We start from the raw sequence: 64,673 nt of genomic DNA, 5'->3' as shown, positions 1-64,673 counted from the left end.
CATGTCTTATCTTTTCCTTAGCAACCGAAAGAGAAGAGGATAAGGACATGTTTCAGCGACCCGCAAAAACTGAAACATTCTTCATGCCTTAAGCATCACATGCATTTTGTCCAAATTGGGTCTAATTGTTGGACAGTCACAGAAAAAAGGAGTCGTCATCACAAATCATGACACACAAAAGTAAAATTTAAACAATAATAATCTTATTGTCCGCCAGAAAACCAATAATCATCTCATACCATCCTTTGAGTCCATGAATCAAAATTTTACACAGTTGCCAATACAAGGCTTACATTGACACTCTCACCAGCATCTAAAATTCAGTATTGCCATTCATTCAATTTCCAAAGAAACACATTATGTTTCTTAACTGCAACTTCAAATCAAATACCTTGTGGACACCGCGAAAACCCCAACCCCTTCTGGGATCCACACCTTGGGGTTGTAACTCCTCTACTTTGTCACCGAGAAAGCCATCAAAATCTTCTTTCACTTCATCATTCTTTCCATCATCATTGTCAGTATTGAATCGCATAGTCGAGCACCATGACTTCGAGCTTCTTTGCACACTAATCACTAAAAACATACACAAAATCACCATAAAATGTCCACCTAACATAACCACTTCCAAAAAGTCTCAAAATTCACTTCACTACCCAATTGTTGTTACAAAAATTAAAAACTAGAAGCCCTGAAAATCTCAAATCTTTTTAACCTATAAATTACTTGCAAAAAATCCTCTAAGAATTAAGCACAAATAAGCTGATTATATCGATCGAACGCAGCAAAAGGTGTAATTTAAGAAGACAATTGAACTAACCCCAAAAAAACCCATGAGTAAAAGTACACCAATGCCAACTTATATCAGTTAATTAACAAGAAAAGCCATCCAAGTCTACATGTGTGTGTGTCGAAAATGTTATGTGAAAAATAGAAAGTGACTCCTAATTTAAGTGTGTGATCAACAATTCACCAAAACATAAATGCGAAAATGTAAATGAGGTAGATATTTTTGTGACGAAGTAAAAACTCTTATTCAAGAGAAAAATCACTCCAGGGCAACTAAACCCAGAAAATTCACTAACAGAAGAAATAGCTAGTTACAAAGCAGTCGTACTCATATATGCACCCCTGATGCAGTAGTCGTATTTTTAACTCTAACACGTATCTATACATGAACGCCTCCCAACCAGACCTCATGTCTGAAGGATTCTTCAATGAATTCATTTAGCTTAGGGTTCCTCCCTAAACTAGACTTCAACGAGTTGATCAAATCACACAAATAAAAACTCTAAGAGAGTTAGCAAATATTCAATCTCTGCCTAAACAGCCTCTCTTAGCACACAAGAATTCAATACGGAATTCTTACAAAATTACAAGCACAAAGCCTATTTAAATAGGCTTCAGAAAACTTAATTCTAATCAAATTCGGATTTCTATAGGTGGCGTCCGGATGGTGCTTGTGGCGTCCGGACCAAGAAACCCAAATGTCCGGACGGTGCATGAAAACCCTTTCTTTGTCCGTAGTCATCTCATTTTCGTCAGGACCTTATGTGAATGGAGACTTACTGACTTCAATGTCTGCTGGGTCATCCGAACCTCTTCCGGACTTTGAGCTACTGACTTTAGCGTCTGCTAGGCCGTCCAGACCTGTTTCTGACCTTAAGCTACTGACTCCATCGTCTGCTGTAGCGTTTGAACCCTAATAGGACATTAAGATTCTGACTTGGGCGTCTGGACCTTAACAACTGGGCGTTCAGACGGTCTGCAGGAAAACCGACTTTGACATCCGTAAAGTTGCCAAAATCTTCCTTGTCTCAAAATCTTTCATTTCTTGAGCAGTATATTGCAGATCTTGCCTTGTACAGTTCTTTCCATGTTGAAATAATTATTCTGCAATAATATTTGAAAGAGACTCTGAATTTCGGTGTCTCTGTTATGGAAATTCCTTAATTTGGAAGTTTTTTTGTCAAATCAAAATGAGCCAATTAAAATAAACCAACATTATGTAAAATGGTTATTGAATGCAAACTCAAACAACCCCATATACAGTAATGAGCTATAATCAAATGTATATCACCTAATTGGCAGAGCACTTATCTTCCTCATCGTTGACGAGAGGAAGAATAAGTTAAACGAGAATTCGTCACTGGCCGGCAAGATCCAGCCACTTTCACTGGATTTCGGCTATTGTTGCTGGATTCCAGCGACAATGGCCAGATTCAGGCACCGGCTGAATTCCAGTCTGTTTTGCCTGAATCCGACGGCGGTCGCCGGCAACCGAATCCGGCAATCGGATACCAGAATTTGGGGACCTTTGGCGGTAGATTCGAGCTACCAACAAATTCTAATGCTCAGTGGTGGCGGATTCTCGCAAACGTGCATGAAAGAATTAAGAGTTTAAATCCAAAAAACGATTTACGATTTTGAAAACCGTAAATCGTTTTCCAAAAATTAAATAAGCTTTTACGGTTAAACTAAAAATGATTTTCGTTAACCATCATTTTTTGTTGCACTAAACAGTACTAAAAAATATAGAAACTATTTTTTAAAAAATATTTTACGCCTAAACAAACAAGCATTAGCTGTTGTGGAAATTGGATTTTCCATGTTAGCTACTATTGAGACCTCACCATGTGCTGCCAAAAAAAAAAAAAAAAACCCACATAAAATCAGTCAAATAGCAATAATTGGGAGCACTTATTTTTAACAGACAAACCTTCTCTTGGATAAGGGAATTGGTTGCAGAACTTACATATTTTGCGCCGAATCGTCGTAATATCCAGATGGCCCAACAATGGCCCACCTCATGTTCGTGTTGGGCTTGTTGACAATTGCAGCCTACTGGTCAAGCAGGGGTTTTGGAAGTGATAATTAATTAATTAATTAGAAAGCACCAAAAAAAAAAAAAAAAAAAAAAAAGGCTTTTGGCCATGTGATTTAACTTTGTAAATATTGACATCACAGTAACTTGAAGATGAGAGTCAAAAAAGACTCCAAGATAATAGCCGGCCTTGATGTTCGCCATTTCTATGAAAAAATCACTTGAGATCCTTGTGTGTAAAAACAAATGGTCGAGATTGTTTCCAGTGAAAGAGACCTTGAGTTTTTTTTTTTTTTTTAAAAAAAAAAAACAAGTGGCCGGTTAGGAGTGATTTAGCACACAAAACATCTAATGCATAATAATAACATTAGAATTAAAAATACATGAAAATTGAGGAATACAGATCGAGCAAGTGGAAACAAGCAAACAAGTACACGTGCATGTGACACAAATGAGCAACATATCAGCAAAAACCTACAAAACTAGCAGACCCGCCCGTTGGCTGTTGTATTTGTTACAAACATTATTTCTTTTTTGAAGTAATTAAAACATATTGCTGTTTTTCAAGATGTTCATGAGTTTTTATAAAGAAGAAAAATTAGTTTTAATAATTTGGTCTTAAAGTGTTTTGACCGTTTATTTTTTTCTTCTTAAAGAATTATGACGGTTAGTCATAAAATCTCAAAATATAACCATTGGGTGTTTACAAATCGTTAAATCTTGCTTTAACCATTTGGTCATTAAGATAGATGCATTAACATTTTAAACGGTTTTTGACTATTAATATTTTAAACGTTTATTTTACCGTTAGTGATTAAAACTTGTCTTGGTCATTAAAGAGAAAGAAAAAACTGATGCTCATTTTGTTGATCATCAAATCACTTTAACCATTAGTTTTGGTGGCTTTAAGAAAAGAAAAAAAACTGATGGTCAACTTTTCATATATATATATATTAAGTTCCCGATAAGCATTTAAGAACTTACTACTTCTTTGGCTTCCAACATATTTTCCAGCGTGTAGTTTTTTCCAAAGTGAATTTGTTTTAAGCTAAGAAGCTATTTGTTATATTAATATTTTTTTCTACAAGAAAAAATATTCTGAAGTTCCCCATCCACTTTGATCAAATGGTTGTTCTATGTGATCTTCGTTCTTGGAAGTGTGTCCTTAACGAAGATAGACGCTATAGTCTAATCCTAGGAGGTTGCGTGTTAAGAGATCCGATCACACCGAGTTATCCACTCCGAGAGGCATGAATCAACCTTTAAGGATAACGCTCTTCTTGCGTGATTCTATAGCATTTTGAGATATTTCCTTAATTTAATTTTAATCTCTTATACAATATTTATTTTTTTATTATTATTATTATTATTATTATTATTATTATTATTATTATTATTTCGGATCAATATGGTCTAGTATCAACAATAATTTTTCAACAAATTATTTGTTTAACAATTATTTATTTAATTAATTGTTAATTTTCATATTGATATTATTTTATTTCAATGAGAATTTCGTGCACCATATATCCAAAATTATTTCCAACATTAGCAACTACGTACGGACGTTTTTCATTCCAAGTAGTTAATTGGGGGGCACCCATTGAAGCTCAATGCCATAGTTCCAAGAATCCATAGAAGCTCCAAGCTTCAGATCTACCACAGAGGTGTAAGCACTACACCCTCCGGCCCTGACCCTAATCATATGCGAAGTCATGGCAGAGTCCTTCAAGTAATGGCAGCAAAGGGTATTCCTACACCCACTCGCCTCCTCCACCTTGTCCTCAAACAGCCGGCAAAAGCTGCTCGAAGAACAGTTCAGAGGCGACCTGAGAATATTTTCTGAGCAGTTCAGCAGCATGACGGTGTTATGAGTAGATATGTTGAAGGGCAAGTTGTCGTCCAGCCTTAACCCCTCCGAAATAGTGTAATCAGAAGAATAACACGTGTCTTTCTTTATTGGCGGCGGGCTTATGACAAGCTTATAAGCAGTTGGGTTAATGCTTAGGATCTTGTAGTAAAACCCTCCTCCCGACAAGAACTCAAGAACGCCATTGTTGCAGTAGACTTTGTACATAGAGTCTCCACAGTTGTCATGGGTGCTTAGAGGGTATGGAACTTCAATGCTACCACATTTTGGGCAACCTTTGTCTGCTGACACGTGGGAAAGTAAAACGAGCACAAGAAACATCCTCAGTAAAGTGTTCATTGTTAGGAGTACTGTAGGTTACAGGTCTGGAATTGGGACCGTGCTTCCTTTGGTTACCTATGGTCCCAAAACAAACTTGAGTTTGCTGAATAATTGCTTGCTTTATTCATTAGACTTGCCTGGCTTATTTATAGCCTTTACAACTTATGTGGAAATAAAGATCAATAACAAGAAGACTGAATCAAGTCTACAACAAACTACCTACGAATAGGCTGAATCAAATTAATCTGCAACAAACTACCTATGAGGATAAGAATTCCTCTTATTCATAGCAAGCTAAACTAAATTAACTAATGGGATAATGACCAACTTAACACCTCCTGCTGGTGCGGGACCTTATCAAGTACTTTAATTTGTGAAAGACTATATATATATATATATATATATATATATATATATGGAAGCAAGAAATGCAGAGAGAAAAGTGTTTATTTATAGGAAATCAAAGAAGAGAAGTTGGGATCATCGTAGTGAGATATGATTTCATGCCAACTTTTCACATAATTATCCTATGTGACAGAGAATCGTAGGATAGTTGTGATTTTCATTTTTTTTCAAAGAGCATATAATTCCCTATATTTTTTAATAAAAATAGAAAAGAGAAATTAAGCTATAATTTTTCTATATTAAAAATAGAGTGTCATGTTAGCATAGAAAGACAAAAAAACACTAAAAAGAATTCTAACATTTTTAAAAAAAAGTTAATAACTAAAAACAACTCTAACATTTTTATCTTAAAAAAAAACAAAAAAGATGATAACTTGAGGAAAGCGGACTAAGAAATCTGGTCAATCATTCCCCACCGCTATTGTGGAGGTGGTAAGCTAAGCCATGACAGGTGTAGCCGTGCAGGAGATGATGGGATTTAAAATAAATTGAGACACCAAAACCACTTTCCTTGTACAGAATTTTTGGGTGCCACGTGCCCAATGAAAGGCTCCCGCCTCCCCATCTCCTAAAGTGGTCTCCAATACATAATATTTATAGAATTTTTGGGTGCCACGTGCCATTTCCTAAAGTGGTCTCCAATATATATAATAATTACAGGGAAGGTCAATATCCTTTGGCCATTGAAGAGACAAGAGAGTAAGGGTTAATATTATATTAAGTTATTGACCTAGCTTATTTGGCCATTAATGCTTAGATGTGGCCATGTTCCCATGTTAGTTGAACTTTCAAAGTGAATGTTTGCAACCAAGTTTTTCAGTCGATTGAGTTGAAAAAAATTTATTTTGACTCAATTTATTAAACTTATATGTGGCCAAAAACACATATGAGATAACATGCTCCATCTATTAAAAATACATATTAGTTTAATTGATTGAATTGAAAAAAAAAAAAAAAAAAAAAAAAAAAAAAAAAAAAAAAAACTTCTAATCTAATTTAAAGGAAAATTTTGTCCTAATAAAAAAGTTGGATACTTAAAATACATAGTTTGACCATGTGTCAACCTATAATGCACTATATGATTTTACATAAGTAAAATCAAATCTTAGGTTAAACACTAACCATGTCAATTTCACAAATATCATAAGTTTAACCTCCCATTAACAATGTTTAGAACGAAATAAGTCAAATTACGTACATCTTATTTTAATTTTTTTCTTTTAAAAAAGCATGATATTCCTTGGCCCCGTCGAAACCAACTCAATCCCCTTATATTAAACGTCACAAATTAAAGCATTGTTGTAAAGCATTGATAATACCTAAGATCAGGGAATGAGTCCGCAATAACCACTACAACAAATCAATATGGATTTATTTTATTTTATAACTATCTCACAATACAAACGTAACAGACTTAACCAATCATTCAATTAGTCATCGTTAAAAAAATAAAAATAAAAATATAATAATTGATTGGAACTGCCAAATCAATGAGAATATATCTTAACTTATGTTGCAATAGCAAAGATCCTGAGGAAGACTTGGACTACATTTTGACAAATTTTATTAATTTGGTTAAAAAAAAATGTTGAAAGAAGAAAAAGTAAGAACACTACCCTGAGAATTTTTATGTACATGGTAAAGTACACCTAATGGGATACTATTATATGTTAACAACATATTCAAGTACACGTACACCATAGGCGATGAGCTAGCCTCTCATGAACCCTCTTTCAAATCCAGCCAGATACAGCGGAAAGTTATCAAACATTGAATCATAAAGCATACTGTACGTAAAAATGCAATTATATATATATATATATATATATATATATATATATATGGTAGTACTACATGTCGGTGAAATGGTTGTACTACATGATTATTAACACCATCAATAATCAATAATCAAGAGCCAAAGACAACCAATCCTTCATATCTAGCTATCATGCATGCACTAAAATCTTGAAATTCTACTGTGATAAAGTAGAGACAGTGGTTAGTTTACAACCATATGGTTAATGCCTAACTCACATGTACATTGTATCCAGTCAACTTTCAGGGTCTAGGTTTTTCAATTTTACATCTTAAAGCAAATTTCAGCTTCAATGACAACTTCAGCACATGCCATAAGTGTCATTTGTCTCCCATTGTCTGGAATCAAGATCTAAATAGAGACTAGGGAGTAAGGGTTATTATATTAAGTTATTAACCTTGTTTGGCCATTAATGCTTAGATGTGGCCATGTTCCCCACCCATTATTATTATTATTATTATTATTATTTTAAACTATATTGAAACCAATAAACCGGCAACTAACAAGCTCAAGAACATAAATAAAACATAAAACAACTAATAGTTAACAACTATCAACTTATCAGCTTAATAGAAGGTGGGTCATTCCCACTACCAATAAGGATTGGAGGGAGAGGGGGAGCAGTGGAAATGCGGCCAAAAAAAGATAATGTGCCATTGAATAGGTACATAAATTTGTACTTTTATTAATTTTTTTAGCACTCCAGGAGATAAGAGTCTGAAAGGGAGTCAATGATATTAAAAATAACAGATGAGATGCATCAATCAAGCATATTCTTGAGATATTGCAGAGACATAATAATAACTTGAGAGTCACCCTCAATGATAAAATTCTCGAGATTAAAAAAGGTGACAAGAGAAATTGCTAGGGGCGCTATAAAACTCCAGTCTCATATTGGAAGATGAGTAGCCCACATGGAGTAGGTGATTTATAAAAATAGTAATGAGTGCTAAGTTTCACATTATCTAGTTATTAAGTGAAACTGAGCTTGGATTCTAGGAAAGTTTCAAATTGACTAGTCTTTTCAGTGTGGCAACGCAGATGTGGCTAGCGCTTTTCCTTGAGTCATTACAAATGATATCAGATCCACCTAGTAACGCCAGGCCATGTGGTACTGGAGCGCTGCATGATATGACCCTGACGCTGACGTCAGATGTTTAAGAGAGGGAGTTTGTAACACCCAAGTCTCATATTGGGAAGATGAGTAGTCCATATAGAGTGGGTAGTTTATAAAGACAGTCATGAGTGTTAAGTCCCACATTGCCTAGTTATTAAGTGAAACTAAACTTTATAAGGGATTCTAAGAAAGCTTCAAATTGACTAGTCTTTTTGGGGTGATAGCTTAAATGTGGCTAGCGCTTTCTTTGGGTCATTACACGCGCAGCTAAGGCTTCGCCATAATTTGCCAAACAAGGAGGATTGGTCTTGGAGATCATATTAATGATATGACCCCGATGATTGCGGCAAACCGCAGCTTGTGCTCAAAAGGTATCCCAGATTGCCATGTCAAAATTGATTTTGTAACTAGGGCTTGTAGGGGGTAGCCAATGTTCCATTGGAGACGAAACGTTATGCCAAGCAGCAAAATGTTCCATAGAAATCTTGTTGATATGCTAAGAGACTTGAATAGCATCAAAAATAAAAACATCATGAAAGGCCTTGTTGCAATAATGCCACAAAAGATCACACGACACAGCTACAAAGATTTGAAACCTGTGGTGATCATTTATGGAATGCCAAGAGAAATTGGGAAAATAATTAGTTTGACCCAGTCTACCATATTAGAGAAATTGAGGACCGTAGAGTCCAATTGCCAAAAGGAATTCCACCATACTACCTAGGCAAATGTACAGTTGAAGAACAAATGCTGAAGAGAATCCCTCGCTAACTTACAAAGTGGGCATTCATTCAAGATAGAGGATGAATGAACAATATTCCAAGCAATTTTTCAGAGGAAATTCCTAAGCCGATCATTGAGGTTAAGTTTCCATAAAGATTTTCAGAAGGTTGATGAGACCAAAGGGCTACACAGTGGCAGGTGAGATTGGTTAAGTGTAGTATATGCCAAATTGATTGAGAACTTACGAGAGCTAGATGGAGTTCAAATGTATTGAGTATTTGGATCATTCAATACGCGCAGTTTTTTAAAAATCTCCCTAGCACTTATATAATAAAAAACAGAGTTAACAACCAAGGGGAGCCATTGCAAGGTATCTTAGTCCATCAAATTAGAGATGGGGAGGGAAGGTTGGCTAAGGTTGTTTGGGAATTTAGGAGAAGGTTTGAAGGAAGGGATAGAAGGAATCCAAAAGGTTGACCAAATTGGGAGATGTGAGATCACCGAGACTCAACCCCAAGCTTTAGCTAGAAGAAGTGACTTGCTCTTTTGAATACCATTCCATGTTAGTTGAACTTTGAAAGTGAATGTTTACAACCAATATAATCAAGGGGACAAAGTTTTTCTCTAAATTGAGTTGAAAAATTTTTCTTTTAACTCAATTTATTAAACTTATATGTGGCCAAAAACGCCAAAAACACATGTGAGAATAACATGCTCAATTAAAAATGCAAGTGAGAAATAAAAATATATATATATATATATATATATATATATATATATATATATATATATATAATTTAAAAGAAAACTGTCCTAATAAAAAAGTTGGATACTTAAAATACCTAGTTTGACCATGTCTCAACCAATAATGCACTATATGATTTTACATCAGCAAAATCAAATCCTAGGTTAAACACCAATCATGTCAATTTTACAAATATCATCAGTATAACCTCCCATTAACAATGTTTAAAACGAAATAGCATACATCTTATTGTAATTTTTTCTTTTAAAAAAGCATGACATTCCTTGCCCCGCCGAAACCAACATATAATAATTGATTGGAACTGCTACGTCAATGAGAATAAATCTTAACTTATGTTGTAAGAGCAAAGATCCTGAGGAAGAGTTGGACTACATTTTGACAAATTTTATTAATTTGGTTAAAAAAAATGTTGAAAGAAGAAAAAGTAAGAATACTACCCTGAGAATTTTTATGTCTATGGTAAAGTACACCTAATGGGATACAAGTACACATCATAGGCGTTGAGCCTCTGAACCCTATTACAAATCCAGCCAGATACAGCAGAAAGCTATCAAATATTGAATCATAAAGCATACTTTATATGGTAGTACTACTTGTCGGTGAAATGGTTGCACTACATGATTATTAACACCATCAATAATCAAGAGCCAAAGACAACCAATCCTTCATATCTATCACTAAAATCTTGAAATTCAACCGTGATAAAGTAGAGACAATGGTTGGTTTACAACCATATAGTTAATGGCTAACTTACATGTACATTGTATCCGGTCACCTTTCAGGGTCTAGGTTTCAATTTACATCTTAAAGCAAATTACAGCTTCAATTAATGACAACTTCAGCACATGACATTAAGTGTCATTTGTCTCCCATTGTCTGGAATAAAGATCTAAATAGAGGTGCAAATTCCTTTGCGGAAACACATATCATGCTATATATGCATCTTTAATGTAAAGCCATATTGTGATGGCTATCGACCATAAGTATCATTTTGCATAATAAATAGAGGTGCAAAGCAGGGTTCAAACTGGTAATTTCATAGCAAGAATCTCAAGTCTGTGAGGTTTCTATTAACTTAAACAAGTCCAACATCCTTTACCAAATATAACAGCATGACACTCATTATAATTGTAGATATAATGAGTGTCATGCATATTTCAATTGTATCACTTCTGCCCCCGCCCCCCCAAAACAAAACAAAAAAGGTAGAAATGGTGATATCATTAAATAGACAAAAAAAAAAAAAAAAAAAAAAAAAAAGAGGCCAACTCAAAACCAGGTCAGAGAGCCCACAGATACAGTCAGGCTAGCTAAACAATATATTTCTTACAAAAGTTAGAGGTTTAACCGCTCGCTTTTTCCAAGAGTTCCGTTTCCAGAACATGTCATTTGACTCTCAGTTAAAACAATCCTTCTCCTGCCAGTAACAGATGGACACAATGATTACAAGTCAATACTAAAGCAGGAAGTTATACCACTCAAACAACTATTGGATGGAAAGTAATGAAGTCTTCTCACGGAATATTTATTTCCCAATAGCTCCCACAATTGATTACACTCAACAATACTATACTAGAGGACCATTTCACGATTGAACATTAGCTAAGAAAAGAAAACTTACGAAGCTCATCAAATGAAATACTGCTTAGACTTTCTCCAGTCTTTATGAGCTGAATCTTCCCTGCAGAATTAAGCCGCATAATAAGGACTTCCGTGTTATTGTCTAATATTAACTTCAGGCTTCCATGTAAATGACTAAAGTTCCATCTACATACCAAGGACACTCTAGTGTTCTTCCTTTTCTTTTCTTCCTAAATTATATTAAAAATAGAACATTTAAGATTGTACCCATAATTATGTTGTATTCGCAATTTTAGTATCGCTGTGTAAACACTTCACACCCATGTAGGACCCTGAAAGTCATCTTTACATCCCTATTATACGTATCTATCAAACATGTTGAGTAGCAACAGACTTCAAAGATCCACAATATTTGAGTTAAATTAATGAACTATTTATCCTCCAGTTACTTTGGTGAGAAAAATAGATAGATAAAGCTAAGTGTAATGGATGCATAAGTATATGAAAGTGGAAGAACAGACATCACCATGGAAAAAGGAGAACAGTAACATCTATAAACTGAGAACAGTAAAAATTCTCTTATAAAAGAATACTGAGAGAGAGAGAGAGAGAGAGAGAGAGAGAGAGAGAAATGCATCAGGATGACTTACCGTCACGACGAACACATATCTCTGGGATATTTTTAACTTCACCATTGATGCTATCATTGTAAACTCTAGTTTCAATGTCACCCTCAACATAAACCGAAGAGCTGCATTAAAGCTCCAAGCATTAGATAGAAACGTTAAATGACGAATTCAGTTCTTAAAAGTATGGATATGTACTTTTTGACAAGCTGTTGCACAGCATAAGCTCCAAGTGGTTCATTATGCACAGCAATTCGATGCCACTGAGCTGGTTTTGGCAAGTCTTTTGCTCCTACATTTCTTTGGTCAAACATGCCCCCTGTTCCAACCGTAAAGATAGTTACCATTCGGCCATTTCTCAAGTTCTTCTGCACAGGGGCTTGCCCAACTTTTCCACATATAATTGCCTGTATAAAAACACTACAAAGTGGTTCAAACCATTCACTGGACAAAACACATGACAGCAGAATGTCTAGCCCACTGTCAAACACAAGGAAAAAGAAAGGAAGTAAATATAGAGTCTCATGTTTTATGTAGTTTTGGTGTCCTTCAACTCAAATGGGTGAAAAGATATTGCTTATTAGGCTTGATTGAGTGGGATTTTATCTTTACTAGTACACTAAATAACGGAAATTTCACAATATCCCATGTCATCTTTTCCTTAGCAACTGAAAAAGAAGAGGATGAGGACATGTTTCAGTGATCCATAAAAACTGAAACATTAATTCTTCATGCCTTATGTATCACATTTTGTACAAATTGGGTCTAATTGTTGGACAGTCACAGAAAAAAGGAGTCGTCATGACAAATCATGACACAAAAGTAAAATTTAAATAATAATCTTATTGTCCGCCAGAAACCCATTAAATAATCATCTCATACCATCCTTTGAGTCCATGAATCAAAATTTTACACAGTTGCCAATACAAGGCTTTACAACACTCTCACCAGCAGCTAAAATTCAATAGAGCCATTCATTCAATTTCCAAAGAAACACATTATGTTTCTTAAACTGCAATTTCAAATCAAATACCTTGTGGACACCGCGAAAACCCCAACCCCTTCTGGGATCCACACCTTGGGGTTGTAACTCCTCTACCTTGTCACCGAGAAAGTCATCAAAATCTTCTTTCACTTCATCATTCTTTCCATCATCATTGTCAGTATTGAATGGCATAGTCGAGCACCATGACTTCGAGCTTCTTTGCACACTAATCACTAAAACCATACACAAAATCACCATAAAATGTCCACCTAACATAATCACTTCCAAAAATTCTCAAAATTCACTTCACTACCCAATTGTTGTTACAAAAATTAAAAACTAGAAGCCCTGAAAATCTCAAATTCTTTTAACCTAGCAATTACGTGAAAAAAATCCTCTAAGAACAGATAAGCTGATTATATCGAACACAGCAAAACACGTAATTTAAGAAGAAAATTGAACTAAACCCAAAAAAACCCATGAGTAAAAATACACCAATGCCAACTTATATCAGTTAATTAACAAGAAAAGCAATCCAAGTCCACATATGTGTGTGTGTCGAAAATGTAATGTAAAATGGTTATTGATTGCAAACTCAAATAAACCCATATACAGAAATGAGCTACAATCAAAAGTATATCACCTAATTGGCCAAAAAAAAAAGCCATCTCTATGTTTTCGTATACATAGCACGCACACACACACACACACACACACACATATATATATATTTACAAATGTACTTTAGAGAAAGAAAGGGAGAGATAGAGAGAGAACCAAGAGAAGACGTGGGTGTGCTAGAAGTAGAGGGTCTCAAAAACTTTGCGAATCGCACAGCGAGTGAACCCATTTTGCCAGCGAAGAAGCCTGGAAAAACGAAAAGTGCAAAGAGAGCGAAGGGGGAGAAGGAGGGTTTAGGAGGAGAGATGGGTCATGGGTTAATGGTTATGATCAAGTATGGGCCTTGGATCCAGAGGAATTTGGACCGCCCTTGTGTACATACAATTTTCGATTTTGAATTAATTTTCTATTAAAATTGGTCAGGAATGGATGTACTGCTACCAGCTGAAATCTCCCTCTTTCTTTTTCTTTTTCTTCTTCTCTTTTTTTTTTCCATTTATTTTATTTATTTATTTATTTCATATTCCCCTTCAAACTGTACTCAATTTGCAAGGTCCTCGAATTCAAATATATATATATATATGCAATGTCAATTCAAACTAAAAATTGTATGAATCAATGTCCCTAACAAAACTATCAAAAATTTGTAACGTAATCCCGAATGACAAAAATATCCTTAAAAAAAAAAAAAACTCAAACAAAGGAAAACAAATAAAAAAAATAAAAAAATAAAAAAGAGAAAAGAGGTGGCCGTCCCCTCCACTCTCTCGCAGGGACGGAGGGAGGGGGGGGCTGGCAGGGGCCATGCCCCCCACCCTCCAAATTTTCTAAAAAAAAAAATTTAAAAGGTAGGAAAAAAAAAATCTAAAAAATTAAAAAATATAAGGTAAAAATAAAAATTTAGCTTACTTGATTCCTACCAAAAAAAAAAATTTCTGCCATTGGCCCCTGCTCATAAGAACTTCTGGCTCCGTCCCTGCTTTCTCGTAAGTGTAACTATATAACCAACTTTCTCAAAAGGGCTCGGTTGAATATAAGCAAATTCCAAACCTCAAACCCTCCTAAAAAATTGGAAAACACATTGAATTAGCTTACTAGATGAAATTTGACCTCTTCATGATAAGACAAAACATCTTATCATGGCAATTGGCTTTTGACCAATTCAACTAATTTTCACCTGATGCTCATCATTTTTTCAAAATGTGTGTTGTCATTTCATTTGACAACAGAACTCTAAAATTTAATTGTCTTTTCTTAAAAAAAAAAAAAAATGTTGTTAATTAATGGGCCAACGAGTATAGAAGATGAAAATGATCTAATTAATGAAAAGACACAAATTAATTTGTGATAATTACCTATAAATTAATTTTATAAAATAACACATGCCCTAATAATTTGTTAACAATCGCTTCCTCAAAAAGCTCTTCCTTCTTTCTTTTTACTTTTCTGTATTTCCTTTCTCGTGAACATCTGTCACTCTATCTTTTGCTATCATTTTAGATTTGCCTTGGATCAATCACTTTGGAGACGTGTGTACAACTAAATAGCTGTCAAGTATGACACAGTAAGATCATTTTTAGTCATGCTAGTTGGGAGAGGAAACAAAGACATTCAGTAGGTAGGCAAATCAGACAAAATGCTCCTTGTAAAGCTAATCCTACCCCCTATAGACAAGTACAATCACTTCCAACAATCCTACCCCCTGACACTTCATATAATCTCCTCTTCTGCGAGCCTTTCACTGAACTGGCCAATGTTTGCCTATGTTGAATTACATTTTTCTTTTCCTACTACGTTGAATTACCTTCTTACATGACCAGTAGGATTTCGTTTTGCTCATTTTACATAATTTTGACAAAGAATACTGGCTTTGGCTTCATGATTACTCCCCCTATGGTATTTTTGGTCTTCATGAGTTTCTGGCTTATAACATTTTATACTCTGAACCATCTCTGTGTTATATAGTGAAAGCTCCAACCGTCCAAGTATAGAGTAAAGGCATGAACAGCACCGAGTTGAATGTCAAAACCTCACCTGGAGCCAAACAGAAATACCATGTACAATAATTTACTGCTAGAATTACTGGAAATGGCTGACAAGAAGGCACTCCTACAATGGTGCAAAAAATAGATATGCTCTGAAACAGTAAAGGGAAGCAAATAAGGATTAAACTAATAATAATATTAATATTAATAACAATACTAATGGACAACTATATCAAGTCTGAAGCTTCATCATTACATGAGATGAAAATGAAAGGAAAGGATAACTACACTTTAAAAAATAAAAATAACAAATAAAAAAAACCCAACTAAACTAAGTCTAGAGGGGCTCAAATGAAGGATAACGATTATTTTCTGAAGTTTGCAATAAACCTTCACGTGTTGCTGGAAACAAAATTTGCCTTTTATTCAGGCTATTCAACCAAAATCATCAGTAATCAGCGTCCTGATCCACCAAGTGGGGGGACTCTAGATGAGGACCAAGTGGACCTTGGGCCACCACCACCAAAGGAGGGGTTGCGATCATCACTCCGCCACCTATCACTACTAGGTTGGGACGTCTGATTATCCTGCCTGCCCCATCGATCTGGTTCTGGAGGTGGTGCCTGCCCAGCGCCTTCAGTTCTATCTCGACGGAATTTAGGCACATATCTGGCAGGTGCAGTAGCAGTAGCAGCAGCAGCAGGTGCAGTAGCAGTAGCAGCAGCAGCAGGTGCAGCAGCAGCAGCGGCAGGTGCGGCGGCAGCAGCAGGAGCGGCAGCTCCAGGCTCCAATAAGCGGGAACCAACAAGAGTCTCAGAAAGCCTAGAAGACCCATCAGTTGATCTCCCCAAGAGAGCCTCTCTCCTCTGCCTTTCTTTTTCTTCTAATTCCAGCTCCCTTTGCCTCTGCTTCTCAGCAATCTCATCCAATTTCGCCCTGCGTTCCTCGTCCATCTTCCTTTGCCTCTCAGCCTCTGCATGTTTCATGATGCCAATTAATGATACACTCCAAACACAGAGATCCCAGGAATGTGAGATCATGGTAAAGATTCCAGTATAAGGGAATCATTTGCTCGAGCGCAATAATCATGAACTTTTGATGGAGGGAAAAACATGTGGGCAACAATCATAGAACATTTAAGAATTTACATAATGATTACAAGAAAAGTAGATTAATAAATATATTGGAATTATGTGGATAAATAAAAAAGGCCTTTTTCTTTGTTTCTTTTTCTTTTTCTTTTTCTTTTTTGGTTTGGGGGGAGGGACATTTATGATTCAGTATTTACTTGGAAAAGTTCAGGATTTTCGAAGATAATTTGGGAAAGATTTCATGAAAATAAGTCTCGACACAAAATGGCTGTCATAAGCTTTTAGAGAAGGGTAAAATTTAAATTCTTCTCAGAAAGCTTAGGAGGCTCTAAGAGCACAAGCAGCTTCCCTAAATCTCATTCTCTTAGATATAGGAAAAACTCCTAAAAAACCATTTGAATCAAATTTCCTTCTTGTTTCCTAAACTAAGGGAACCAAAAGTTGTACCCTAAATTTAGGGCACCTCAACATTATTTTAATATAAAAAAACTTTCAACTTTCTCTCTTATTCCTCTAGAATTTATTTGAAACAATATTTAAATGATTTCTCTTTCTTCTATTTCTCCCATCATTTAATTTAAAGAATATTTGAATGGTATAGGGAAAGGATAAGAAAAGCAAAAAGTGGTTTAATTCCTTAAATTGAGGAAAAGTTTAAGAGAAGCTGCTACTAGTATTCTAACATCATGATATAGGTTATTTTATAACAAAATATACCTTCCCGCTTGCGCGCTTCCTCCTCTTCACGCAGCTTTCTCTGTTTCTCCTCTTCATTCCGCACATAAAATATTTTTTTTCTCATAGCTTCCCTCTCATGTCGCTGAGCCTGAAGCATTTGCTGGATTTGGTCCTCTCTCTCTACCCTCTGTCTGTCATACTCTGCTTGCCGAAGGTGCACCACTCTTTCCTGGAATTTCATCTGTGCAAGAAAGGAAACAGATAACAAATTTGTCTGAACATCAAATTCGCTCATGCTGAAAAAAATCACCATTGTACATAAGTGGACAGCTGGCATGCCGACACAAAGGGCCAGATATAGACATGCATGCAAACAGACACAAAAAGCAAATTGCCACTGGTACCAAGAGTGGACAGATCAATCAAAAATCTACTGACCTTATTTTCCAACATCCTTGTCATTCTATTCTTCTCTTTGAGGTCCCCATCATGGCGCTGTCTGCTTAGCTCAACCTCTAGCTGCAAAGCAGCAGCAAAGAGAACTAAAGTTGGTATATTGAAGGTGACAAATCTTTATATATCGCAACACTTGAAACACAAAAATATCACAATAAATGAAAAGCACAACTGCTTTATATGTACAAATGTAAAAGAAGAGAGAGCAAAAGGGCTGGAAAGTGGAGAGATTTAAATTCAAATGAAGGATGACAAACTATTGATATAAAGGCAACACCATCAACAAGTGAGTGCATAGGACATGTAGACATACCTGCTGCTCACGTTCATGAAGCACCTTCTCTTCTACTAATCGTTGTTGAAATGCAGCTTCAACCAAGGGAGCTGCCTCTTCTCTTTTCGCTCTTTCTAAATAATCCATTGTTTTAGCTAGTTTTTGTAATTTCTTCTCCATATCCTGCCTCTCCCTCAGCTGCTCACTCAGGGCCATCTCCATAATAGTTTGCTTTGTCACATTTTCCTGCATAAACATACAAAGGTTAACATTATCTCATAACACCCACATAAAGATCAATGAGACCAAATTTTAACTCACTCCTTCTAAAATTGACTTCCTCATCTTCTTGCTGCGCTTTCCAACATCCTGAAGTAGAGCTTTCGCTTGTTCAATCTCCTTGTCCCGTATGTCATCAAGGATCATTTGATTCTTCCTCTTCTCAATCTCAGATGTGAGCCTCCTCTTCTCTTCCTCTTCAGCGATCTGCTGTTGTTTTCTCCTTCTTATCTCTGCATTACGTTCCTAGGAGGCACAGAAAGTTTTTACAAAAATTTCATCAGTTCTCAGACTCAAATAACAACAAATATTTAAAGCCACCTTCTAAGATAGCAGGTTTTATGTACCATTTCCAAAAGTAAATGTTCCTGTTCTTCCTTCCTACGTTCAATGATTGATTTTCGAGCAAGAAGCCTCTTGTGTTCCTTATCCACGAGATCTGCCAAACTAGGCAACATTTCTCCTAGTTTTGATGCTTTATTTACAGTTGGACAAACCTTGGCCCTAACTTTATTCAGGGATTCCGCAAGAATATTCAAGTGATCCTGGAAGCCGCCTGATTGAAGGCCCTGTAAGAAAAAACCCAACGAGATCAATCAAATTCTAACCCCAAAAATGCAAAATTCAATCCATGGCAGCAAAATTTTCCCCTTTCTCTTTGTATTGAATAGGGTGGAGAGGAGTGGGAAAAAAGTGCATTTTTGTGCATCAGAGACAAGGAAGATAGAGACAACTGAAAGAATGACTTCATGTTGCACACCAATTAGAATTAAATATGTGAATAAAAAACTTGACCAAATCACAGAAACTTATGAACCAAGCTGAATGAGAAAGGTTGGAAGCATATATTAGCTGAAAGAATGCAATCACCTAATTTAAAGTTCTTGATAAATACACCAAGCAAGAATATTAAAAGATGTTTCATCCAAATCAGAATCTAATACTTAGATTAGTCATAATTAGAGTATACATAAATATGATTTCCAAATATATAGTTAATCAACTAATAATTGCAGTTTCTGTTTGTCAGGAACAAAAAATAAGCAGACGGAGAGCTGGTTTAACTTACCAAATTTCCAAATAATACAACACCCTTCATATGGTCAACTTTCATAGATAAGAAATTGTGTTTAACAGCATCCACAGAAATCTTCTCCAAGACAGAAAATTCAAAAAAGGGGATCATCTGAGATAAACTCTCGATTTTCAGTGTCTGATACACCTGAGACACCTGAAAAAAAACATAGAGAAGAGTTAGAAGTGCAAATAAAATCATCTATGAACAAAAGGAATAATGACAGTCTGTATCGACAAAAGAAAGGGCATCATGCAAATGAAAACAACAAAGAATAACTAAACACAAGTGCACCTGCTGAAGCAACCTCAGGGTAGCAAGCTTTTCCAGGGCAGGAATATATTTGGACAGTTGAACTTCAGGAACAGAGGGAGCTGAAGAAAGTTTTCCCCCAAGATTTGAGATTTTGGCCAACAAGGGCTGTATCTTCGACACAAGATCCAGAGGGAGAAACTCGTGCTCTAGTACATGGTAAAGATCTTTTACTTCCTGAGTTGCACAGCTCAATACACCTTTCAACACCTGAAGACGACAGAAAAATACAGAAACATTAACAGCAAACAAGCATGAACAGAATATTCATCTTATATATTTTATAAGATGTACCAACACATGCACATAATATACATTTCATCCCTAAAACAAGTTATTCAAAATTTTCAGATGTCAGTAATCTCCAATCTGTCTACATGCTAATGGTAGTAACCATGAAAGAAAATACATTAATACCTATTCTTCAAAAATTAATTACAGGAAACATAAAAATAAGGGAAAATATTTCAGAACCTTCCTGTGGTTTTTTGGATTTTGCGTTTTAGACCTCAATTTTCAATTTGGCCAATGTAACACCGAAATTTATGAAGATTTTAAATCTAATACCTCTAGCTATTTTCCCCTCAATTAAATAAGCAATGACTTGAAAATATTATTGTGCAATTCTCAATAAAAAAATTAAAACCAAAAAAAAATATCAAATGGGGTGGCTCCTTAGACCACCTTATGGGGAGGCAAGTCTTTTTTTAAAAAAATAATAATAATTAATTTTTTTAATGAGAGGAGCACAATAATATTTTCATATCATTTTGTTATTTATTTGAGAAAAATTGGGGGAGAATGACAAGATGTCTTTAGATTTAAAATCCTTGTAAACTCAGGCATTAAATTGGCCAAATTGAAAACTAAGGTCTAAAATGCAAAATCCAATGGCATAGGAGGGTTCTAAAATATTTTCCCCAAAAATATTGAGTTCATCATGACTGGAGAAGGTGATAAAGCACAAAAAATCATGAAATGGGAAACTAGAATATTGAAAGAAAAGAAAAGAAAAATCCAAATGCAAAATCCAAGTGCAAATTTGGGTTCACAATTTAGAAAAGAAAAATGTATCGCCAAACAAAATACCCATTTCATGAAGAGGATTGCATAAACTATACATATCAAATATCAATAAAGAATTTGGAACATTTTAACGGAAGCAGACTACTTTCCAGATTACAAAAAAAAAATAAAAAATAAAAACCCAACAAATATGTATCAATAATGCGACCATTACAAGCTTACCAGTTCTGAGAGAAGGTTTGACCTTGATAGCTGCAAAAAGCACAGATTGTCACAATGAGAAGATGTTGATATAATATGAAAGCAAATCTAATAAAATAAGTCACATTACCAGTTCTCCACTGCTAAGTTTAAGGTCAAGATTGAATCCTATAAGATTAGCCATCCTCAAGTTGCGTTCTTTCTCATTTTGAAGTTCCAAATGGGATGCACCATGCGTATGATCATAGGGGGGCACAGAAAGTGCAGCCAATACAACAGATGAAGCTATCAATTGCAAATCCTTCTGGCTTAAATTCTTATTGAAGCTTTTCTGAAGCATGAAAAGCTTAAACCATGCATAAGCATGATAAAGATGACTAGCTGAGATCCAGAAGATTTCTGTTAGCTTGGTATAATAAACCACCATCAAGGATGGCTTGGGCGTTTTCTTAACCATGCACATCAATCCATGAATATCTTCAACAGAACGAAATGCTTCCTGCAGAAAATAAAATGAAAAGTAAAAATGAGAAATAGATCAGATGTGCCTAGTACAAAATACAGATTGACAATTTTGGGTGTGAATAAATGTTTACAACGTAAAAATACACATAAATGCAAACACAATAATTAAAAATACCTGCCAGAGCCCAAGTTCAGTAGCAATCTTTAGCTGTTCAAGTCTTGTATCCAGATACAGCTGCAGACTCTCAGGCGCAGATAGGTCAGGTCGGTCCCTTTGGTCTCGATATTTGTTAAGATTAGCCAGATGGTTCCTGATAATTTCACACAACCTGCGAAACTCTGTTGTTCGTTTGTATTGCTTGCAGAACTGGAAAGCCCGGTGTGCCGTCATCTACACATGACAATTGAAAACACTAAAATACCATCTCTTTTTTCCTTTGATACGATGTTTATTATTTACATCAGTATGCACTTGCTCAAATCCTACATAATCTATTTAAATTTCTCAAAAAAATGTCTACATCTAAAATTGGTTAAAACTATTAATAGGTAGCACAGCAACCATCAAATCAAATCAAATTTAAGCACGAAATTATATACTACTGTCTTGTAGATTAGAAGAAAGTAGTTGGGGGAGGGGGGGATTTTCAAATCCTATAGATTATTATAAAAACTTGGCTAATGAGCTCTAACTCAAATGAGACATCTACTGAAACTATGGATTCAATGTGTAGTATAGTAGGCCATAAGAATAAAGTACATATAAAAAATAAAAAGCTATTTTTGATTGCATTGCATACACTTTTAAGAAAATGCGTGCGTTAAACTTTCACAAAAATATCATGCTATATCTAATGGCTAATGCACTTCATTAATGATCAAGGATCGGTTCCCCCTGGAGCTTTTGGCTTTGCGCTTTAAGCACATCTAGGCACGTTTTAACAAAACTGTCATAGTGGTTCAAATACTGCAGCATCTACTAACTCAGTTATCATATAAAGCATCTACACCCACTCCCTTTCACGTGGTCTTTCAGATAAAATTACGCCTAGTGTACAAACAAGAAGCAACTCAAATCTTCTACACCAGAAGTACAATGCTATTAGTAGAATCCCAAATACCAATTAACATATTCTAAACAATCTCCATGTTATTATTGAACTTTTAAGTTCATTGATGACATTATTTACAGAAATCACACATTTTTTTTTGTAAGTAATTGCAATATATAAAAATAGCGCAGAGGGGCGCAACTCTTATACACGGGAAGTATACAAGAGAACCCCTAAAATAGACGAACAGAGAATAATTTTAAAAAGTCTACATAATTAAAAACCCTCAAACTATGTCTAAGAGTAAATGAAGTAAGGCTTTAAAAGAAAAAATCCATTTGAGAGGACCTACCGCATAGAGTGCCTCCAACTTTGAGTTGTTACGTAAGATTTCAAGCACTGTTCTATAAGTCTCCCACAAAAACTTGAACCAAGGGGTAACAAGTTCACGATCAGACCTATCCTTTCCTTTCTCTCCACTGACATAACTTAGCATCAGATCTTCTGGCCTTTTATCTGCTTCTAGGTCATCAACATCAAGAGCTTCTTCCAGGGCTTGTGCCTGACTACGAGCCTGCTCAGCTTTCTCAGTGGACAGATGCATGAAATGCTTAATCACCTCCTCTAAAGAAGTAACGTTCACTTGCTGACACACAATGCGGTATTGAATCAGACCATCCTTGGCAAATCTACCCCTCCGCATCTCAACACAAAGCTCTACATACTTAAACATAATCTTTTCATGTGTCTTTTGCCATGCTCGATATCTCCTTGAGGTTATAATATCATGAAGTGCTTGCAAGGCATCTTGCTTCTGCCCAACATTTATCAGCTCTGTATTCATGCATTACAAAAGTCAGTCCAACTATCCCACATAGGAAAAAAAAAAAAGAAAAGGACATAAGTACATCTATATTTGTTAACTAGAGACACCAAAGCATGTCATCACAATGTGGAAAGCACAAAGCTAATATGAGTTCTCCGGCTTTAAATGATATTTACCCCATTTCCATAACAGGAATCGGCAATATAACATTTGAAATTGATCAACACACAGTGTTTAATGACAAAATCTTAGAACAACCTCACATCTACTGCCCCAAAAAATGTTATATACCCATAATCAGCAATCAACATAAATTTTCAGACAAAAGTTGAACAAGCTAAGTTTTTCATTCAAGGCAATCAAAAAGGTATTAAAAATAAAATTTAATATTAAACTCAACTCCTTAAAGAAAAATATGCAAATAAAAATAAAAGAAAAAGGAAAAACCTTTTACTCGATCCAAGTTCCAGGCAGATAAATGCAACACTTGCAATCATAATACAATTGATTTTTGAAGCCTATAAACCGATATTAAGACCTAAGCAAAAGAGGTACAAACTTTCACACACCTTCAGCTCGCTTTAAAGCATTCTCTGGTTTAGCAAAAGCCATACTGACACTATCAAATCAGCAATCACCTGGAACAAATGGCACGATTGTTGTTAAATACATCAGTTTTGAAATTACAAGAGGAAAAAAGAAAAATATGAAGTCCTTTATCTAGTAGTGGAACTAAAACAAAAGGCAACTGCAAAGCACCCTAACACAGCACAAACTAAAAACATCAAAGAACCAAAAACCATAAGGTGAAAAACGTTATCATGTCTACAAACTAAAAGCCTACTTTTTGTTTAAATTTCCTTCCATACATATTATAATAAACTGACATCATTTTCTTATTTCAACCCTACATATACCTAAGATGGGCACCTTTTAATCCCAGGCCCTGATCATCTAAAATCACACCCAGCATGCACAACTATCAATTACCTATAAATACATACATGCAAGCTCACGCCCACAAATAGACATACACATACATATGAATACATATGGACTCACGGATATATACATGCATACAAATATAAGGCATGGTATGGCTTTGTTCTTCTTGTTGTTTAATAGATGACGAGTGTCGCTTTTCCCCATCAGCGAATCTCCATCTGCTCTAAGTGGGTGAGCTAGAATCCTTATCTCAGGTTGTTTATTCTACATACAAACACTCACGCACACAAACATGCATACACATCAAATTTCATGGCAAACTGGGTGTCTTTTTATTTTTAAAAAAATTGTAAATTTCGACCCAAAGCATCAAAATATTTCCTAAATTCTCATGCAATTCACTGTCAACACAACAATACCACTCACATTACAAAAATCCCGACTTTGGGTTGGCACCGATGTTTCAGAGAAACAAGAAGAAATTTCTTTAATAAAGCTTTATCAGACACGCTCTCAATCACCCACTACACAAAACTATTTCCCCAAACTCCATCGAATATTCTCAAAAACTCTATCTTTATATGAAATTCACACTGACCATGCTAATTACAGATCTAAACGAACCTAAAAATATAGAAATTAATCCAACCTCGTAAGCAACATATTTATCAAAATTTCACGAACTATTTCAAACCAAAATTTCTGATTTATTCTCGACAAAACAAAATAATCAGAAACACATATATCTCCGAAATCTAATAATACTGTTAGATGCATCGAGAAAGAAACAGAGAGAGACTCCCGAACCTCGAAATCCCAAACCGAGAGAGAGAGAGAGAGAGAGAGAGAGAGAGAGTAACTGAAAGCGGGTGCTTCAAGTGGCCGCGGTGCACGGTTCGTGAAGCAAACAAACAAGTTCTTAGGGTTTTAGGTTGTGTTTTTTTCTTTCTTGTTGGTCGGTCGGAACTTTTTATGGACCTGGCCGTTGTGTAAGCATGAGCTTTATGGGCTGGAAGGATTTGGTTTTGGAATGGGCTTTAGACCCACTGACTCGGTTAAATCAGAGCCCAAATCGAAATTTAACAAAGTTGGGCTTTCTTTTGCCTCCTCTTCTCAAGCCCACTCATTTTATGCAACAAAAAAACTTTTATTCTTTACCACGATAATTGAGTTATTTTTTAAAAAAATTGTCCCCAAATATATGAAAGATTCCAAAAAAAAAAATTGGAAATGGGCCAAAAACCCAGCCCAATAGAAAGATGTGTTGATGCATTGTGAATTGAATCTTGAAGCTGGTTATTGAAGTCTCGAAAGAAAACTCTTAAAAAAATCACATGAAACAAATCTCATTGATGTTCCCTAAAGGCTAAACCAAGGGAACACAGGAATGCTACCCTAAATTTAGGGTAGTACTTTTACTTCGCTTAACATTATTTTAATTTAAAAAATCTTTTTTTTTTTTTTTTTTTGCTCTTTCTCTTATCATTTACTCAAAAAGATTTTTTAAATGGCTTTATCTTTCTTCTAGCATTTATTTGAAAGAATATTTAGAAGTTATTGTGAAGTTTTTTTAATAAGAAAGCAAAATGTAACTTGATTAGTTAAATTCAAGGAAAATTTAAAAGATGCCACTGCTAGAGTTAAGAAAAAATAATAATTAAAATAATAATAATTAAAATGAATTAAAAGCTAGAGCAAGGTAATCTTGCAATAGGATAATTGTTTTTTCAATAACTTCATTTCTAAGCTCTGGTTCAAAAAATTCATCATCTTCATATTGCACACAACATTAATTGAAAATTTTGTTAATATAATTGACATAATCTGTAATTTTCCCCATAATTTCCTTGGTGGACTTCAAATCTTATACTTGATTCCATAATTCTTATTATAAGATCACTAGCATCAGTTTCTCTTCATTATTTTTTTTTTCTCAATTTAGGAAATTAAACCATTTTTTACTTCTCTATTTAAATGCATTTCACGATAACTTTCATTGTCATTTTCCTATACCATTCAAATATTTTTTAAATTAAATGCTCAGGAATAGAGAGAGGAAATAAAAATCATTTAAATATTGTTTCAAATAAATGCTAGAGAAATGAGGGAATATATATATATATATATATATATATATATAATGTTAAGGGAACCACTTTTGTTTTTCTAATTCTAGGGTTTAACTTTTGATTCTCTCTGTGTTTTTTAAGTTTAAAAATAATGTTAAGGAACTGCTTTTGTTTTTCTAAATCTAAGGTTTAACTTTTGATTTTTTTGGTGTTTTTTTAGGTTACGAAACAACAACAGAATATGATTCGATGAGTCTTTTAAAAAAAATTTCCTACGTTAATTAAAAATAATGAAATTTATGAAACGGCTAGTAGGTGACAAAGGCCCTTCTCTTCTTGATCTCTTTTGTTGGCATGCGAAGTCTCCCACAAATACAATAGCATGCTTGAAGATGTGTGCCGCTAATCTCACTCTAGTATGAATAATTTATAATTGTACGCTAAAAGTTTTTCATTAGACTCAAATATATGTTTTATCTATAAAATTGATCCATATTCGGCAATATCATCCTTTTACGAGTAATAGATACGACAATATTATTTTTCTTTTAAAATCGTTTAGAGACAAAATCAAAAAACTTCTTTAGTTTAGAGCATGAAAAACTAACCTAACCCCAATTTGCGAGAACCAAAACGTATTTCAACCTCTCCAAAATCCTGTAAATTTTGAAGACCTGTTTATTGTGTTTCTAGGAAGCCCTGCTCTAGCATTCACTACAGTTAACCTATGGAGGTTTGCTTTATAGGAAGCCAAAAAAAACGTGAGCCTGTTTACAAACTTTCTATTTTTCCCTTGTATCTCTTCTATTAGCAAAGGAGGTTCAAGTCAAACTTTTGGCTTGCTAAAGCTGGGAAGAGTAGAAGCCAACATCTAGGAATAATTGCAAAACTCGTGTGCTTCTCACAAAAGTAGGGGAAACAGCTTTAATTGACATGGAGATACATATGAAAGATCTGTACTTGTCTTCCATTTGCCACTTTATGGGCTACATATTCAATACTGGCAACCCAGCTGCTACAAGTAATGGTCCACGGACTCTATATAATTCATCCATATTGACAGAAACAACCACCCAACAAACAATCCTAGCATCTACTTCAACAATTTCATTCATAGGGATGCTATCTACTTCAACGGTTTCAACCCAAGGGATGCCCGAAGCTTGTTAGCTGCAGCAATCTCAGGGTCTGGGTGATCTGTCCCGTCATCCTTCTTCTCCTTTCTCACTTTCTTCTTCTTTGGCTCTTCCCGGGTATCCTCAGGTCCATCCCGTCTTCTGGGACTGGTGCTGCTGCGTGCATGTCTCTTCCGATGCTCCCCACTTTCATGATCCTTGCGATCCCTACTCCTACTTCGGCTCCTTGAATGACTCCTCCGCCTGCCACGGTCCCTGTCTCGCCTCTCCCGCTCCCTACCTTCCCACTCCCTTTCTCGCTCCCTATCACGACCATATTCCTTTTCATCTCTCAGGCGGTAACGGTCTCTATCCCTATCCCTGTCTCTGTCCCTCTCTCTATCCCTATCTCTTTCTCGCCCACGTCCACGATCCCTATCATAGTCTCTGTCGTAGTCTCGATCCCTGTGAAAATTGGAACAAACAAAATGAATGTAAGATCAACACAATGAGAAAAATTAAAACAAAAAAGGATTGATAGTATGGTATGCTTCATCAGTTACAGATAAAGGCAGTGTCATGAGATTGTCTTAGATGCTAATAGATGAAAACTGATGATCCATGAAACAAATATACAGTGTGATCCACAATTCTTCATTCTATATAAGCCTGTACAAGTTACAACGGGCCAGTTAAAAACCAGCCTGCCTCCTCCATCCGCTCGCACGGGTTATAAGTGGATGTCCAGCCCGTAACCCCGGGCAGGTAAATACCATATTCCGTTATCCGCCCCCGCCTACCCATATATATAATATTTTTCTATATCAAGCCAATGCAGTTTCGTCTATGAAAAGGATTCTTCTAGTGATCCTTTCCCTTGCTTCCTCATTTGAACCACCCTAAAGTCTAAACCTAAACGCCCAAAATTTCTTCCTCCCTCTCTCAACGCAGCTCCCCTTCACTGCCGCCTGTTGCCGATCTCTTGGTAATATAAGTGAAACACTGTAGGGACTTCACTAGAGAAATACATGTTCTGAAAGCCGAGCTACTACTTCTTAAATGTCTTCTTTATTTCTCTTAAATTTTTTAAAACTCTCAGTCTCTCGCCGCCAATCTCAGTAAGTGTATGTATATCATTTCTTTGAGTTCTTTTTGTTGGTGAGAACATATACGAGTCTGTTTTTGTGCTTGGAGGGAATTGGTGCCTATGGTTTTCTTAACAAGTTTGTTTGTTGCCTCATCTGCCCATACACACGAGGCAGATGTGTATGGGCAGTTAGCAAAAAAACCGCCTGCCTGTGGGTGGTTACGGACAGACGGTTGCTCAAAACCCTCCTCCACTAAGGGCGGTTCCAGAGGCAGAAAACCACTGTTCTTTGCCCATCTAGGGCGGTGTACAATCCTAGTTCTATACACTGACAGGACAGACAGACCTGGCAGATTCAAAGGATCCAACTACAGGAAGCTGTTTCAAACCACTAGTGGCTTCAACTGCCACCCAGTTCGATAAGGTGAAAGGGTCAATAAGATGGTCTTTGTGTGTGTTCACACCTCTGTTTACAGTTGTTTTGTATGAAAGCTTCCATTGCACTATACTGTACAAGCTTTTACATCAAACAATTAAAGAATCCATCCAAGCGTTCACTTAAATATAAGCTAATAATATTTAGAAAATAACAAAAGAAAAAAAAAGGCCTATAACAAACAATAATCTAGAATCTTTAACTAGGTTTTTCTTTTGGAGAGGGAGGGGGATTGGAAGCAATGCAGAAGATTGCACTAATCCCCAAAAATGATTTTAAGAGATGTAAAGCAATCATTCCAACTCTAAATGACATGGGACAAAAAAAGACCATGAATCACGTCTGCACTCCAATTGTAATGTAAGATCCATCATACTTCTCACTGCACACTGTCAGTACAGAGAAACCTGGCAGGATCATAAAATTTCACTATAGGAAGCTATGTTATGCCAACAAATGGCTTTAAATGCCACTGTGGAAACATGAAACCTGAGTAACACAGGTATTTGCATTTATGCATATAAGTGGGCAACAGCTTCCGGTAGGGTAAGGCTCACTATTTCCTAAAGCAGTAGCAGAATTAGATAACTTACATAATGGATGATATTGAAAACACCAAGCATGTCAAATGTGAAAAGCAAAACACTTTCAAATGTTAGGTAGGAACTCTTGTTGCCTCAAGTGGTGCTGATGTGAAACCAACCAAGCCATTAAAACTCTAAAAAGGGATCCAATTTCACTGAAAAACCACCTCAAGTGGTATGGATTTGAAACCAGCCAAGCAATTAGATAATGTGAAAATCAAAACCCAACCACACCCAACTTTGAACAATCCTAAACGGTCATAAGCTAGATATTAGTTTATAAATGCTAGAAGACATGATAGTCTATGACAACTAATTCTCCCCTCCCCTCCCCTTGTTTTCACTTCTTCCAAAGAAAGTCATAGTTGGGGGGGCCATCTGCTAAACCCAGCCCCAGTCTAAGTATAAGGGGGGTTGGCTTCAGGCTCCAACTCAATCTTGCGGTAGACTGCCCTCCTAGGGGGCACTTGGCAACTTACTCGTGGGGTATGATATCCCAAAATTCCTAAAGTACTTGCTGCACTTCCTGAGAAAGAAGTCGTTTTGGTACTATTCAAATATAAAAAAACCACTACAAAACAAAAAACTTTTTCACTTTTTCATACAAATTCTTTCTAATTTATATCACATCAATCACTTCTTACTACCACTCAAAAAAAAATTCACCTCAACAATCTTTACCAAGCAAACCCAATATCACACAAAGAAGAAAACTGGAAACCAGAAATTTACAAATAGTTCTACCTGTATCTGTCACGATCACGTCTTCTATCCCTATCTCTCTCCCTAACAGGGCTTCGTCCACGGTAATAATCCTGCTAAAAGTTAAACCAAAATATGAGAACAGCAAAAAGGTTAGACAGCAACAACAAGAGCAAGATTTCTTTTCGGCTGCATTGGAGAGTTTAGAAAGGAAGTGAATTGGGCATCAAGGGATGACACACCCCCCACCGAAAAATTAAAAAAATAAAACAAAAAGACCGCTTTCTTCCTTTTCCATTTTCTCTTCCTTTCCCTCCTAATTTTACTTCTGAACAAGAGATGGCACTCATCTTTACTCCCATTTTTTCCCTCCTCCAAAACCTTCTATCAGACACAAAAGTTGGGTAGGAAGGTGAGAAATGAGTACCTTCTCACGAGCCCCATCTTCAAAATTATCAAGTTGGTCATTCTCTTCTTTTTCTTCCTCCTCCTCAAAATCATCTTCCAACACACTTTGTCTAGGTTCCAATGTACCGATTGATTCAAGAGTCCATCTGTTGGTATATGGAGACATTCAATACATATCTTCAAAGAAAGTCGTGTAAGCAAACAAAAGACAGGAAAATTACAACAGGAAGCATATGAAAGAACCCAAACACACGAATTCATAGCCAGCCAACGTCTTCAGACAATACCAGTTGAAAACAAAAATACCTTTTCTTGATACGTGGCAGAGCAATGTCACAAGAATAATCTTTGGTCAGAAGTTCATCAATAACCTCATCCACATGCGTCAAGCTGAAGCCTGATACAATTAGAATTTTCATGGAAATTATAAAGGCATATGAAAATAGTGGCAGATAGAAGCTGAGTAATAATGAGAAACTAATCATGGCAGATTCCAGAGAAAGGTTAATGATCTTACGTCCCTCAGGTAATTTTTGCCTCAGCTTCCTATAATCATTGTAGAGAGGTTCTAGGTACCGGTAGACATCAACATCAGTTCCCGTAAGCCGCAAATAAAAAGCACCAAGTATTCGCACATATCTGCACCCAAAAAAAAAAAAATTGATGTCAAAACTCAAAGGAAACTGGCAAGAGGAAAAACTTCATATTAGACAGGACTATAGCACAAAGCAAATACAGTATTAAAAGATTGTAAACACATGGAAAAAGAGCACTGCAAAGGGACTTTCAAAAAAAGTAAAGCAAAACCAGATATGCTAACACATTTTCAAGACTGAAAAATCATATAGTAAATATCCCTCTTCCTCGGTATTTCAGTATCCAAAGGCTCTTATAAACTCCACAACAAACCCCAGCCCAATAAACCAAACTGCTCTAATTGACTTGACATTCTATCAGCATTTTTCAAAATCTAAGCAAACCAAAGCAATAAAATATTTATTCATCTTTTCTCCCGTACCATGTTTGGAAGCATGGATTGGATGAAATTGAAGGCCCAAACATAAAGTTAGAAATCAAGCCCCACAATTTCTTAAGATTCCAATGCAAAACCTTCAAATGCATGCTGCGAAAGACAAAATCAGCTTAATTCAGTTCGTCTTTTGATCATTTTTGCCAAGAAGCAAATGAGCAGAAACCCGTAAGACCCTAGTAAAAATTTCAAAACCAAATCAACTCAAGCATAACCAAATTTCCTCATCTCTTATTTTAAGCCTAATTCAGTTGCTTTTTTATTTTCTTAAAAATAAATTGAGAGCACCCGTAAGAACCCCCCAATATCCCCTATTTTTCCTTCCCCTACTTCATTAGCCAACACAGAGCAAAATTAAAAACAAAATAATCCTCTCTTATTTTAAATTTTCTCTTGATAAACTCAATAAAAATTCCCGCAACTCCAAAGATTTCCCCCTTCCGTCCTTTTCCTCCGGTTTCTCAGCAACCGAACAGTAACTCCAAAGCGCACACACGCACACATATGGAGAGATAGAGAGAGAGAGGTACTTGTAATCGTCGTTCTTGATGAACTCGATGACGATCTCCTTCTCGGGCTGGATCTGGAGCATCTTCATGACGAGGCACATGAAGGGCGTCGGCTTACGGTTGCCGCCGTGGGTGCCGCCAAGGTGATCGAGCTCCATGGCCTTGTCGACGAGGGTCTCTGCGGTGAGCCCGAAGCACTGCTCCTTCCAGTATGTGTTCTGGTAGATCTTCGACCGCAGGATTTTCTCCACCAGGTTCTGCGGGTTCGTCCCCCTTATACTCTTCGCCGCGGGGTCCGTACGGTTCGCCATTTTTGGTCGCTCAAACCCCCCAAAATACCAAAAATAAATAAATAAATAACCCTAACCCTAATCCTGGCCCAGAAAGAGTGAGACTGAGAGCTTTAAGCTAATGTGGGGGTCACGAAGGCAGCGAGTTTTGAGGATGACTTCACAAAAGTGCTGATTTAAAACGGTGCGTTCTGCTGGAGAAAATATGAAAAGTACGTGTAACATCATAATTATAATTCTTAAAAATTTTAATAATTATTTATAAATTAAATAATTTAAATTTCATCATCCCAATATTTATCATCTTTAAAAAAAAAAAAATTAATAAACTGATTTTGTAAAATTTTAATATATTAAATTTTTTTCTATAAGAGTGACATGCATCGCGTTTTTATTAGACTGACGTGACAACTTAACAGTTTCTGTTAAATTTGTAAATAGAAAATAACTTCAGAAAGTAATTTGTAATTTTTGTTTACCACAAGATCTTTACAATTATTTTTTATACTTCAAGAAGTAATTTGTAATTTAAGCCAATCACAATAATCAATAGTGCAATTTTCCCATTATTTATTGTCATTTTACCGAATTTAGGTCTCCACTGAGAAGACATAAGACAAGTTAGAAGTGCTTTGTTTGTCATTGGCAGATTGCCATCTCTTTGCCCCGTTTAAAAACCGTATGTCAATTAGTTACTGCCATTTCAATGGCTCTGGTTCTCTGCTCAGAAAACATAAACACAAATTGTTCATTTTATCCACAATTTCTTTTTCTTTTTTTTGTCTTTTTTATATCAGTTCAGAAGTGAATAAGAAAAAAACTTTCTTGGCTATCCAATTCACTAAATTCATTTACCAAATGGAGAAGAAAAAATAAATACATTACAACTGCTCCAAGGAACAAGAGATTACAAGATGCAATTCATTTTTTATGAGTTGACTACAACAAATTAGGTATACAAGAACATATTTCTAACCATTAACAATTTTATGTCCAAGCTTCCCCTTTGACAAGGAACAAATGGGAGAATAAAAACCTAAGCATCTAGGCTGATAAATTACAGATGGGGATGAACTTCACTAGTAAAACACAATGAATCTCATTTTTGTGCCTGATCAGGGGTGGTTGCTTGCGGCAGAGGATGATGCTGTCCTGCCATTCAGTATCCCATTATCCATAGGTGGGGTTGATCCCCATTTCCCCTCTGATTCTGATGGCTCTATCACCATTACAGACCCATCAGTCAGTCCGATAGCAATTTGGTTGGGATCCTGTGGATGTGCCCCAACAACAAGCGGGTGCGCAGGTTGGCTTCTACAAAATATTACAACACAGATTAAAAAGCATCATTCACTTGTACATTAGTAGGCCAAACCCTTTATGCATTTCAAGCAAATTGTGATTTACTAAATATGCATGTACCGACCAACACATCAAGTGTCAACATGTTATGATAACTTTTGACATGCTTAAATACCAACAATCAAATTTCAGAAAAATTAAAGAGAATATTATTTCTTCCGCATACAAGCCATGATGCCCTAACTTACCCATTTAAAGCTGCCTGGGACAAGTACACCGACGGGGCAATACGACATCTTAGTCTCAGACTATCAGCATCAAACACCCCAATATTACCATCGCAAAAGGTGGCATAAACTAGTTGACTATTGCAGGAGTATGCTGCATAAGAAATGGGTGCAGACAGCACGTCTTGTGGGACCCACTGCACAGAAGAATGAATAAGATTAGGCAGGTACCAAGTTTGTCACCAGAAATCATTTGCAAAAATTTGAGTAAGCTTCCTACCTGCCGGATGCGGTCCATCTTGGAGGCATCATATATAGCCAATTGTGACTCATGGACCACCAGTAAGCGGATTTGGTCAGTGTGGAACTGCACTCTAGTGTCACCGACAGGTGCCTTTCCAGCAGGTATCTGGATTGTTACTAACTTCCTCTTCTCCCACGTGTCAATGCTCCACATACACAGCTGCAAAAAATAGTTACCATTTATTAAAACCAGAACCTACTTATAAGCAAAGGACATCATCCTAAAATGTTTATCTATTTTAGATTTAATAATTAATGAAATGTGCCCCAGCAGGCTTGTACAATGTCCTCAAAACTGGCCCCCAGATTTAAGATAAAGCAACAAATGGCAGGCTTTGAATGATGACAAGTAGAATAGATAAGAACCTCTCCAAGACAAACTGTCACACAATAGATGGTGTACAAATTTATCCATCTATTAGTACTGTTTTGTAGTATAAATCTTGAACAGAGCAAAAGAACCTTATAAGCCACTTACTTGAGCATCAGCCCCGGAAGACACCAGGATATTAAGATTTGTTGAAAAAGCTAAACCGGTAATCCGCTTCAGGTGACCCTTCAATTTTGATTTTACCTAAAAACAACAGATAAATTACATCAGTTTATATTAAGACAGCAACACAAACTTCTTGAGGGGGGAAAAAATGAGCAATTTTAGGAAGTAATTACCTCATCCACTCTAACATTATATATGTGGATGGTTGAATCCTCCATTCCAATAGCTATGATGTTGTTATCTTGAGGATGAAATGCTAGAAAGGTAGAAGCAGGGGGTGGTGGCATGAATGTTGTCATTACCTAGAAACAAGAGAAATTTATGGTCAACCATTAAGAATCCCAATTTGGACAAAGTTTGCCAAACATGTATGTAGAGACATACCTTGAATGTCATCATGTTAAATAACGAAACCTTTCCACCACAGGCTGACATTACATACGAGTCATTCTTTGATAGTGCTATACATGGAACTGCTTCTTCGAGATTGACACCTGAGACATCATTAGTCATAAGAAGACCACTGCTTGGTTGCCAATGCTGTGGAACGACACTGGCAGTGGCCTTCAAACACACAGACTTCAGAAATCTCTTCTCCAAGAAAAATCTCAAGCAATCATTCACCAAATATAGAGGGAAAAGTATAAGTGAACTCGCTCCAAGCTAGTTATTACCTTGCCACTTGGATTTTGTTCGTTCCGTGTCCACTTCCATAGCTTCTGAACACCATTTGACCCAAGTGCCAAGACCCCGACACCAGAATTTGTATATATAAGTCGAACAACCTAAGTATAAATGGGACACTTGAAGCACCATCAAATAGATAATAATAAAAAATCACTAATTACAAGATACTCGACGCACCTTGTTGGAAGAATCTGTGCTGTCAGGCATGGTAACTAATCGGCACTGGACGGCATCCACAATCTCAGATAGCTGCCAGGGTTTGGTTCTCTCAGTTACATCCTCCACGGTTCTTGGCTTTTCCATGCTTCTATTCATGGGATCAACTCCATTCTTAAAGGACAAAATCAAAACAAATAAACACTTTGCCATGGTGTATTTTCCCAAATGAAGTGCCTCATATTTACACACACACAAAGAAAGAAAAAAAATGAAAAAATGAAAAAAAAAAAAAAAGAAAAGAAAAGAAAGAATGAGAGAAAGAAGGAAAGAACGAAAGGAAGAAATGGGGGGAAAAAGGAACAATAATGGACAAAGATTTTCCCAAGAAGCAAAAGTAATATCATAAGCAGAAAGAAAACCTTAAACAGCTCAGTCCCACATTCTTGAACCAATCACTATGTATGTTCCAAGTGGAGGAGTATGTTCCCCTCACATCAAAGCAAAAGGTTTAGAAAGGCAGGCCCAACATGCAAGGGCACTGCAAGTGGAAACCAAGCTTAATACACGAGGGAAATGAGTTGACTGCTTTTTTTACCTTGTTATACTTTAGCTAGAACACAGAACTAGGGAAATCAGAGGACTATATAGTTTCTGTTCCTGTTTATGATATGTTGAATGCAGAAATGCATAATTGCTGCTGAACATATATATTTTACAAAAGTTTTATATTTTAAGTAATAAAGATCAAGCTGCATACAAGAATTGGAGAAGGCCTGACAGGGGAGCTCCTTTCAACTTTACAATTGACAGGATTAACATTTGCGATGGCAGAAGAGCCAGTTACCTAGACACAAAAATGAGATTGCAATAGATCCTATAAATTAAATATTCTTTAGGAAAAAATCAAATAAAACTAAAAGATATAGTTTCAACCTTAGCTGAAGCAGATTCAATGGGCGATCTTAATGCTTCAAATGATGGGGTTTCAATTGCTCTTAAAGACCTGATACCAGCAACATTTGCAAGTATCTTGAATCCATTGTCTGCTGTAGTAACAGCAAGAAGATTCCCTTCCTTATTGAATCTCAAACGAGGAAGGTTCTGAAACAATTGACATGAATATGTAAGAGCCTAATTTATAAAGCAGAGATGTCACTTACAAGAGCTAGAAAATCAACCATGTAATACTGACCGGGAGTCCACCATCGGCATCGGTGCTGGCGACAACATTGATACTGTCCATATCCCAAAATTTTATCTGGCTTTCTTCACCAGCAGCCAAAAAGTGATTCTGTGTTGTGTCAAACTGCACAACACCTACTGATTTCTTTCTACTAAACCCAGTATAACTCCTCTTTATTGCTCCTTCACTTTCATTCCATTCAACTAGATAAGAATCCCCATCTTTACTTGTCCCACAAGAGAACAGCCTAAAAAGGAGATTAAAAAAAGAATCAGAAGTAAAACAACATCAGTTTAAATAGGAAGTGGTAATAATGATTTTTTACAACAACTTTATCAAGACATCATAAAAGACACATCTAAAATGGAATGGAGTGAAAAAATAAATAAAAAATAAATAAAATTTACAAAATTTTGCCACTCCCATATTTTTTACGCTGTATCATAGATTTGACTAGTCTTACCTACTTCCGTCAGCACTGTAAAGCATTGTAGTACACCAGCGTCCAGGAGCATCATAATCAACTCTAGAACCCAAAGTGTCATACAGCCAGGCCTTTATTTTTCCATCAATAGCAGTTGAAAATATGAACTGCAAATTCACAAGTGCAACCCTTAATGCCACTGAAGCATGTTTTTCACCAGATAAAAAAAAAAAATATATATATATATATATATATAACATGATGCTACATACTCACAATTCATGCACAGAACACATCATGACAAAAAGGTGGTATGAGTAGTGGGAGGTGGCATTAAAGAATCATTGACATGGAAAGGTAAAGCAGTAGTAATGATGGAGATGGCAGGGAAATAGTGGTAGTCTAATGAATGTCATGGCATAGTAAAGTTCATGTCTGAAGGTTGACAGCACAAAGGTCGCTATGAAGATGTCAGGTCTGTCATCATGCGGCAACTTTAGTGTAATAGCAATAGAAAAGCCGGCACTAATGATGTAATGCAATGTAACAAGTTTTTTTTTGCCGGGGGGGGGGGGGGGTAACTGTATGATTTAACTGCAAACCCCTACCCTACTTCACAGATGCATTAACCATTCTACTGACTTCAACAGGTGGTCAAGTTGATTGTAGTTACAGGGTGGCAGTGGTGATGGCAGCATGGGCTACTTGAGTAATGGTGGTGCAATTTAGATGTATAGTACCGGTGGGAATAGTTGTGTCATGAAGAATGTTGGATGCAAAGAGGAGCCATCATTGTTGTGGAATTGTCATTCATATTCTCTTTCTCCATTATTGTTTGTGGTGATTATGGAGGCTTTGAGCCAGATGCTGATCGCTGCTTTGGATCAAGGCCATTTGACAGGGCTTTCAATGGGATCCAGGGAGTCCGAGGCTTTAGTTGTAAAATCATTTACTGTTTGCTGATGACACGTTGATTTTTATAGTGCGCAAGAAGAACAAATTCGACATCTGAGGTGTATCTTCCTATGCTTTGAGGCAGCTTCAGGTTTAAGGATTAACTTAGAAAAATCAAAAATTGTTCCTATTGGTGCGGTAAAGGATGTCGAAGGGTTGGCTCACCTACTTGGATGTCAGGTCGCTTCTTTGCCTTTGACTTACTTGGGTTTGCCATTGGGTGCATCTTACAAGTCTGTGTCTATTTGGAATGGTGTTATTGAGAAAATGGAAAGGAAGTTGGTTGGATGGAAGCGTATGTATTTGTCAAAGGATGGGCGGCTGACTCTTCTTAAAAGTACGCTTTCCAATCTTCCTACGTATCTCTTGTCGTTGTTTCCTATTCCAATGAGGGTGGCTAATCGTCTTGATAAAATTCAAAAGGCTTTTCTTGGGGGTGGTTTTGGAGATGAGGCCAAATTTCATTTAGTGAAATGGAATAGGATTTGTACTCCTTTGCATTCAGATGGGTTGGGAGTTCACAACTTCATCCAGTTTAATCGAGCACTTCTAGGTAAATGGTAGTGGAGATATGGTAGGGAGAGAGAGGCTTTATGGCGATTGGTGATTGATGCAAAATTTGAGAGCCTAGATGGTAGGTGGTGTTCGAAAGACGTGTCAGGTTCTTTTGGAGTGGGTGTGTGGAAACATATTAGGAGGAGATAGGAGAAGTTTTGTAATTTTGTTCGTTTTGAGGTGGGGGATGGGTCACATGTTAGTTTCTGGCATGATTGGTGGTGTGGGGATAGATCTTTGAAGCAGTGCTTTCCAGTTCTGTTTAGTATTGTGAGAAACAAAGATGTGATGGTGGTGGATAACTTGGTCGTTTATAATGGAGTTATTCAATGGAATGTTCTTTTTATGAGACAAATCCAGGATTGAGAGATAGAGATGGAGATGGTTCTTTCTCTCTTAGAGCGGCTTTATTCCACTTCGGTTCAACATGGAGAGGGGGACAAGTTAGTTTGGAACCCCTCTAAAAAGGGTTTATTTGAGGTGAGATCCTATTATGAAGTGCTTATTAGGAAAAATGGCCCATCATTTCTATGGAAAAGTATTTGGCGTGTTAAGGCTTCAACAAGGGTGGCTTTTTTGGTATGGTCAGCAGCTTTGAGTAAAATTTTGACGCAATAATAACTTGCGTAAGAGGAATGTCATAGTGATTGAATGGTGTTGTATGTGTAAGAAGAACGGGGAGTCTATTGATCATCTATTGCTTCACTATGAAGTCACCCATGATCTTTGGAGTTATTCTTATTTTATTCGGGCGTAGAGTGGGTTATGCCACGAACAATGTTAGCGTTGTTGACTAGTTGGGGCGCGTCAGTTGGGTTTGGTCATGTTAAAGAAGCTTGGTGGTTAGCTCCATTGTGTTTACTGTTGTGTATTTGGCAGGAACGGAATGCGCGGCTCTTTGAAGATGTAAAGACATCAATGGTGGAGCTTCAGAAGCGTTTGCTTAATATGTTATATTTTTGGATAGCGTCCCACCATTGCTTGAATGATTTTACTTATGTAGACTTTTTAAATTTATTCTCTTCTCGTCCCATTTAGAGGCTCTCTTGTATACTCCCCGTGTATAAGGGTTGCACCCCTCTACACTTTGATTGAATTGAAAATAAATAAATAATAAAAAATCAATAAGATTGTTGAACAGCTAGAAAAGGTACACATATACTAATTTTTTTGCATTTCATCAGATAGGACTCTACTTAATATACCCATAAATAGTTGTAGCAGCAGCAACCATGGGCTAGATGATGGCAATTATCAGATGAAGGTCGTCGAACAATAATCAGGTTTTATTATGACCATTACGTGTTAATTAATAAGTAAATTTAAGTTTTGCGTAAAAATATGCTTAATCAACCTTAAAACTACTTCATAAGCCTCGCTTGCATGTGAAAAAACCTGGTATCTTATAAAGTACTATTTTGGAATGAAAGCACTGAATGGGCTTGAAAGCCTTCTCACATTATTTGAAAATTGAGGATTATGCTACAGGGGACGAAGAGTAAACGTTGACAACCCATAAAGCTTTCTTCTTTTTCTAACATACCTGAATGTTCTCTTTGTGATGAGGACAGATAGAATATACTGGTGCCTCATGACCGGCAAAGTTGAATAGTTTTCTTCCACTCAAATCCCACACCTGTTTCACTTCTTCCATTTAGATAATGTGGAGATTTATTCATAAACCCAAACATATGATGACAATGTTTCTCACCTTTATCAGCTTATCATCTCCACAGGACACAAGACATGGTTGTTCATTTGCATGAGTATTTGCATGAGCAAAAGCCAAGTCATTCACACCTCCAACATGGGCATCAATCTACAATGACAGAGGAACGTGAGTCACTCTACAGTTTCATATTTTTTGCCTTGATAAACAAGCAGAAACAATATCACTTTACCTCTTTATGTTCGCGTAGATCATTCGACCCAGTATAAGCATACAAGTGAATCAAATGTTTGGTAAATGCAACCCCTGCAGTAAGAAAACCAATAAGTCATCCACACTGGCAGCATAAAATTTTTTGTCAATCACTATGTGCACATACCCACAAAATTTCCATCTGGACTCCATGTAACTCGGCTGACAGATATTGGTGTATCTTTGGCAACAGAAGCCTGTATAAATTCTCAAATGTAAGATTCCAACATGACTATAGCTCCATGTTCTCAAGCATGACAGTACTAGTATTCCAATAAAACCTAATAGATATGCCAAAGTATTGACATAATTTCGAGAAACATTTTCTTCACTTTTAAGTTATGATATTAATTTTAAGGAGGAAAGAGGATATAATGAAATAAATAACAAGCCAGTGTCTAAAACACAAACTATCACTAAAAGGTGAGACTAGAAACCTGAAATGTCAATGTACTACAGTCTGCCATATCCCATATCTTGAATGGCTTTGAAACCAACCTCTCACGCAACGCAAGTTCCCAGAGGGCAATTTCACCATTATTAGAACCAACTGATCAACAGACTAAGGGTCAGCAATAAGAATAAAAAATAAAGGAAAAAAAAAAAAAAAAAAAAAAAAAAAGCCTCCTGAACTAACAGCCAATTTTAGAATAGCCCCCTGAATTTTCAAGTGCACTAATATGACCCATCAAACTACTAAAGTGTGCCAAAAATGTAACTTTTGTCGAAATATTCTTATAATACACTTATTCTCTTAAAAACTAAAACAAAATGATTAATAAAAAAACAATAAAGAAATTTTAAAAAATATTAATATAAAACCAAAAAGTTAAAGAAATTAAAAAACAAATAAAAAAAAAAAAGAAGAAAATGAGTGGCTCGTGGGCCACCTGAGGGGAGGGTTGGCCTTCGAGCCACCCCCAATGGTGGATCTGGGGTCTGGGGTGGCCTTTGGAAGCCAGGGTCATTTTATTGATGCTAAAATGGCCTTTATTTTTAGTTTTATATATTTTATTAACAGTGGCACGTGTCATCATTTTATTGATACTAACGTGGCACACTAACAAAATCTGTCAAATGTTTTGACGGAATTTGATTGTAGGAAGTGATTTAGTTTTATAGATGTATATTTTTCATATATTGATTTTTTTTAGTAAGAGTGACACATGTTATCATTTCATTGGTGTTGACGTTGACACTAACAGAATCTGCCAAGTATTTTGACGGAATTTGACTACAATGACTAAATTGTTATTTTTTGCTTACTTTGAAGACTTTGGAATTTTTTTTATTCCGCAGTAAGCGATTTGTAATTCAGGTCAACCACATGGATTGATTTTGCATTTACCATTTTTTATATATATATATAGTTTAGTTTTTTTTTCAGTTTTTAAGAGAATAGGGGTATGATAGGAATATTTCGACAAAAGTGACCTTTTTGGCACAGTTTGGTAATTTGATAGGTCACATTAGTACACTTGAAAATTTAGGGATTTATTCTAAAATTGGTTGTTAGTTCATGGGACTTTTTTATATTTTTCCCAAAAATAAAACTGTAATCTTTTTGGTATGAAATTAGCTGTTACATAACCGCAATATGGACTGGGATGAAACTTTTTACCAAGAAGCAATGTGTGGTGAGAAGGATGAAAATCCATGCTTGTGACGGTGGATCCTTGATGCATTGTTATAGCTACTGTTCTCGGCAGGTCCTCCAGTGACCAAAGAGCTTGCTGTCGGGGAGTCGGATATGTGACCTGAAAAGTGGGGCACAGAAATGCAATATCAAGATTTATCACTAATTTCAGTTTGGTACCAGAAAGACAAAAGCCAATATGAGATATTCCAACATCACAAATAGGAAACAAAATATTTTCAATATTACCTCTTCAACAGATTGAGCAGGCCGCAGTCGTTTCATTAGGTGTTCATGATCTGTACTCTGATACTCCACTATACCTGGAGTTGCTGGAGGTGTTCTTGGACGTTTCAAGATTGAAACTGTTTTAAATTTAAAAAAATAAAATAAAATAAAAAGTGTATCATGCCATGCATACTGATCCACTGAGAAATAATTAAAGCAGAAATCAACGTGAGAACATCTGCTGAAGCAGAGTGAATCATCGGACCAAATATTTTCCAGGAGCCTCCAATATCCAATAGAATCCAGGCTCAAAGTTTACAAGATTATAAAAAATTCATTACCACAATTTATTCAACGTGCAACCAGAAATTAGAAACCATTGATGGTGATATTCAACACCTCTTCATTCATACTCCCCCCCCCCCCCCCCCCCCCCCCCCCCCCCCCCCACACACCACCCCCCCCCAAAAAAAAAAGACTGAAAAAATAAAATTAGTTTTGAAAAATTTTAGGGCAATTTTCATTACAAGAAGAAAAATGTTATCAGCACAATCTGCCAGAAATTGCTTGTTCTTCATGATTCAAACCATGAATTTATCTTTCAAAGTAAAATGAACCACTTCAATGCCCATTTCCGCTCAAGAAAAGTGCTAACCTTGGTTTTGTGGAACAGGTATGGATGATGCAGTAACAACAGCTGCCTGGACAGATGAAGCAGCAGAAGCATTGGCCATCCAACCTGCTAAAGCATTAGCATTAGCAGCTGCTGCAGTTGGTGGAAAGGGCTACACACATTAAAAGGGAAAAAAAAAAAAACTAGTTAGTCAACAAAAGAAGTTTTTGATCCTAAATATGCTTAATAAAAAGAGAAAGAAAACATATCAAATCCTCTAAGGTGCACAATATCATACACCATGAGCTCCAAGTGAGGTATAAGCAGCAGGCTTTGCAACTGCTGCAATCGGGAGATTGACAGGTGTTGGTGGAAGAGGACCATTAGGAGGTGCACAAGTGTGGTCTGTGAATAAAGTTTTAATGTCCGGGTTTGGCCTTGGGTTCTTGCAGAGCTGGTGCTGCCAATTCAAACTACGTACAAAATAGTCACAGATCAGATATCAAATAACCATTTATAGGCACAAAAAGCAGAACAAAGGAGAGCTACATATATGATAACATGAAGTAAAGCAATGATCATCCTCCATATCCTTGCAATTCTTACTTACTGCATACCAAGAAGGGGAGAGAGAGAGAGAGAGAGAGCACAGGAAAAAGGCTTGACTCATTTAAGGAAATACTTTTCTTACAAAAGGACATAAAGATGATTAGTAAACATATCAAGATAAGCTACAGCAGTTCACTAATTCCCCACACAGTGGGAACAAACAAATAAACTCAAGCTCAGCTAGTGTTACGAGGTGGCAGAATAAAACAAGAATTCTCTGCTAAGAAAAGGGAACTTAGAAAAGAAAAGGAGACAAGAACGCAGCTTCTTGAACGTAATTGACACGCAGAGAGGATTTAGAAAATGCAAAGATAGCATAAAGGCAAACTAAAGAGAATAAATTATAAAAACTTCAGCTTGCTTATAACCCATTTTATATCAGCCACACCTTTGGTTTATTAAAGTCCGCAGTCTTGATGACTTCAGAGTGGGGAAAACAAGCTTATCACGAAAGAGGGGATTTGCTTCTATGAGCTTTTTAAGCTCGATCAACATTATGCTACGAGCTGTTTTGGTATCACCATACTTGGAGAGCTGCTCATTTTCCCTGTAATTCGAACCCATGAAAGAAAATGGTCACGTTTTAACAGATATAAGAAGCTCTTTGGTTTGTTTCATTAACTCATATAATACAGGCAGTAGCATAAATCGGAGTTCATGAAAGTAGAATTCTACCTTGGTACTTTGGGTCTCTTTTTTCTTTTTTTTTTCTTTTTTTTTTTTCTTTTGGGTTGGGGGAGAGGAGTATTAGGGAAAGGAAACTTCAGATTAGGCTTATCATTTTAAGCACATTGCCATCGTTTGATAAATTTGGCGAGTAACTCAAATAGTAGATCATTACAAATTGCATTCGAAATAATGAATTATATGCAAGCAAGAACCAAATTCTTGCAACCTCATAATCTGCCTTGGTAGCCTATCAATATAATTATGTTTTCTTTCTCCTACTGTAATTTTTTTATCACCAACTTACACATTAAGATTCACCAACCTCTGCAAATATTCAGTAAAGAAGATAGTTTAAGGTCACTATAGAAGCTTCAAAACTCCTTCACAGGCTTGTCATATTGGTGCTACTAACTGCATCACAATCCTGACACCATTCTACATGCCTGTCATTTGTCATGTGCTCAGATTATTTATTATATTCACTGTCGTAAACTACAATTTCTAGCTACTACACCACGTATAGACCTACCACTTCTCGTAAAATTATATTGAATGGAGGATTGATGCTTCATTATCCTTACGAGGAAAAAAGGGAAAAGTAAAGCAATGAGACATGAATTTTGTCTCATATGTTACCTTAGGTTTTATTAAACATAATACTCATCTAAAAACTGGGCCAAGTTGTTTAACTAGGCTCAATTAAGCAAAGCTTTCTTTTTCCAAAAATAGAAATTCAATGTAACTTTCTTTTCTCACCTTTTTTTTTTTCATTAATTATACAGATCTAAAAAGAAAGTAGCTGATCAATAGATTCAATATTATGCCTGCTAATAAATTTGTTTGCCATAGAGGTGCAAGAAATTACCTGAAATTGCCAAGAGTTAATAGCTGAGTGATTTCTTTGTACAATTCCTCATTGAATGTTGAGAATACTTTCAAATCATTCACTAATATTTCAACAGCCTTCGCCTTGTCTTGCCTATAATATAATTTAACACACAAAGAGAAGACAAAATTATACTTTCCATCAAAAAGATAAAGAATTAAAAACGATATCAATACGTGTATTTTAAATATACCGATCAAGTGCTTCAAGATACTTCTGCTTCCTGATCTCAAAGAATATCTTCATGGAGTATCTATTATCATCAACTTTGGTAAATCCCGCTAAATACTTCTCTACTTCTTCCCACTCTCCAGCCTGAACTTTCTCCTCAAAGTACTTCATGTTGAAGAAAAACCCTGATTCTTTCTCAAGCCTAAAAAAAGCAACATTTTTTTAGACAAAAACAGCCAAATGATTACTAATTCACATGAAGTTACTTAATTTAAGAAAAAGAAAGCCGAACGAATATGGAAAGAAAAAATAAGACACTTAAGTCTAAGATATATCATTAGTTGAATCCCTAGTCCCTAAATTCTTCACTCAGCCCTTCTAATAAATTTAGATGGCTTCGTTAAGTTGAGATCTTTCTTTCCATTTCTTCTTCATATTCAGATTTACAAATTCCCAGATTTCTCAATAGCCAAAAGCAGAAAAAAAAAAATAAGAACCTACATCTTAAATTTATATTTGTCGTGACCAAATAAGACAACCTCACCACTCGGCGGCACCTACTGCAGTTATATTGCTCAGTTTAACAGAAACTATAATTCTTTTCAAAAATTTCCCTCCTTTTCTTCCCTTCCCTTTTCCTCATTTCTCTCCAAAACTGAACACACTCTAATTTTAATTTCAGGAAAACAGCTAGTACAACATCAAATTCCATACTCTCTATGGCCTACAACCAGACCAAAGCCAAAAAAAAATCCACTGAACTGAAATCAATACAACTATTCGGCTCAGTCATAGTCACCAAGTTCACAACATGTTACTGAAAAGACGCACATATATATAAGCCTCAAATTCACAATTTTCCTTTTTCACTATACAAATCCCAGGATACATTCATAAACACATACACACAAAGTTCAAATTCACGACTTCCATCTTATCTTTCCCGCCATTTCCCTCCATTTTCTCCACGCCAAACACACATGAGCACATAATCCACAAATAAACACATATTTGCATAAACAAAAAGCAAGAGAGAGAGAGACTCACTTGTGCACAGACTCCTTGAACTTCTCCTCCTCCAGAAATTGGAGTATGAGAAACACCAATTCTCTGCTCAGAGACGACATCCTTCCCGCTTAGAACCCCCGACAAACAAAAACCAATATCCAGACCCTCCAAAAACTCCAAATTCCACCAAAACACGCACTCCCAGTCCCAGTCCAAACTCACAAATGCTCAAACCGCCTCAGAATCCCCGAAATCTCCGCTTCTTCCAAGGATTTCACTGCACGAATTACTAGGATTCTAGGGTTTCAAAGGCTGCGGATAAGGGAGATATATAGAGAGGGAGAGAGAAAGAGAGACTTGGTCTCGCTATCTTCGATGCGTTTGTACAGGGGTCCTTTCTCTTTCTACTGACCTATCAGTGATAAGCACAGTGTCCTATTTGATAAGTACAGTAACTTATCGTGTTCGGTTGATAAGCTATCATTGCGTGAGTGATAAGGCAAACGCAAGGGTGTTCCGGATTCGAAACCACTAATTCAAATCTAGTGAATATTCGCTACACACGTCCAGTCGTATCGTGATTCGTACCCTCGATACCCCATTTCTTTTCTCTACTGTCGCTTTCCGCTTTTTTGTTTTCTTGTTTGGCGCTGCACCGAGAGGAATGAATGGTCTTTGACGCCAATCTCTCGCGATTCTCTCGCGGTATTTTATTTTTGTTTTGTGGTTTTCTTTTTTATTGCTCGTTTTCTGCGCGCCGTGTAAAGAGATATGGTGGGACCCGCGAGTTTGGTTGTCGGTTTCTTTTTTTGTTTTGTCTAATCTTGCTGTCCGTTTCTATTTAGGGTGACGGAATCTTTAATTTAAGAGCCACTAATTTATTCTTTTACCTCATTTATTATATTTATGTCATATTTATTAATCTTACATGTTTTAAGTAGCTTAGATATATATTATATCATATTTATTAATATGACTTGTTTTAAATTGCTTATATTCACAGCCCTCAAGCAATCATGTTTTCCTCGATTTTTTTTAAATATTATTATAATTTTTTGAAAAGTAAAATTTTACCTACTAAATTTTTTTATTCTTCAGTTTTACCCTTCAAATTCTAAGTAATAGCTTCGCCCTTGCTTATATTATAAAATTTACATATATACTATATGTCACTTAAAACACATCGTACCATTCAGCATAATATGTATGTCATAAATGGGTAGCATTACTCTTTTAGATCATTGCTAGACACTATAAAATTTACAATATTTATAAAGTTTTTGACACATCATTCAAAATTTTAATGTATTGACATAGTAGTTGCCAAGTAAGATACCACATCAATTTATAAAATAATTATAGTAAAATTGATGGCATTTCTAGTTTTTTTTTTTTTTAATAAAAAAAAAGTGTGCAGAAAGTAAAATTTGAGAATATGATATCTTTATTGGGTTGGATGTTGCTAGAGGTGCTAGGAGTTCTTTACAAACGGGTGTAATCACTACAAAAAATGGAGTCTTTAACGTCTTTTTTATTCACTACCTTTTGCAAAAACGTTGTTAATTGCATAGTATCACTACCTTTTGTAAAAATGACTCTTTCAACTAAGAGATAGAGTCATATTTTAGTTAAGTCGTTGAAATCAAGGTGTTTAGGTCATTTTTTCTACTACCCTTTATTAAAGTGACATAATATGTAGAGTTTAATTAGCAACTTTTTGATGAATTTATCGTAAAGGTCTCCTAATTTTCTTATTTTTTGTCCTTTAAAATATATGACTACTCATTGGCCTCTAGCGTCACTTTGCAATAGGCGTTGGTTTGAAATAAATTTGAGTTACTTTTCGTCCTTTTACTTTCAACTAAATAAATTTTAATAAAAAATTGAAACTAAAACCGCTAGTTTAAAGCAAGTGGTTTTATTTTTTTGAATTCTGTAAAAACGGTTGTCATACACTCAACGCCAACTGTGCAACCATTAATCTTTAAAGATTAAATCCTAGCCATCTAATACCTTCAATCTTGACCATTCATTCCTCAAATAACCCTATATTTTTTCTTCTTCTTCTGCGCCGTTGTTGGATGAACTCCCAAGTCCAAGTCAGTAAAAAAAGTTAAAAACTCTCCACTCTTCCTCCTTTGCAGTTCCGACTTTGGCAACCTCACCCTCGCCTTCGCACTCGCCGCCGATGTTCCTAGCGGTCAAGTTCTTCGCTTTCTACCACAAGACCGGCCTCCTCTGCTACAATTAAGCTCGACTCCGCCTGCTTCGTTCGCACCACAAACCCCGTCTCTAAGCTCGATCTCCATGATGTCTCTAGCGCCGACGAGAGGAAACTCCTACTCGACCTCAATATCGTGAGATCTAGGCCAAAAGCTAGCGAAGATTGTCTCAGATGATGTCATCTACAGTTTATTTGATTTTTGAATTCTGTAACAAAATCATTGTTAGATGAGTTTCATTGTTTGTAATTCCAAATTCATTGTAATTTTTTTTTTAAAGTAATTTCAAATTCAATTGTAGATCATGTATATTTGGTTATAAATAGAATGTAGGACAGAGTCCTCAAGTGTGCCATTACAAACATATCTACAATATTTTATTTTATGGTTTGAGAGTGAGGTTCGATTTCATCAGTTTTTAATTTTGAATTTTCTGTTTGGCTTCTGAGAAATCTGAATTTTTTTTTTTAATTATTATTCCAGATTAACGTCGTTTTACATAAAAAAAAAAGCCTAAAAACTTAAGGTCGATTATGTTGACGCGGCCTTTCTAAACGTAGCTAGAGTATAAAACCTCACGTCCCTGAAAAAGGGTCACCAAATTATGGAAGACGTTTCTCAAACGACTTGAAGATAAAGAAAGACGTTTACATCTTTAGGACGTGAGTTTCTGATGTTTGGGGTTAAAAGGTCACAGAATTTTTTCCTAGACTAAAGGCTTACTACACTTTACAAGTGTCTTGTTTAAAAGGTCATACATTGCTTTAATGTCCTTTTTCTTTGGTTTGGGGACTTTTTTAAAAGGATGTAAATTCCTAAATTTTGTGTAGTGAATAGTCAACATAATTAATCATGACAATTACCAAAATGTAAATTGATTGATCACATAACAATTTACAAAGCTTGCAATTACAATATTTACAAAACGATGTAACAATACACGTAACAGTATAATATTTATTTCCATAAAATACAAATTGAGTATAAGAATTATTAATAAAATAAAATATACATCGTTCTTATCAAAATACTTAAAGATGATATAATAATGAATATCGCGATTTATTTTTTGAATTATTAATGCGTACCTAACATGACTCATTTAAAATAAAAGATTTATTTTTTTAACATTTAATTTATACTTTTGATACATCCAAAAAGAGAAGCAAGGTATAAATTCAACATTAAAATAAAAATGAATATTTTTTCAAAGCTCATATAATTGCTAACAAAATATAGCCACTATGAAAGAAGCGTGGTGGATTCCAGCCCCATCCTGAACAGTAATAAATGTATATTATAAGTAATTCTTAGATGGAGGCTTAATCCTTAGTGACTCTTGAGTTTCTAGGTATTAGGTAAAACCCAGACATAATTACATTACTTTATTTATGACTTGTGAGCTCCGTATGGAATAATATATTTGTTCAAAGGATTAATGATTCAAATGCTTTATTTTGCTCACTCCCAACAACAACGAAAAAAAAAAAAAACCAAAAAAAAAAAGAGCTTTATATTTGTATACTTAATTTCTAGGTGGCCGGTAATTTGGCGATCGCTGATCAGAAGTTAGTAGAAGAGAGCTCCTACAATTCCTATGACAATTTGCATTTGCATATTTTAAGTTGATATTAGTAAAAATTGTTAAAATATTTTAATTAAATAATTAAATTTACTATTTTTTATTAACCTATGTTTTTTCTGATAGACGTACGATAACTTTAGATTTGCTCATTAAGATATTGGGAAGGGGACCTATTTGGATCCAAACAACACCCAGGTAGCTTAATCACATTTTTATATGGTTAATTAGTAAAAAATGACAAATAATGGCAGCTTTATTAAATAAATTGTTCGAGTTTACTTTCACTAATTACCTTCGAATTTTGATTGTTTTACTGCAATGACTTACGGGTGTTCCACCGACTCTTCAACCATGCAAACAATAAATATGAGTAAATTCATCTGTTGTTAATTTGCTAATGGAATATTAGTTTTATTAGCACCTTTTTTACGTGTCCTGTGGTTTGCTTGAGCAACTAAAAACCTATTTAGTCAAATGATAGTATGTTTCATATGTTATAATTGGTGACCACATTGTTAATAATTTGCAAAATAATAATAATAATAATAAAAATGCTGAATATCTTATAATCCCGTGCATACCGCGTCTGGTCAGAATGCACATGAAAACAATGTCGGTGACTTATTACACGTGACATTTACGTAGAAGTCAAGTGGAGGGGTGGTTCTATGGCTTTTCCTAGAAATTTCTCAAAAGTTTTGGGCTGGTTTGAATCTTTTTTCCTATTGGACCCGACTCTTTAATGTGACCACCTTGTCACTTTGTCAGGACCGTTACGTCTCTTGGGGTTTTCCAAAGAGGACAGCGGAAAAGCTATAAATTAATTAATAAATTAATAAACTAAAAAAAAATGAATGGAAAAAAGATAGCTGAGTGAATCAGATCCACCTCCGGCATTTCGGAGCCAGAAAACACAGAGCCATCAAGTGGGGGCCCACAAACCTCGGCGCCTGCTCCACGTGCCACCTGGCCAGTTGGCTTTTTGAGTCTGCACCGTACCAAAGGCGCGTGAGGTACTGAGGTTTGCTCTGACGGAAAGGGTTGCTGGTAGCGTATGGTGCACACGTTGTGCGTCACACTGACAAGGACGGTAACTGGCCGTTTTTTCGCAAGAAATTACGGATCTCGTATCGTCCCGTGCGGAGTTTTTGGTATTTCGCGTGTTCCTGGCTACTTTCCACCGAATTCTCTTTATTGTGTTCCTTTTCACCGCGATATTTGTGAAATTTTGGATTTGGACCTTTACGTGATTAATTATTTATTAAATATAAAAGTAATGCTTGAAACCAGTTACCAACACAGGTCGGCGGTTAGGATCACTTTTTCTTTTTTTTTTAGCAAAAATAAAGTAAAAGCAATTAATAAACAATTCCAAATACAAAATATTTACCAATTATTTTTATTTTTATGTTACATTACAATTCAAAAAAATAAAAAATATCATCAAAAGTTTTACCAAATGAGTCTCACATTTTTTATTCGACAATTATCTCAAAATGCTAATAAGGTAGTTTCAATTATCTTTGTTAAAAAAAAAAAAAAAAAAAAAAAAAAAAAAAAAAAAAGTTGTTTGAAACTGCTACATCAATATTATGATATAATTATAGGATCAAAAATTTAATTTATAGCATTTATCTTAAGGGAAATGCTACTTTTACAACACCAACACAACATAAGCACAACACCCTTTCACATGGGGGTGGGGCCCAGGCATTTATCTTAAGGGAAAGATAAATGATCCCTACACAAATTTCTCACAACACTCACACAACAAGCTAAAGTGGCTTGCAATATTTTTTTTTTTTTTTTTTTGGTTCATGCGGCTAGAAACCGGTTGGAGGGAAAAATCAAGTTTCATTTCATCCTCCAACGCTGCCCAGTCCCTCTCTCTCTCTGAAATTTCTCTCTGTATAGATCTCCTCTCCGGTTAGTGACGTCGCCGACTTCTCTCGGCGATCGCCTGTCTCCGACGTCCAGCGCGTCCCGTTCCGGCAGATTCTCACTCTCTCTCTATCTCTCCGACATATTTCCTCTCTCTCCAGCAGATTCGGTCGTCTCTTCGTCGGCTTCTCTCTCGGCGGCCGGCCTTCTCTATCGTCTGGCGTCCCTCTCCGGCAGATTTCGCCTCAGTTCAGCTCTGTCTTCGGCCAGCCACGCTAAAAAAAACAGGTTTCTCTCTCTCTCTCTCTCTCTCTCTCTCTCTCTCTCTCTCTCTCTCTGTGGCCAGGTCTGTTGCTACAATACAAAAGGGGTGAATTTTTTTTTTGGCTACTTCACGGACAGTGGAATTTTTTTCCTCTCCCTCTTAGGCAGATCTCCTCTTCGGCAAATTTCGTCTCAGTCCGGCGCATCCCTCTCCGGCAGATTCTCGCTCTCTCTCTCTCTCCGGCATATTTCCTCTCTCTCTAGCAAATTCGGTCGTCTCTTCGCCAGCTTCTCTCTCTCTGGCCGGGTCTGTTGCTACAATATAAAAGGGGTGAATTTTTTGTTTGGCTGCTTCACAGTGGAATGCCCAATTTTTTATTTTTTTTATGCCGGAAATTATTTTTTGTTTATGCCATAAATTATTTTTTGTTGGTTTATGATTAGCTTCTCTAATCTTCTCTGGTTGTATATTTTCATGGAACTTGCTACTTCTCTCATGCTAAACATATGATTAGCTCACCAAGGCATTCTTGCTATTAAATAATTTTAAGTTATCACAAAAAAAAAATTAAAATTAAAAATTAAAAATTTACTTCTAGGTGCTTACTTTCAATTGCATTCTTATATTTGGATATGGCAGTGGAACTAGTAATCTGATATAGGCTGGCTTGTGCTCTAAGCAAACCAAACTGAGTAATACTATTTGCTAATTGATTATGCAACTGTCTGGTAATGCTATTTGGCTCTGTTTTGTAGAGGTTGTAGTTTTCGTTTCTTGTTGGAACCGAGATTCCAGTGTTTACTGGAAAGAAAATTGTATTGAGTTTGTTTGATTAATTCATCCCAAAAAAATAAATAAATGTTCCGCTGGGTAATTTTTGTCATGCTTGCTGCTTAGTTGTTTCTTTTGTAGTTTTGTTTAGTTGTTCGTCTAGAGTAAGATGTTTTGCTTGGGGTTGTTTCCCTTTGTTTCTATAGTTTATTTTTTTTTTATCAATTAACCATAGGAGGACGTTAATTATGCAAGTAGATTTCTATAATAAATTTGACAATAATTTTCTAAATTAGAATCCCTCATCTCTAATCAAGAGTAAGAGAGCCTCGCTCTCACTATTCTTGTGTTATATATTTATGTCTAGTCTTACTCTTTCTACAATTCTCTAGTGTGTAATAGAATTTTATTATTATTAATAAATTCTTACATTTTTCCATTCAATTAACTTGTAGTGCTTTTTAATATAGCATTTTTCAAAATGGACTCTTCAAGTTCACGATTGGATAACGAGGGTGAATTTGACGGTGCTTTAACCCATCAAGATGACCATCAAAATGGTTAGATTTTTCACTTTTTTTATTTTTATTTCTTTATTATTATTCTATACTTTTTTATAAGGGATAATTGCACCGTTGGTCCCTGTGATATACCATAATTATTTTTCACTCCCTATGGTTTAAAAAGTTCATGGGAGGTCCTCGTGATATGCAATAATTACAAATTGATCCCTGGCGTCAAATTCTGTTAAATTTTTTAACATATTCCGTCAAATGCCACGTCAGCGACACGTGTCCACCGTAATAAAAAAATATAAATTTTTTTAAAAAAATAAAAATACTTATTTTTTTAAAAATAAAAAATAAAAATAAAAAACTCAAGAAAAAAAAAAACTGAAGGGGCCGGCCACCCCCAGCCACTGGGGGTGGCCGCAGGGGGTGGCGCGCGGCCATCCCCAGTGGCCGGGGGTGGCGCGGAGCCACCCCTGTGGCTTGGGGGTGGCCGCGCGCCACCCCCGGCCACTGGGGATGGCCGCGCGCCACCCCCTTCGGCCACCCCCAGTGGCTGGGGGTGGCCGGCCCCTTCAGTTTTTTTTTTTTCTTGAGTTTTTTGAATTTTTTTTTTTAAAAAAATAAGTATTTTTATTTTTTTTTAAAAAAAATATTTTTTTATTACGGTAGACACGTGTCGCTGACGTGGCATTTGACGGAATCTGTTAAAAAATTTAACAGAATTTGACGCCAGGGATCGATTTGTAATTATTGCATATCACAAGGACCTCCCATGAACTTTTTAAACCATAGGGAGTGAAAAATAATTATGGTATACCACAGGGACCAACGGTGCAATTATCCATTTTTATAAATACACTTGGTATTCTTTTTTGGATAGATGTGGGTGGAAAAGTTGAAGAACCGAAGGATTTAACGACGTTTATTTCAGATGAAGAGTTGAGTGATAAGGAAGAAAATGTGGTAATACCTGTGGTGTTAAAGGATGATGAGAAAGTTGAAGAACCGAATGATTTAATGACTTTTAGTTTAGATGAAGAGTTGAGTGATAAGGAAGAAAATGTGGTACTACCTGTGGTGTTAAAGGATGATGAGAAAATTGAAGAACCGAAGGCATCAATGACTTTTAGTTCAATAGAAGAAGTTTGCTTTTATTATAGGAGGTATGCTAAGCAAGCTGAGTTTGGTATAGCGCATAGAAGCTTGAGAAAAACGAAGGGTATAAAAAGTTACGTAGTGCTTATATGTACTCGTGGAGGTGACGAGCGAGCTACAACAAGTGATGTTGCGAAGCCAATTCCAACAACTAATAGAACAGGGTGTGGTGCCAGGATTTGTGCGAAATTATGTGGTGATGGAATGTGGTTTTTGAGTAAAGTTGAGCTGACGCATAATCATTCGTTAAGCCCGGGTAAAACGAGATTTTTTAGAAGCAATAGGAAAATTAATGATGCTGCAAAAAGAAGACTTGAGCTAAATGATAGAGCAGGAATACGTCTGAGTAAGAATTTCAATTCATTAGTTGTTGAAAGTGGGGGTTTGAGAGTCTTTCTTTTGGAGAGAGAGATTGTCAGAATTATATTAACAAGGCAAAAGAACTTCGTCTTAGTAAAGGGGGTGCCCAAGCACTTTGTGATTACTTCAGAAGAATGCAAAAGCAGAATAGTGGCTTCTACTTTATGATAGATATGGATGATGATTGTAGGTTACGAAATATTTTTTGGGCGGATGCACGGAGTAGGGGCAGTGTATGATTTCTTTGGAGATGTTATTACGCTTGACACAACGTATTTGACCAATAGCTATGACATGCCATTTGCTCCTTTTGTAGGAGTGAATCATCATGGTCAATCTATACTTTTGGGGGCAGACTAATTTCAAGCGAGGATACAGACACATTTGTGTGGTTGTTTAAATGTTGGTTGGAGTGCATGAATGGCCAAGCCCCTAAAGCAATTATGACAGACCAAGATAGGGCTATGAAAAATGCAATCGCTATTGTTTTTCCTGAAAATCGACATAGATATTGTATGTGGCACATTATGAAAAAATTCCCTGAAAAGTTTGGATCACATGCTAATTTTGATGGCATTAAGAGTGCCATAAATAAGTGTTTGTATGACTCTCAAACATGTGAAGAATATGAGGAAAATTAGAAAGATCTACTGGAGAAGTATGATCTTCATGATAATGCATAGTTGAATGGGTTATATATGGATAAGATATTTTGGGTGCCGGCATACATGAAAGATACGTTTTGGGCGGGAATGAATACTACACAGCGAAGTGAAAGTATGAACGCATTTTTTGATGGTTACGTGCACTCACGAACCACATTGAAAGAATTAGTTGATGAATATGATAATGCTTTAAGGAGAATGGTCGAGAGTGAGACACGTGCTGATTTTGATTCTTTCAATCGCACAATCCCATGTATAAGTGCCTTGCAGTTTGAGAAACAGTTTCAAGTTGTCTACACAAATGCGAAGTTCAAAGAAGTACATGATCAGTTTGTGAAAATAATGTCCTGTAATAACTCTCATCTCAAAAGTGAAAGTGCAATTTCTACGTTTGAAGTTATTGAATATGTTGCCGTTGGAGACCATTTAATAGAAAAGACATTTATTGTTTACTTCAATGAAGATGAATTGGAAGTGAAGTGCACATGTGCATTATTTGAAGTAAGAGGCATCTTATGTAGGCATTCACTTTCCGTGTTACGGACAAAGAAAGTGACAACTTTGCCACAAAGATATGTTCTTGACAGATGGAGGAAGGATATTAAGCGAGAGTACTCGAAGGTTAAGAGTAGTTATGATGCCATTGGTGATAATCCACATGCCCAAATATATGACAAGGTGAGAAACAATTTTGAGGAATTACTGTCGCTCGCATCAGTAAACACGGAGGAACGTTGCATGGAATTAATGAAAAGAATTGATCAATTTAAAGGAGTTGTGGCGTTGCGAAAATCAATCTTTTGGCATTCCAGCTACTGTCGCATCTTCTAGTTGTCAAAAGGTGCTTAGTCCTCGTAAGGTGAGAATCCACATGCCCAAATATATGACAAGGTGAGAAACAATTTTGAGGAATTACTGTCGCTCGCATCAGTAAACACGGAGGAACGTTGCATGGAACTAATGAAAAGAATTGATCAATTAAAGGAGTTGTGGCGTTGCGAAAATCAATCTTTTGGCATTCCAGCTACTGTCGCATCTTCTAGTTGTCAAAAGGTGCTTAGTCCTCGTAAGGTTACATGTAAAAGGAGGCTACGAACAAAGAGAAAGGTGGCTGTTATATAAACAGTGGTGAAGAAATCCAATGTATCAAGCAAGCCACCAAGAGACAACAATGCTAAAACGAAGAGACGAAAAAATCAAGTTAGTGATTTTTTTTATTTTTTTATTATTTCTGTCCACATTTTACTTGCTTAAAAACATGTCTACTTCCCCACATTGCATAAACCATTTTTTAATTGTAGGTCTCCAAATCAACGGAAAATCAAGACAACACTAGTCAATCTCTGTTGCCTTCTGTACCTTATGCAGCTCACGATCATAGTACTCAGGTGATTAGCCAACATCTCTTTATTTATTAATTGATTTTTGATAATTATTTGATATTTCACGAGGATATTTAGTGTTTGTTTTTGCAGGATTCCGTCGCTTCGTCATCAACAATTGCTCACACCTTCAGTGGTTACCATCATTCTATTCTTTCTAAGGTATAATTTGTGTTTTTTAAAGTCATTGTTTCTCGATTAGAATTTATATGCGTACAATAAGAGAAACGAATCATGCGTGCATTAGGTGAATTTGTCGATTGACCCCATAAATTTGTTATCCACATTGATAAGCCAACACAAATACCAAGAGGCTTTCACTACAGCCTTAGAAATGCGTGATGTGTCAATTGTAAATTGGCTATGCTCCTAGGTAAATCACTTGATAGTATTGTGTTATTAAAATGCATCAATTTTAGATTTTAGATGTCTGAATATTAAAGCTGATTTTCAGGTTGATATACGATGGGTCTTGATTATGGATCCTCTCCCTTTGAGTCAAGAAGTATTGCTTCAGTTGTTGTGGTTTTTACCCTATTGTATCAATACCAACCCAGCTGAAATAATTGCTTGGATGACACACGTTTTTAATTCCATAATCCCAACTGATCCAGCAATTGAAATGCATGTGCGACCCATCTTCAATCAAGTTTATGCTGCACTCAAACATATATGTGTCCTGCCCACAATTACTGATGCCGTGCGGTCAACTATACGTTTTCTGATGAATGGTTTACTTCCACCTTGAGACCAATATGATAGTTAATAGTATTTGATTTATTATTTTGGTTATCGTTATGTTTTCTTCAGAACAATATAATGGTCTTGTTTTATAATATGTATGTGTTTTCTTGCAGAGCTAAAATGAATATTTTGTGTGGGAGTTGTAATGGAGCTAGCTTTCAGATGGACTCCTGGATGTACTGGAAAATATTGACTCCATTATTTTATTTTATTTTACTTTTTTTGTTGTTCTTATATGATGTTCATATATGTTGTGTACTAGCTAAAGAGGTTGAGGTGAATTTTGGATGGTGTATGTTATTTTATAAATACATGTATATGTAGTTTTATGTATATTATATGTTCATAGATGAATCGGATTCCTCATATTGCAAAAGTCTGGTATAATTTCAGAAATTTAATAATTATTCAGTTATTAATTGATTGATTTTGTGGATTTGGGTATTTGATAATGGTAGTTGCTGATGTGTTGCTTTAGAAGAATTGGTATGGAGGGTTTTTGAGTGATGGCTGATGGCTGATGTGCTGCTTTGGAAGAATTGGTATGGTAGTTGCTGATGTGTTGCTTTTAATTTTTTGTTCTCTAATTTCTTTAGTGGTTTTTGAGTTTCAGGTTGCTATTGGCTTGTGGATAGCATCTTTTATTGGTAGTCTCTTCAACTTTATTACTCTGGTCTTCATCGGTGAGTTACTTTGCTGCCCATCATCTAATAAAATGTGTCATCCTTGAAAAAACTGCTGAATTTTCAATTTAATTTATGCAGGGGTTCTTCTTAGTCTTTCAGTTCTTGTGGTTTAAGACAAGTTCCAGGACCACATTAATGAGCAGTTGTGGGTAGTGCTTGGAATCTGACAGGTGCAGTAAACTTTCACGTTTTTGGGGTCTTGAATGCTTGTAATATCTCAAATTAATTTAAAAAGATTAAGGATCATACTTGGCGTGGCTAATTGAGTTTTGATATTGACTTAGAACATTGGACTTGGAAGGTCAACTCTGATATTGTTACTTTTTTGTGGTCTTTTCCTGGTGTCCACTTGGCACAGCAGTCATAATGTTCTTGGCCATCAGGTTTTTTGGGGGCATCCAGATTAACAATTAAACTGGTTCAGATCATTCACGCATGTCAGCACATTTATGATAGTGCCATATGCTGAAGTTTCTATAGATCCCATTTAGGTCTTTTGTATGCGGCTTAACTACGGAAACTTGATCTTTTTTTTCTCTTTTTTTTTTTTTCTATATTTGCAATTCATGCATGTTGTTTCCGTGCCATTTTATAATTGTCTTACGTGTGTCATCTAAATATGTGTTGCAATCGTTTTGGTAGGCACTGAACCTGATGTTTGATGTTTCGTCACTTCTTGGTCATAATTTTGCTCGAGTTTGGGCTTTGGCTTCTAAAAAACTGACTTCTATTTAGATCGGCTAGCTAGGAGTAGACCATTTTTGCATGCGGAATGCCATGGTGAGGAGCTGGGGGCTGATGCTGCTGATCAATGGGATTGCTCGGATAATTCATACGTCCATGACTATGATGAGGTGCATGACTACGATGAGGTGGATGAACTTGAACGGTGGCTGCTAGAAGGTGAGGACGAGCTTGTTGATGGAGAGATGGGAGATGCTGAATTGGTAGAGTAATTTCCAAGATATGTTTCCAATTCATGCTAATCGATCATACATGTATAGGGTCATGGACCTTTTCTTATTTTAGTAAGGTATAGGGTCTTGGGTGTGGTTAAAATGCATGCAATTGTGCAAATGCGAATTGTGGGAAGAATCAGATGCAAATTAGTCAGCGATGGACGTGGGAAGAATCAGATGCGAATTGTGGTCTTTCAATTTCACTTTTACACACCATGTTAAATGTAATAATTAGAACAGGTTGTGCGTTTGTTTTTATAAATAGATTGAATTAAATCATGCAGGAAAATAAAAGATGTGGATTTATGAGTTGAAATCATGTAGGTTGTGTGTTTGTTTCTCTCTCTCTCTCTCTCTCTCTCTCTCTCTCTCTCTCTCTCTCTCTCTCTCTCTCTCGCTTGAATGAGTTGAATGTGGAATTTGATTTTGAAGGAAGTTCCTGGGATGGGGTTTCGTATTACACAACCAGGTTCTTCAGTTACAACATCACTAATTAATGGAGAATCAAAGCCAAAGCATGTACTTCTCTTAGAAATTAAGGTCGTCCATGGACAAAACTTAGAAATTTATTTTTTCAACAAGTAGTATTACTTCCATAGTATTTTTTCACCTTTCTCTCACCCATAGAAATAAAGGAAGCTTTATCACTTAAAAGATACCAAATTTGTCCATTTAGCAATATGGGTTTGACTAATCAAATACTGATTTTACAGATCAACTTCCATCATAACTAAAATTCAGAATTTCAATTGTTCAACTGGATAGAACGTAAAATATTTGACAATGATCATTTTCAACCTTCTTGTTTCCATCATTTTATTCTAATATCAAGTAGCCAACTTCAGAACCACTATAACCACTGAGATAAATTACAAGGCCCAAAATGATTACGACTAATGCTACCAAAAACATCTTTCTATTACTTTGACGCAGACCCAACTCCAACTGAAGTCTAGCATATTGTTCATTGTGTTTTGTTTCAATCAGCTTCTCAAGTCTGTCAATATTGGCCATTGTCATCTTCTCAACTTTCTCAATATCGGCCCATCTCCCTTCCTCCATGTCTCTAATATGTTCCTCCAATCTCTTCTTATAAGAAGTCATGTGGTTATCAGCCCACTTAAAAAAATCATAATCCCCAGCTTCCTGTGTGAAAACGAATAAATGTCATAAACCATTAACAAAAAAATAAGTCACAATTAATTAATTTTAAAATTACCTTATACTTTATACAGCCATACTACTTTCTTCCGGGGTTGTCACCAGTCCATGAGTACCTTAGACTTGCACGCACTCCACAGTAACATAACGGAGAGGGTCTTGACGCATCACTATTTATCGACATTTTTTCGGGCCTACGCAAAAATATATATATATATATTATTAAAAAAAAATGTCCACATTCCTTTGCCCATATATTTCTATCAAATTAATCAGCCAACAGTTCATTTTTTTTTGGTTTTTTTTTTCCCCCTAAAACCAAATCAGAACCAAGCAAAATCACTAACATCATCCAACAATCGAAACCAGCAAAATCACTAACACTATGCAACAACAAACAAAAGATCGAATTTTTTTCCCCTCAAACCGAATTGGAAACCACCAACAAATTCAAACAATATGATTCAATAATTTACTATTCCATGAAATTAAAAATGACTCAATAATTTCAAACAATAATTTTAGAGAGAGAAAGAGTGTCACTGTCTATGCTCCCAGGTAAATCACTTGATAGTATTGTGTTATGGGGCATATGTCTATGTTGGCTAAGCGACACGTAGTCGTGCCACTGCGATGACTCGTTTCATGTTTTCTAAAAAAAAAAAAACAGGTCGTCACATACATGACAAAAAAAATAAATAAATCGGACTATTTTATAAGCATAGTCCAGCAATATTACCTAAATACTCAATGAACCCAACTAAGTATCTAAAACAAAATAGGATTTTGACCTCATCAGCTGATAGTGTTTGCTTTAATTATTTCTGTTTATGCTTTACTAATTCAGTCCAATAACCCTCATATTCCTTTTTTTGTATAAGTTTCAGAAGGTAAGCTGAACACTTGCCTAGGCATAATACATAGGTTTTTGTATCCTTAAATGTATGTCACTGAATTTGTTTTAGTCCTATGATGCATGATACTCAAACTCATGATATCCAATATGCCTACTATGAACAACATAAGAGTAGAGCATAATCCCAAAAGTCCTAGAAGAAATAAACTCCAAAGTCTCAGATTCTGTTTAGATCACAGGAAAAATGATGGAAAAGAAAGAAAAATTGTTAAAATGCTAATGAAAGGAAGCTCATTTCTCAACAAGCAATAAGAGAAGTAAAACCTTGGAAACAATGATTTACTTAATCTACTAAAGATTAAGGAATTATACCCTAGATACAAGGATCTCAATCGCATATAACAAATTTGAACCAGGACTGATTCCTTCCTGCGCAGAAATATGAAATATATGAGTCCCAACAACCAATAACTAGGAAAAATTAATAATCAACATTCAGACACAGACATATGACATGCAAACCTTTGTGACTTCAGAAAAAAAACTTTAACACTCCAACAACAGTTCCTGATCCAATATGAACATATGCACCGATAACGGATTTTGGATGAACTACAGCACCAGTCTCTATGAGCGCTGTTGGGTCAATGGAAGCTGACTTGTGGAAAATCCCACCTCCATTATCCCATCTCTGAATGGGGCTTAGTCCAGCACCATCCTCTAATCTTGAAATTCAAGGCAGGTGGCAAATGCCAGTTAATGCATGATTGAAGTGAAACAATATGAACTTAAATAGCTCATGCTTTAAAAAAAAAATGCTAAGCTCAAAAAGACGTTTAGGATTCCAAATGGACAGTTAACAACCAACTGAAATAATACAAACGCAAATCAGCTTCACGACTCATGTTGGAAATGCATCAAAGTCTTCACATGTCTATTGAAATTCAGTAAAAACTATCATCATTCATAAATACACCTCAAGCTAATTATTTCATTACATACATTTATATTTACTGGGGAGGTTTCTAACACAACAGTATAAATGTGGGTGGGCAGTACCGAGCATCTAATACTAACTGTATAGCATGCTGATTAGTACCATGCACACAGCAATATTAGACTACGTGCTCAACGTTTTCGCATAATTCTAAGCTCACTTTTCACCAAGTCTTTCACCTTTATCTTCACCCAGTATAAAAAGTTCGACAAAATTACCTCTTCATTCTAAGTTATATGATTCTATCAATGCAAGCGCTTATCACTCATGTATAACATAGTATTGAATTCCATGAACTGTTTTGTAACAGGGTCTACTTTCACAAACATTTTCACAAACAGTACTACTACAAAGAACTTCAACCTCCATTAGTTCACATGACCCACCAGACGATCGGCGGTGAGCGAGCGGGAGACACAGGTTGAAGGAGGGCGGCGGTTTCGACGAAGGAGTACTCCGGTGAAGCGGCGCTGGCAAGGGGATGACCAGACGATGGAGGAGGCAGCACTTTACGGAGACAGATTTGGCCACCAAATCCGTCGGAGAGGAGATTTGCCTGAGAGAGAGAGGAAAAAAATTCCACTGTCTGTGAAGCAGCCAAAAAAAAAAAATTCACCCCTAGCAACAAACCCGGCCACACAGAGAGAGAGAGAGAGAGAGAGAGAGAGAGAGACCTATTTTTTTAGCGTGGCCGGCCGGAGACAGAGCTGGACTGAGACGAAATCTGCCGGAGAGGGACGCCGGACGACAGAGGAGGCCGACCGCCGAGAGAGAAGCCGACGAAGAGACGACTGAATCTGCCGGAGAGAGAGGAAATATGTCGGAGAGGGAGAGAGAGAGAGAGAGAGAGAGAGAGCGAGAATCTGCTGGAGCGGGACGCGCCGGACGACGGAGACGAGCGACCGCCGAGAGAAGCCGGTGACGTCACTGACCGAAGAGGAGATCTGTATGGAGAGAAATTTCAGAGAGAGAGAGAGAGAGGGATTGGGCAGCGTTGGAAGATGAAATGAAATTTGATTTTTCCCTCCCGACTGGTTTTCTAGCCGCATGAACCAAAACAAAAAAAATAATAAAATATTGCAAATCACGTCAACTTGTTGTGTGAGTGTTGTGAGACATGAGTGTAGGGATCATTCTTAGAGATGCTACTTTTACAATACCAACACAACACGGGCACAACACCCCCCAACAATCAGTCATCTTATCTTAAATATCTACTTTTTGTGCTTTTTATTAGAAGGTAGTGATACATGCACTACAAGTGCACAACTCAAAGGCACATTGGGTTTGGGCTCACACATGTGGGTCCCCCCAATGTGTCTTGGAGTTGTGTACTTTTTTTATTATTATTATTATTCAAAGTTCCTTCCAATATATATAAAGGAAATCAAACGATCAAATGTCTAGGGTTTCAAAGATTTCCTAATAAACCAAGTCAAAGTGGAGTAGAGTTTCTTCCACCCATGCAAAGTCAGACTCAGACCATTACAAATTACATCTGCTACAAATTCTACCTATACAACAGAATGATGCCCCTACATATACATGAACCTTTATTGGATCTATGAGAGGACACACATTATGAGCTATAAAATAGAGCAGACTGCATTAGAAAACGACGAAAAAAAAAAAAAACAATGATCCATCCGAGACGGTTGATGCTGAAAAGTCAGATTCCCTTTAAATCGCTTGCATAATTTGTGCTTTTGAGTGACAAACACCATAGCCATTCACTCCCCCATTTCCAGGTGGTTAGAAAAAACTGTGTGGGCACATCATTTAAAACCACGAACTGCTCATGCAATAACGCATCTTCATACTAAAATCACGAGAACCACCTAAGAACATGCAAGCATAATCGTCGGTGCCAAGGGTTACCGGCACAACAACT

The 64,673-nt window shown here is 36.2% G+C and overlaps 5 protein-coding genes across 8 annotated transcripts; all 5 read right to left on the bottom strand.

Moving 5' to 3' along the window:
* Positions 1–4,409: 4,409 nt before the first annotated feature.
* On the bottom strand, positions 4,410–5,033 carry LOC133852662 (wall-associated receptor kinase-like 20). The gene has a single exon (XM_062289426.1). The coding sequence runs from the start codon at positions 5,031–5,033 to the stop codon at positions 4,410–4,412; it is 624 nt and encodes a 207-aa protein (XP_062145410.1).
* Positions 5,034–10,857: 5,824 nt separating this feature from the next.
* LOC133852053 (single-stranded DNA-binding protein, mitochondrial) lies at positions 10,858–13,992 on the bottom strand. The gene is made up of 6 exons (XM_062288723.1): positions 13,812–13,992; positions 13,083–13,267; positions 12,248–12,456; positions 12,074–12,174; positions 11,464–11,523; positions 10,858–11,259 (listed from the first exon to the last, which is right to left on the bottom strand). The coding sequence occupies exons 1-6, from the start codon at positions 13,882–13,884 to the stop codon at positions 11,243–11,245; spliced, it is 645 nt and encodes a 214-aa protein (XP_062144707.1). The 5' UTR covers positions 13,885–13,992; the 3' UTR covers positions 10,858–11,242.
* A 1,814-nt stretch (positions 13,993–15,806) lies between these two features.
* Positions 15,807–25,269, bottom strand: LOC133851316 (eukaryotic translation initiation factor 3 subunit A-like). Of its 3 annotated transcripts, none has more exons than XM_062287666.1 (14): positions 25,128–25,269; positions 23,945–24,013; positions 22,902–23,383; positions 21,673–21,888; positions 21,163–21,531; positions 21,054–21,083; positions 19,788–20,015; positions 19,488–19,649; positions 18,766–18,987; positions 18,461–18,664; positions 18,179–18,385; positions 17,848–17,928; positions 17,449–17,650; positions 15,807–16,613 (listed from the first exon to the last, which is right to left on the bottom strand). In XM_062287666.1, exons 2-14 carry the CDS (start codon positions 23,985–23,987, stop codon positions 16,096–16,098), a joined length of 2,964 nt encoding a protein of 987 aa, XP_062143650.1. In that variant the 5' UTR covers positions 23,988–24,013; positions 25,128–25,269; the 3' UTR covers positions 15,807–16,095. The 3 variants fall into 3 exon arrangements, with proteins under 3 accessions (XP_062143650.1, XP_062143651.1, XP_062143652.1); XM_062287667.1 differs by having other exon boundaries at positions 25,181–25,264; XM_062287668.1 differs by lacking the exon at positions 25,128–25,269 and adding an exon at positions 24,456–24,476.
* A 2,018-nt stretch (positions 25,270–27,287) lies between these two features.
* Positions 27,288–32,683, bottom strand: LOC133851724 (pre-mRNA-splicing factor 38). 2 transcript variants are annotated; one of them, XM_062288276.1, is made up of 6 exons: positions 32,282–32,683; positions 31,239–31,360; positions 31,028–31,118; positions 30,741–30,867; positions 30,356–30,429; positions 27,288–27,969 (listed from the first exon to the last, which is right to left on the bottom strand). In XM_062288276.1, the coding sequence occupies exons 1-6, from the start codon at positions 32,569–32,571 to the stop codon at positions 27,516–27,518; spliced, it is 1,158 nt and encodes a 385-aa protein (XP_062144260.1). In that variant the 5' UTR covers positions 32,572–32,683; the 3' UTR covers positions 27,288–27,515. The 2 variants fall into 2 exon arrangements, with proteins under 2 accessions (XP_062144260.1, XP_062144261.1); XM_062288277.1 differs by having other exon boundaries at positions 30,356–30,426; positions 32,282–32,680.
* A 726-nt stretch (positions 32,684–33,409) lies between these two features.
* LOC133851275 (topless-related protein 3-like) lies at positions 33,410–46,961 on the bottom strand. The gene is made up of 25 exons (XM_062287613.1): positions 46,621–46,961; positions 45,596–45,775; positions 45,382–45,495; positions 44,236–44,394; positions 43,537–43,711; positions 43,281–43,410; positions 42,647–42,762; positions 42,383–42,518; positions 41,199–41,311; positions 40,889–40,958; positions 40,742–40,815; positions 40,552–40,659; positions 40,384–40,476; positions 37,371–37,498; positions 36,917–37,154; positions 36,658–36,825; positions 36,482–36,568; positions 35,743–35,895; positions 35,553–35,663; positions 35,263–35,442; positions 35,052–35,180; positions 34,861–34,956; positions 34,360–34,542; positions 34,101–34,276; positions 33,410–33,864 (listed from the first exon to the last, which is right to left on the bottom strand). Exons 1-25 carry the CDS (start codon positions 46,698–46,700, stop codon positions 33,666–33,668), a joined length of 3,396 nt encoding a protein of 1,131 aa, XP_062143597.1. The 5' UTR covers positions 46,701–46,961; the 3' UTR covers positions 33,410–33,665.
* Positions 46,962–64,673: the final 17,712 nt, after the last annotated feature.

The sequence above is a fragment of the Alnus glutinosa genome, chromosome 12 (genome assembly GCF_958979055.1).
Source record: "Alnus glutinosa chromosome 12, dhAlnGlut1.1, whole genome shotgun sequence".
NCBI classification, from domain to species: domain Eukaryota; kingdom Viridiplantae; phylum Streptophyta; class Magnoliopsida; order Fagales; family Betulaceae; genus Alnus; species Alnus glutinosa.
The sequence above is the reverse complement of the archived record's forward strand: the minus strand, read 5'-3'. Positions and strand labels throughout refer to the sequence as shown.

Coding starts and splice junctions, on each gene's coding strand:
- LOC133852662 (XM_062289426.1), bottom strand. CDS start 5,033: ATGAACACTTTACTGAGGATGTTTCTTGTGCTCGTTTTACTTTCCCAC.
- LOC133852053 (XM_062288723.1), bottom strand. CDS start 13,884: ATGGGTTCACTCGCTGTGCGATTCGCAAAGTTTTTGAGACCCTCTACT. Junction 13,268..13,811: donor CACACCCACGTCTTCTCTTG/GTTCTCTCTCTA, acceptor GTATGGTTTTAG/TGATTAGTGTGCAAAGAAGC. Junction 12,175..12,247: donor GTGCAACAGCTTGTCAAAAA/GTACATATCCAT, acceptor GCTTTAATGCAG/CTCTTCGGTTTATGTTGAGG.
- LOC133851316 (XM_062287666.1), bottom strand. CDS start 23,987: ATGGCTTTTGCTAAACCAGAGAATGCTTTAAAGCGAGCTGAAG. Junction 17,929..18,178: donor TTCATGAACGTGAGCAGCAG/GTATGTCTACAT, acceptor GCTGCTTTGCAG/CTAGAGGTTGAGCTAAGCAG. Junction 17,651..17,847: donor CAAGGATGTTGGAAAATAAG/GTCAGTAGATTT, acceptor TTTCTTGCACAG/ATGAAATTCCAGGAAAGAGT.
- LOC133851724 (XM_062288276.1), bottom strand. CDS start 32,571: ATGGCGAACCGTACGGACCCCGCGGCGAAGAGTATAAGGGGGACGAAC. Junction 31,361..32,281: donor ATCAAGAACGACGATTACAA/GTACCTCTCTCT, acceptor TTTTGGGTGCAG/ATATGTGCGAATACTTGGTG. Junction 30,868..31,027: donor CTGCCACGTATCAAGAAAAG/GTATTTTTGTTT, acceptor ATATACCAACAG/ATGGACTCTTGAATCAATCG.
- LOC133851275 (XM_062287613.1), bottom strand. CDS start 46,700: ATGTCGTCTCTGAGCAGAGAATTGGTGTTTCTCATACTCCAATTTCTG. Junction 37,155..37,370: donor TACAGTGCTGACGGAAGTAG/GTAAGACTAGTC, acceptor TCTCCTTTTTAG/GCTGTTCTCTTGTGGGACAA. Junction 35,443..35,552: donor AACAAAATCCAAGTGGCAAG/GTAATAACTAGC, acceptor GTGTGTTTGAAG/GCCACTGCCAGTGTCGTTCC.